Source organism: Atractosteus spatula, chromosome 4 (assembly GCF_055471065.1).
Source record: "Atractosteus spatula isolate fAtrSpa1 chromosome 4, fAtrSpa1.hap1, whole genome shotgun sequence".
Taxonomy (NCBI): Eukaryota; Metazoa; Chordata; class Actinopteri; order Semionotiformes; family Lepisosteidae; genus Atractosteus; species Atractosteus spatula.
In genome coordinates this window covers 34,768,619-34,840,707 of record NC_142709.1, presented here as the reverse complement: position 1 = coordinate 34,840,707, position 72,089 = coordinate 34,768,619, and the positions used below count along the sequence as shown (strand labels likewise).

Genomic DNA, 72,089 nt, shown 5'->3' with positions numbered 1-72,089 from the left:
TGATTGAAGAAATGTAGAGGTAATCGGTGAAGACTTGGCTTGTATGTTGAACAAGAAAATGGAGAATTTCAAGTTTTATTCAATTGCATTGGATGAAAGTACTGATATAAAGGACACTGTATAGCTTCTAATATTTGTCAGGAGAATTAATGACAGTTTTGAAATTACAGAGAAACTTTTATCAATGGAGTCCATTAAAGGAGCAACAAAGGGCTCCGACTTGTATGACAAGGTGTCTGGTTGTATTGACCGAATGAAGCTACCGTGGAGCAAATTAGTAAATGTTACCACAGATGGATCTCTGAATCTCGGGAAAAATTTTGGACTACTGAAGAGAATACAGGACAAAGTGAAAGAAAATGAACCTGAGGCAGAGGTAATTTTTCTCCACTGTATCACTGTATCAGAAACGTGTTGGCTTAGATCACGTCATGAAAGTTGTTGTGAAACTTATGAACTTCGTACATGCGAGGGGACTCACCCTGACTTACTCTATCATTCAAATGTTCGTTGGCCCAGCTTGGGAAATGTTTTCAAGCGAGTGTGGGGGCTGAGAGGGGAGATCGACTCCTTTTTGGAGAACCTGGGGAAGGCCGCGGATTTCCCCGAGCTCAGAGATTCAGACTGGCTCTGCGACTTTCCATTCGCTGGGGACATTTTCGTTCACTTGGAAGAGCTTAACGAAAAACTGCAAGGAAAAGGTGTCTTTGTTCCAGAACTGTACTTGAAAGTGAATGCATTCAGAGCTAAGCTCACCTTGTTCTCAAAACAGATGATCAGCCACTCGTTCACACATTTCCACACTCTTAGGACACTAGACGTGTCACACGCTCAAGCACAACAATGCTAATATTTGCTCTGGTGTGAGCGTGTCTTTGCATGAGCATGTTTGTGTCTGTGCATGCTCTGAGATGGACTGTCATCTAGTCCAGTTGATGCCTGCTCCAGGGTGTACCCATTGCTTGACAGAATAGACCTCTGTGACCCTGAATTGGAAGAAGCATTTTTAAACCTGTTTATTATGTTTTGTACTAGTACTATATTTAGTTTTGCAGACTTCAGAAGCTCCTGTGTTTATTTTGGGTGATCTTAACCACTGTAAACTGGAGATGGCATTGCCTGGGTTTGAACAGTATATAAAATGTATATCAAAGGGACGAGAGGGAACAGAGTTCTAGACAAATGCTACTGTAATATAAAATAAGCCTTTATCGCCAAAGCCAAACCACCTCTGTCTAACTCTGATCACAATATTGTTTACCTCATCCCCACTTACCGGACAGCTCTCAAGAGCAGCAAACCTGTCACTAAGACTGTAAATGTATGGACTGATGATAGTATTGAGATGCTGAAAGGGTGTGTTCTTTGCACAGACTGGGAGATATTTCATAGCCTGGAGATTAATGAGGCAACAGAGACTGTTTTGGACTAATTATAATTAATTTCTGTGTGGATAGTGTCATACCCAAGAAAAGCATAACAAACAATAAACCACATATACAGTAACTAAGGCTGTGATAGACTGCATCAACCGTACTCGCTTTTAAAAATCAGGATCAAGTGCAACTGAAATTACTGCAAAAAGAGCTTAAACTAAAACTCAGGAATGCAAGGAATCAACACGAGGAGACAATGGAGAGTGACTTTGAAACAATGAACTCCAGGAGGTTGTGGCAAACAATGAAAACAGTCACAAACATACTGTACATTTCTTCAAAGAAGAGCTTCCATACAATGGATGAGCTGGCTAAAGCAAATGAGCTGAATAACTTTTATCTAAAGTTTGAAACACAGGACCTCTCTGGTGCATGTGATATTATATTAGATACTATTACAGCTAGCTTGTTGATGTTGTTGTTGTTTTCCGTTTTGGTTTGCATCAATGAAAAATAAACGTCAAACGTCAAGCTAACAGTAGTGTGGTAGGCTTGTAATAAGTCCGCAGATGACCACACAATCTTTCGAGCACATACTGTATGTGCGAAAAAGGCAACAGGCCCCGATGGCATCACTGCCTCTCTTTTAAAAAACTGCGCAGATGAATTAACAAGAGCATGGTGCCCCATCTTTTAGAAGTCAGCTGACTCTCACTCTGTTCCGGTGCTGTGGAAAAAAGCAATAATCGTGCCAATACCCAAAAGTCCTGTCCCTCAGATAACAATGACTAGAGGCCAGTAGCACTGACGTCTGTTGTTATGAAATGCTTTGAGAGGATTAAGGTATCCATGCTGTGCTCAGAAATGAACACTGTATTGGGTTAGTATCAGTATCAGTTCCATATCAGTTTGCATAAAAACACCAGCGGTGCACCGATGATGCAATTAACAGCATTATGCATCTTGTTCTAAAACACCTAGAGGACCCCAATGCCTATGCTCGGATGCTGTTTGTGGACTTCAGCTCTGCATTTAATACACTGCAGCCCCATGTATTGATAAGCAAGTTGAAGCAAATGTCTGTTAACCATAACATTATAAGATGGTACCATTCATTTTTAACAAATCGTACATAGTATGTCAACAAAATTCTTTCTGAGTCACGATCTATTCGCACAGGTGCCCCTCAGGGCTGAGTGAGCTCTCCAGTTCTGTTCACACTTTATACAAATGATTGTAGAAGCAGTAGTCAAAGCAACATCATTTTCAAATTCTCAGATGATACAGCTGTGCTTGGTTTAATGCATAGAGGAAGCAGTTCATCTGTGTACATGTCAGAAATCCAAAGGTTTGTGCAATGGTGTGACAACAATAACCTAATTCTGAATGTTAAAAAAATGTTTTGATCCCAGAGCAGTTGGTGATCACTCGCATGTAGTAATCCACAACGAACTTATCACTCAGGTTGATTCATGTAAGTACTTAGTTGTACACATAGACAGTAACCTGTGCTGGACTACTCATGTTGAGAGTGTTTGCTCCAAAGTTCAGCAGCATTTATATTTCTTGCGAAGACTAAGATTGTTTGGGGTTCGACAGGAAGTAATGCTAGTCTTTTACCATGGTGTAATCAAGAGCATTATCAGATATGGTATTACAGTGTGGTTTGGCAATCTATCAGTTCATTTAAAATTGCAAATTACCCGCCTCATCCAGACAGCATCCCTCCCTGCAGACAATCTTTGAAAAATCCATAATCAAACAGGCATGAAAAATTATATCAGATCCTTCCCACATCCTGCAACTTCTTCCTTCTGGCAAACGTTTTAGAGTTCCCAATTCAAAAAGATACAAACATTCCTATGCTCCACTATCCATTAAAGCTGTCAACGCAAATGTCAAAGATAAACACAATTATGACTCTTACAACCCACTTGAGTGCAATATGTTTTGTGATGTGTTATAAATGTTACATGTTGTTATGTGTTATACATGTGCAATAGAGTGATGTGCAATGTTTTTTTTGTTTGCATTCTATTTAAATGTACAGGGGTGCTGTGTGTCCATAAAAAAATCCCTCAGGAGACAATAAAATCTTATTTGTTTGCAAGCAGTAGATGAAAAATGAAGTACAGCAGTTGAAAAGTTACGGTAAGTAGGTGCATATAACCTAATAAGCATGCATTTACTTATTTGAAAATGGTTATTTCACTTGCTGTTTTTGGCTTCTCTGTACTATTTTCTCTTGTATTTTGAGATGTACTGTACACTCATCCACTGTGATTAATTCACAATGACAGGAATTATTACTCATGAATTTCCATCATTGTTTTTATTTTTGGAGATTTGATAGCAAACCACATTTCCAGAAAAATATTTTTTCTAATCACTGACAAAGAGAGAGTGAAGTACTAATGTTTTTTATGTTGTTGTTTTTTTTTTCCTTTTTGCTCTGCATCAGTGAAAAATAAATGTCAATGATTCCATCATTGGGCTAGATGTCTGCATCCTTAAGTATATTTATATCCTCTAAACTTACCCCAACTACAGGCTCAGTAATGGTTACTGTTTCTTTTAAATTCCTATAGTTCTTCAAATCACTGTTTTTTTATTACAGTTGTGTTTTTGCATAGTGACACTAACATTTTTAAAATTAAAGTAAATCACAAGTAGCAAAAATGGTCTGACATGTTAGTTTAATTGTCTAAATCATTATAAATCTGTACATTATTTTATGATGTTCATCACAGACCCAAGTGCCATTACCTTTACTCCTAAACAATAAAAGGAAGGAGTAAGTTTTCAATGACGCAAAATGCCTGGAATGATGCATGTTTCTTTTTTGTCATTTGAGGAGATGGTGATACATAAATTTGTAAAACAGAGGGGTTTTTGACAATTTGACAATTTAAGTTCCTGGAATTAGAAGTTTTGCATGTTGAACATTGTAATAACTTTTCACATTGGAGAGAAAGTTTTATTGATTCATTTATGCTATCTACATTTAAGTATGCAACTGTTAGAACTGATATTTTGTGAAATCTGAATAACATGGCACTATTTGCAGATGAATGTTCTCATTCATGGAGGGAGAGATACAGTAGTGATGTTCTATAATTTGGTCTTTTAAGAAATTCTCTAATATAACCTGTATAAATTTATCCCAGGTAAGCTTTTATGCTAAATTCCTTTCCAATTCCAATAATGCCCACCTTTTCTTATAAACTCTCCTCCATGATATATAGTTGATTTCACGGTATATTGTACCTTACCAACACTTTTGAATTCCAATTGCAATTCATTGCCAGTGGAAATCTGAATGTGCATCACAACTGTGGAAAGTGCGCTGGGAATTGGAATCACAATAATTTCTGGACAAGGTATGTATCTTTTGGACCAGTGTTTGCATACAATTTGTGCATTTATGAGAGACTATCCTCTAATAAAGCCTTGTGTATGGGGGTCTGTAAATATGTTTGAATCTCATTTAATTTGGCTATCTAAAAAAAACTGACCTCATGTGCTCCTGAATGTGAGAAACTACAGTTGTGGTAAGTGTCTATTGTGTCTGTTGTGGCCGCTGGCGAATAGGCAACCACTTGAACTGATAGGGTCCACCGGCACCCACCTGTCGCTTTGCACTCTCGGAACCCATACAGTATGAACAGTGCTAAATACCTAGTGTGACTTCCGCACAATCTGTAAATTGTATTGTAAATTGCAATTGTATAATTTATTGTATCCTAATCTTAACCTAATCCTTATACATTTCTGTCCTTCTCTTCTATCCCTTTTAACCAGCTCTCAGTTAAAGCATTTCATTATCGACAACACCACTGTATGATGTACTGTTCGTGCATTGATAAATAAACCTCGATTGATTGATTGAAGTGTCTAGTGGCAAGTATGTAAGAAGTAATGAAGTTACTGTTCATTTGAATCCAACCACACCATGACATAAGGGGAATTAGCAAATCAGCTGGGTCACTCTCTTTCATAATCGAGTAAAGGCATCACTTGACATATCTCATCTAACACCAGCTCTATCTTGAACATTAAAAACCTGCTGCCAGGATTAATTATGGCGGCTTCAGCCAAATTTAGTAAGCAGACAACTATGAGATGAGAGCTTCTGAGTAAGATTCTCCATTAATTTTATACATTACATTAATTTTATACATTAATACAGTTATATTAATGCCACACTGTTTGACAGAATTAAACCATCAATTGTTTAGGGTGTTCTCAAAACTATGTTTTGTTAACCCACCCCAAAATTCCACTGACACCTGTGCATGAGAATTTACCGATGTGACTTGCTCTGATCATTGGGGTGACATTAATTTAGTGGTTATCATTTGGATTAGAAATTTTTGTTTGTTCTGATGGCGATTTTTGTAATGAGTGCTTGAGATGTTGTGGAATTTTCTTTTTTTGTTCCATTCGTCTTCTTCTATAAGGGATGTTGTCCTGTTTATATACTCTGACACCTAGTGACCCTGGTGTGCTACTGCAGGCAGTGACAGGACTTTAATTATGAAGCTTGTGCCCCAGAGGCGTTGCTGGGAAGGACGAAGTGTTGCTATATGCTCATATGTTGCCTTTGTTGTGGTTGTTTCGTCCTTGTCGTTGATCTCACTAGTAAGCCTCCTCAGTGTTTTTAAGTCTGTGAGCAGCTCAACCCTCCAGCCCCCTGCAGACTGGATTAAAGTGGTCTATGCGCCGATCTAGTAGTGAGCAGATATGTGTTTCAGAGAGTTAGGGGGATGGAGGCTTTATTGCAAACCAAACAAAAAAACGAGCAGAGTGAACTTCAATTTGTGGTCATCTTCAGTGGTGTCTCCTCGATAGAAAAAATCAGTTCCTGGTGAACCCACAGTACTTCTCAGTGTCTGACCATTTCTTTCTCAGTTTTGAACCAAATCTAAATAAACCCATTGTTCTCCCGGTTTTTATACTGGACATTTCAGTAATAATAATACTTTGAAAAAGAAAGAAGCAAGAAATCATTAATTTAATTTCTATAAGCTTTTAAAATCAACATCAAGTCTATGATCATTATACGCAACATAATCTGGTTTGGGGTATAATTTTTTACATTACTCTGCTTTTTTGTGGTTACCGACATCGACAAAACGGCTTTATATTATTTTTGTTTCCTTTTGGTATCCTGTCAAGAAGTAGTTTACTTTCTTCTGGAAGCTGGAGGTCTAGCATTTGAGCACTTTACTCACAAGGTGTCAGAACTCGGGACTCCAAAGTACACCAATGCAACCAATAAATCACATTCGCAGCCAATTTGCAAACTGACAACAGAAATCGTGTGCACGCTTGCTTTGAGACCGATCATATGCAACAACAAGATCAGCACAGCCGAGACCAGCAGTGACCACCCTGGGTGAGCGCATTATTTCAAGAACAGCACGATCAATCACAATCACAGGACACTCTCAACTCACGCAAGTCCATTGCAAATTCAAATCAGTCAATACACTGCATCTACGATTAGATACGAAGATACAGGCAACAAACAAACATCAATGCACAAAAAAGCACGTTCTTACCTTTAGAGGGTTTTCTAAAGGGCCAGGTGATTCAGTCTTGATACATACTACTTAGGCAGCCCTAAACTCGGGGTTGGTGTCTGGCTCAGGCTAACTGCGTGACGATCCAGCAGACTTGGAGTAACCAGTTTGGGGATCTTTTTAAGTAGATGTGCTTTTCGTTTCCAGTAGCCACTGGTGATGCGCGGGTCGGCTTTTTTTACACCCGCAGCAGCCCGACCCGATCTAAAACCTATTTTTTTTAACCCGAGCCTACACGACCCACGGATAAACCCGCACCTTCCCGCGGGTGTGAGTCTGCCCTACTAGCCACCGTAAACTTGCATCAGAGATGAACCACTGAGTGACACAACAGTGATATAAAATCCGACAAAACTGTGAACTGAACTGCGAACCCATTGCATCTATGCATCATCTATCATAGATTCATAAATACTTACCTGGCAGGGGAGATACCTTGATCAGCCTGTAGGTGGAGTCGTCGGATTGTTTTTCTGGTTTTGTGTAAACAGTGTTTTGCTTTTACGAGTTAGAAAGCGGCAGCTTTTGGATACCGCAAGAATGCTGTGCGTTTTGAGCTCTTGGATGACCTCGTTATGGACCGTATGCAGTTCAGCAGAAAAGTCTAGCAGAAGGAACTCGGCTTTGAACCTCGGCACTTGGGTTTCATTTTCACTCTCCCAGGTCAAAAAACATTTGAGGTTCTATTTGCTACAGTACATATCCTTTATTTGAACAATGTGTGGAGGTGTTTGAGGCATAAAGAGGGAAAGTTCATGCCCTTGAGAAGATCCACTTGCAGCCTCTAACACACAGAGAGAGGAAAACAGTGCATGTTGTTATGTTCTCGGAACTGGCAAAGACGGAAGACATCCGCACCTGATTTAACCAGTACTGCACGGAATAAAAACAGGAGCAAGGAAATTCGAGGTTCGCTTGTTACCGGACAATGTAAATGGAGGCTTAAGCCACCTGCCCTCTACAATCTGTATGGGTGCCTGCAATGGTTATGTTTTTTAAGTGGGACAGCCAAAGGTGTGTAGGTGCTGTGGTGCTGTGGGACACCTGGCATCGTCCTGCACTGTGAAATTTGGTAAGACCTGCGGCAAACAGGGACATTTCACCTCTGACTGCTTAATGCCTCCAAAGTGCAATTTATGTGGCTCGGAAGGACACGTTTTTAAGGACTGTCCTCACGCCTACGCCAATAAACTCAAAATGAAAAAGGATGAGGCAGTGCGTGTTTCAGCCAAACCGGCCCGAAAACCCAAAGCAAATGACAGCCAGGATCAGTCCTGCTGTGGCTCTCGGGCCGGTGGAAGAGAAATCCACCACGAGCCCACAACCGCAGAGTGCACCAGACAAGCACGAGGGTTTAAAAACCCCAGGGAAAAGTGGGGACCCCTCCCCCACTCCTGTTCCTCAGAACGAGGGCCAGTGTGGGGTTCCCCAGTGGAGCGGGTCTAGCGAGGATGCCCAGGATTCAGCAGAGCTGCTATTCTCAGACTGCAAGTGCTACAGATGCCCTCCTCTCCTTCATCCAGTCCATCACGGAGGATCTGCAGCAGCTGGTGGGTGATGGGGAAGAGGAGACTGGTGCCCTCAGTGCTCTCAGGATTTGGACTTGAGGAAAAGGAAAAATTACTGTTTCCTCTCCAAGCAAGGAGGAAGGAGAGCATGGTGATGGGAACCGCTGGAACACCTCTACCCCCTTCCTTGAAACAGACTGTGAAGGCCTTTACTGCTGCCACCATGATGAAGGGTCATTCAGAGGATGGATGGCAGGAAATTGGGAAGAAGAAAAAGAAAAAGGCCTCTGGAAACTCAACACAAAACTGCTAGAGAACGAGGGGGTAGTATCCCGCTACAAGGAGAAACTAACACAGTGGCTGTCCTTGCAGTGTCTGTATGGGTCAGTACGAGAGTGGTGGGAAGAGGTGAAGGTGAGGACAAGGGCCTTTTTCATGGCTGAGGGGAGGAAGGCCACTGTCAGACAGAGAGGGGTGCAAGCCAAGAAACAGAGACAGCTGCAGCGTCTCTACACGATGTGCTCGAGCATATCACCCTTTTAAAAAAGGACATCCAGAGCATAGCGGAAGAAAGTAGTCGAGGTGTTCTGTTAAGAAGCAGAGTGCAATTCTTGGAAGAAAATGAGAAGTGTACTCGCTTCTTCTTCCGGAAAGTGGGTAGGCTCCAAGTCTGTCCTGGAGAGTGTAGTTGATGAGGAAGGAAGAGAGAGAACAGATCCTAGTGCTATCCTCTCCTGCATCGAGACCTTCTACTCAAGACTGTACAGCTCTACAGAGGTAAAGGATGAAGAAATTCATTTTTTACCTCAAAGCTAGAAAATGTTTTGAGCGAAGAAGGTAGGGAAGTACTTGAGAGGGATTTGACAGTAGAAGAGCTGAGGCAGGCTATGGAAAGCTTACAGAAGGTGAAAACTCTGTGTGTTGAAGGGCTCCCAAAAGAATTGTATTGCACCTTTTGAGATCTGCTTAAGGATCCGCTACTGCACCTATACGAGGAAAGCTTCAAGACAGGATTGCTGCCTGACTCTTTAAGAGAAGGCACTATCTCTCTCTTGTTTAAGAAAGGAGAGAAAAACGATATAAAGAATTAGAGACCCCTCACCCTGTTAGGTGTTGACACTAAGATTCAGTCCAAAGCCCTTTTCCTGTGCCTACAAAATGCAGTGGCCTCGCTAGTAGGGTAAGAACAGACTTGTGGGATAGCAGGACGCCTAATGAGTGACAACCTGGCCTTGTTGAGGGATGTCTGTCTGTACTCAGAGAACCGCTCTCTCCCACTGTGCATTTTAGGTGTACACCTAGAAAAGGCCTTTGACCACCTAAACCAGCAGTATTTAACATCGGTACTTGAGCACATGAAGTTTGACCCCATCATTAGAAAATGGATTAACTTCTGTACACAGGTAGCAACAGCAGAATAATGGTTAATGGCTACAAATCATGCCCCTTTGAAGTCTGTTCTGGGGTGAGGCAGGGCTGCCCATAATCCCCCTTGCTATTCATTTTGGCTACGGAGCCCTTAGCCTGTACCTTGCGCCAGGATAAGACCATTAAAGGGATACCAGTGCCTGGAAGCAATAGAGGAGATGTAAAGATGTCTCTATACATGGATAACGTCACTCTCCTCCTCTCTGACAATGCCTCAGTTAGCACAGCTTTGCAGTGCTGTGATCTGTTCTCTTTGGCTTCCTCTGCAAAAATTAATAAATCTAAGAGTGAGATTTTTTATCAGAACTGGAGGGAGCCAAAAGAAGAACATGATCTCAGCCTGCAAGAGAAGAGAATTAAGGTCCTGGGGGTGTATTTTGGAGAAGAGATGGAAACAGTGAATTGGCAGAACAAACTGCCAATCTTAAATAAAAAAACTGATGCAATGGAAGGACCGAGACCTCACCATGACAGCTAAGGTACTGGTTATTAAAGACGAGCTCTTGCCCGTCTTGAATTTTCTGGCTTCTACCTTTCCAATCCCACATCATATTGTAGCGGTGCTGAGGAGATTGATGTTTCAATTTCTATGGGGTGGGAAGCAAGAAAGACTCAGGAGGGAAATAATGTACAGGCCACTACCCCTGGGGGGAGAAGTTTGTCCTAGATATTGCTACGCAGCTGCTGAGCATTTTCCTGGCCTCTTTTCTGAGAGGCTTTGCGACAGCACCTGAAGCGCGTACCTGGACTTATTTTGCCAGGCTTTGGGTAGGTAGGTAGGTGATCAGAGTGTGGGGTATCAGACCCAAGCTGGATGTCCCACTCTCTGACACATGCCCTGCAATTTATGAGACAGTTAAAAGTTTTCTAAGATCTCATCCAATAGGCCATATTCCCTTCCGAGATGTCAGCTTCCAAAAACTGGAAGACGTCGTTGCACCTCAAAATAATAAGCAGAGCCCTGTGGGTGTTTTAACATCAGCCCAAACAAGGAAGTTGTGGAAACGCACATCCTCTAAGTTTCTGTGCAAAGTTCACAAAGACTTAGCCTGGAATGTCATCCACCAGTGCTTACCGGTGCGAACCTTCTTGTACCGCAGGGGCCTCACCCCCAGCCCTCGCTGTGTTAGGGTGGGCTGCGGTGAGGAGGAGACTGTGACCCATCTCCTGTGGTCCTGTTTTCTTGCGAAGACTTTCTGGGCCCAGTTTGAAGACTGGTTGCAAGCCCTTTCACCCCACTTTTCCCTGACTGTTGCTTTCGTTATATACGGCATCTGTCCTGTCAAACCTCCTTTTGATGTGTTTTTACAGAAACATGGGGGTGTTCAAAGGCATCGAGGTTCCAGTCAAGGCAGCAGGTAGCCTGGCCCTGTCCATTATTAGAGAGAACTATTTCCTCAGAGATCTGTGGAGAGAAGGGAAAGAGGAAGCAGAAAATCTGTGGAAAATAGAGGGCATAGGACTGTACCCCAAGAATCTGTGATATAGATTATAATGTAAAGGTAAACAATGGGATTTGTCCTGTTTTGGAAGTGATGAAAAATGACTTGGAAAAAATGCACCTGAACAAGATAAATTATTGTTATGTAACTGTTACCTTGTCTAAACTTAATGAGATGTGTTCATATATACTGTTTTAAGTAAATAAATTAATGTAAAGCTTTCTGCTTTGTGATTATCTGTATTTATTTGTGAAAAGAAAATAAAGTTCTTAAAAATTGAAAATTGATTCATAAATTATTTAACGTTTTTATGGACCAATGGGGGCCCACAGGTCTGTTACAAACAAATTCGGGTTCGGTGGGTTTGTGCCCTGGCCGCACGGGCTCGAACCCAGGCCCACAGTATCACTCAACAAGGAACATGCCAGCTGAATTAAACCAGACCTCCCTCAGCCCAGGCGGCTGATATCCCTGTGACATGCTGCAACCGGCATGTACAACCTGTATGTCGGCCAAAAAAAACAGCAAAACCCCCATGTATGTCAGTTGTATTCGTTACAATAATAATTCTGGCCAGTCAGGGGCCCTTGATCAATCTGGGTCCCTAGGGTACAGCCTATGCTAGCCTGTTCGTTAATCCGCCCCTGGCTGGAATGACCATCGGTATACATTAAGGACTACATACAGTAGCTGCATGTTCAAGTTCAAGTTCAAGTTTATTGTCATTATACTCATATACATGGTATATGGTATAATGAAATGCTATTTAACTAGCTCTCGGACATAATTAGTACAAAGAAAAAAAAAACAACAACAACAATACAATTGTGTAACAAAAGAAAGACAGAGACAACAGGCAGTGTGCAAAAAACAACAACAGACGATGTGCAAAAACAGCAACAGGCAATGTGCAAAACAACAAAAGGTAACAGGTTATGTGCAAAAATATGTATCAACAGAATGAAATAAAGGGATAGAAATTATGGGGAGTGAGCCTTTGACATGTATGGTAGAGGTAGATTTTCAATGTGTGTTTGGGTTTATGGTAAGAAAGAAAGAAAGAAAGAAGGCACTGTGAGGTTCAGATCATAGGTGAGAGGTGAGGTGAGAGTGAGAGAGTTTGATAGTGCGGGGGTAAAAACTGTCTCTGAGTCTGGTAGTCCGGGCCCGAATGCTCCGGTACTGTTTTCCAGATGGTAGAGGGTCATACAGTCTGAAGCTGGGGTGTGTGGGGTCTTTGATGACGCTTAGAGCTTTCCTCAAGCACCGTCTGTCATTAATGTCCTGTATAGATGGGAGGGCAACCCCAGTGATGGACTGGGCAGTTTTCACCACCTGCTGTAGGGCTTTGCGGTCAGCAATACTGCAGTTGCCATACAGGTACCACACTGTGATGCAGCCTGTCAGTGTGCTTTCTGTAGTGCATCTGTAAAAGTTAGTGAGGATCTGGGGACATATCTTAGCCTTCTTCAACCGTCTTAGGAAGTACAGGCGCTGTTGCGCTTTCTTGATCAGACAGGTGGTGTTGAGAGACCATGTGAGGTCCTCGGTGATATGGACGCCAAGGAATTAAAAGTTACTGACCCTTTCCACTTCAGTCCCATTGATGTGGATAGGGGCATGTCCGGTTTGCAGTTTTCTGAAATCAACGATCAGCTCCTTGGTTTTGCTGACGTTGAGGGTGAGGTTGTTGTCATCACACCACGTTGTAAGGAGATTGACCTCCTCCCTCTCATCATGTATGCTGAGCACCAGAGTAGCTGGGAAAAGATGGGCATGCTAAATTTGTCACTAAGGTACATGTACAGGGCAGAAGTCATTGGGACCCACATTCAGCTGCAGACAAATATATCACATCAAGATGTGCTACTGTTTGGTGGTATTCTGGCAACATTGACAAAGATGCAAATCTGATGAGAGGTGATTTTCTATTAGCTGTGGGTCTGTGTATTAGATGTCACCCCTTTTGGAGATGCACAAATTTTGGTCTGGTCAGAAATCAGACTTTTCGCTGTCCTGCACTGCACTGAGCCAATTTGGCAAGAGGAAGTGATCTTTAAAAATAACATTAGCAAGGACGCAAAAGCGAACAAAGAACGATAATTTTCTAGTAGCTGTGGGTCTCTATATCACAATCCACCCAGTTTAAAGGAAGCACAACTTTTTTGTCATTCATGTAACTTAACCCTGTCTAGTTTTTTTTCCTAGAGGCATAGGTTAGGAAGACTTTTATTTTGAACTGTAATGAGACTAGGAAGTCAGTTCTCGTTGCCAACGTTCAACGCTATTCACAGCCTGCAGAGTCATAACTGGGTATCGTGATTTTGGTGCAACCGGAAAGGGCTTTACAGTTTTCTTTTTGAGAAAACGGTAAGTGCAGATAACACATTTCGTTTAACGTTTGTATTAAATATTTTTATAAATTTGTTTTCTATATAACGCATACGATGTAGATTAAAGTAAAAACGCAGCGGCAACGCATTGGTATTTGGCTTATAGATGACATGAGACAGTGTCCAGCACAGTTATAATCATCCGCCAACACTCGCACACTACACTATTATATTTTAAGTGCGACAATAAGAGTCGAATGGGGCAGCTTCCGATGTCCTGAATAAACTGAGCGCTTCACAGCTGTTTTTTAAACAGCCTTTGTTAAAGGGTAGACAGTCTAATTCTATCTCACTACACGAATACTCCAATAAGCGAATTGGATCACTATATTGGACCTGACTGATGCTTATTTCCACATTCCAGTCTGAATCATTTTAACTTCTAGACATTGCAGAGAAGATATAAAAAAGTCAAACAGAATGCTAGAATATATCCAAGTCTATACTGTAAAACAAATTATGTAAATCTTGTAGGATGCACTAAAATGAGTCTATTTAGAACATAGACCATTTAGTGACCATTTGTTCAATGATAAAGTTTGACCACTCAGAGTTTTTTTTTTAGAAATGAAGTCTGACCAATTGAAGTGGCTTCATGTGACTTTTCTGCTTGTCCACCAGTGTTCTGTGTCACAATCAGGTACAGTGACTGTTATGGATCAAAACATAAATTGCAAGTTAAAAGTCACCTTCTCCAGTGGTGTGCTCTTTGAACCTTGCCGATTAGCATTCTTAATTTTTTTTTCTACATACCCTGTGAGATCATGGCACATTAATACTGTGTTATCTTTTAAGAAGCTATTGTGAACTGTATATATTTTTTTAACGGCAAACCAATGAAGCAAGCCTGAGTTGATAGAGTGGATCTGTAGTGTTAAAATATCTCATGGCCCAGTGACTGAGGCCAAGCAGAATGACCATTCTCCAAAATAAAGATTTGGTTCCTCATGGATTTAACAAGGAGAGCTACTGCTCCTACATACTGTAGCTGGGAGGAATATTGGCATTTAAAAAACAAGAACATATGTTCACATGTTTAAAATTGATGTGTGGCGCATCCTAAAGGCCAAAATTAATGGTAAGAAAATGTAGTTTGGCATTTCTGTTATGCTTGGTTTTTAAAGAGGGCAGGGCCCCTTGTGTCCTGAGCACCTAACTGACCCCTGTGATGCCTCAAAGTACCGTATCTTGAAAAATGAGATGCAGAAATATACAGTAGTGATGTCCACATGGTCATTAATTTTATGACCCTTGTAAAGAGACACCAAATGATAACCACAAAATAACTAGCGAGGGATATCTTTCCTCCAGAATGCAAACTGGGTTCAACCTGTAAATACCAGTGGTATATGTGTGGGGTATACTTCTGCAGGGCACAATCTCAGTTGGTCCTTGGTGGTAGTGGTATATACAGAGTAAACAAAGCTGAGAAAAGAGAGCATTGGGATATTCAACACAACTTATTATGTTCAGAGGACTTGATCAATCAATGAGAGTTCTGTAGCAACCGGACACTCCTTCTCAGACCATCAGCAAACCACCAAATCAGCTGGTCATCAATTAGCCAGTATGCATGTCTGTGCCACACTCGTTGACACCTGTTAAGGTGGTGTATTACACAACTGTAATTTTCTATAGTAAGCAAGTCTGAGGTGTTTTTCCAAGACACTGCTGGCACGGTGCCTATGCTCCAAAACCACTCAAGTGTGCCATGGCCACTTATGACAAACCAATTAATCAAATTATAGCAAAAAACAAATATCCAAAATTGATGTACCTTTCTAAAATCATACAAGCATTTAGAGTGATACTGTAAGTGTCTTAAGAAAGTTGTATTACTATATTGTACTTAAATTGTTTTCTTTATATTGACATGCACAGAAAAGAAAAACCACCATTAACTGTGTGTTGTTCCCCTTTCAGATACGTTTCGGGTGTTTGGACCATCTGCTCCTGTTGTTGTTTTCCGTGGTGAAGACACTGTTCTACCATGTTACCTCTCACCCAACATCAGTGCTGTGAACCTAGAGATCAGGTGGTTTAGAGAGGATTACACAGCCCCTGTTTGTTTATACCGATATGGCAGGTATAATTTTAACAACCAGATCACATCCTACAGGGGGAGGGCAGAGCTTTTCCCTGAGGAATTTAAGAAATCTAATGTGTCATTAAAACTGAGAAGCGTGAGACATTCCGATCATGGACTGTATAAATGCATGGTTAAATCTCAGCAGTGGTATGAAGAAGCTAATATTTACCTGGCTGTTAGAGGTAAGTGTCCTATCATGCTTTTAAATATCATAAAGTTTATTATTATTAGTTTTTCGGTGTAGTTTCCAGGAGAATGTTAGTATTACATCAGTGATAAGTCAGTTGAATGCAGTAATATGGTTTTATACTTTATTGGCTTTACACTGTTTTTATACTGTAGCCTGACAAGGAAACTAGTTGGGTTATACTTTAAACAAATTTACCCATTTCATATGTTACACATTTTGTTGTAAAAGGGCACAGCAGCTACCATTAACATTTATGATGTTATAGCAGGTTTGAAACATGTAGTTTCAGTGAATGACAAGACTTTTTCTAGAGTTTACATCTTTTAATTATTGTTCACAGCCCTGGGGACACAACCCTCAGTTTCTCTCCTTCCATCTGGGAGGGAGCAGTCGCAGCTGCTGTGCCGAACAGAAGGATGGTACCCTGAACCTGTAGTGATCTGGACAGACAGGGATGGAAACAATGTTACTTCACTCTCCATTACTGCTGCTGAGCAGGACAGTCATGGCCTCTTCAGTGTCAGCAGCTACATCCCAGTCAATCAGGAGTCTACTGTCTTCTCCTGCATGGTTAGAAGTCCACTACCTGAACCAGACTGGGAATCTCAGCTTTATATATTTGGTGAGTTCTAAGGATTAACAGTCTCTTGACACTATTGTAGTATATAATAAAAAGGTAAGAATCATTAAATAGTACTAAGTTGCCATTCAGTTTTTTAATTTACTAAGATAGTCTTTGACTGTCCATAATTAAACATGATCATTTTCTATTATCCCTTCATACTCTCACTCATTTTCTTATGAGAGTCTTTATTATCCCCAAAAGGAAATTTGTTTTACAACTGCAGACGATATAAAGAAAACACACAAACAATACACATAAGAGTGTATAAGTAAGGTTATGTCCACAGGTATACTAGAGAACTTAACCTTGTTTGTTTTTAAATAGAGACATCTTTATCTGCTTTCTGAGGGGAGTAATTGGAATTCATTAAACTAGGGGTCTAAAGAGTTCCCTAGGATAGAATATGCTTTACACAAAACTCATAACTGATAGACATGGGACCAGCACCAGTGACTTTCTGACATACTGGAGTTTAACAGAACTTCCCATATTGTTTTTACTCCTCAGGATGAAAATTAAAGTAGTTTAAATAAAAGACTGATAAAAGACTGATAAAACATGATCAACAACAAATTACTAAACTTAAAATGTTTAAGATTCCTCTTTTTTGAAAATAGAATTGATGTTTGCCTCAAAATTTACTTGCAGGCCAGAACAGTCCCTGTATATTATAATAATAATAATAATAATAATAAAAATTAACTTTATTTAATAGCACCTTTAAAGGTGGCTTCTCAAAGCTCTTTGCAGAATGTCAACAATAATAAATAAAAAGAATACATATGTAGTGTGCTCTCACGAGGCACCAGTTCTGTAGGGGTTTGGGCATTTACTGGGACAATTATTAATTGTAGCAGTAAGTCACAAAATTGATTCTTTTAATGGCCTTAGAATCCAACCATGCGATATAACTCAAACAACGCACACACACAGGTACTAATACACGAGGATACATTTATTAATACATAAAATATGCATGTAAACCTAACAGATCTTATCGTGAGGGTTATCAGAATACAAAAGGTATATATTCAATCAGTTATGAAGAGTTACACATATCAAGAGGACATACGTTCGGTATATCATTCATTTAGACCGTTTCGTAATTGAACTTGGTTACAACTTCTACATTAGATACTCAAAACAAGTACATAACTCTTAGGAATTAAATTGATATCAACTGGTTAGGTTAACAATTGAATTCTCGAGCAGTAATGCAGTGAAGTTGAATACTCATCCAATCTCTGGGGATTCAGATCTTCTGCAGGCACAAAGAAGCAGTTGCAGGCTTGTTGCTGTCCAATCCGCGCTCTCTGGCTCCGTGCCAGGCTGTGCTGTGCGGCTTGCAATGGTGCGCTGCTGATGCTCTCTGAAGACTGGCTAGTTAGTTTTGGCTGAAACTAGCAAGAGTTTGTGCACAGGAGAAAAGATGACTGTGGGTCCCAGCAGGTTAGGAAGAAGACCGGTTCGTTCCTGATGAAGCGCTAGTTCTGAATAGTGATTCAGCTGTCCACAGTTCCGAGGCTTGCTGCTGGTGCTAACCTCGGGTGGATCCTTTGGTTACTTGTGGCAACCTCCGCTCTCGACTCTTAGAACAAAGCAAAGTTCTGGCACTCGGACACACTGGCCGTTACGTGGTTGTCCGGGCTGAGTCTCAGGATGGTCAGGAGGCGCGCTGCGAGAATGTCCTGCTCTTGGGAGCCTTTCTGCTCCTGGGCCATCCTGCCCTGGAATTGTCTCGCACCCCTGGAATTCTCCTTAGAATTCTCCTTAGAATAGTCTACTGTGTTGCCTGTTTTTACCTGGAGGAACTTCAGCTCGTTCATTGGCTGAAAGTTTCATGAACATCAGAGACCCATGTGGGTTACTCTGCCCTACCAGCTCCTGATTGGCTGATGATGAGTAACCATGCCCTCTGACCTTGCGGTTGTAAACCACTTGGATGAGGCTCTCCCTTGGAATCTTGCAGACTTTTAGGCGCCAATGGATGACCATTGATCATGATAGCCAGGCTTAGCTAAGTGCATCCCCATTTGGGAGCTGTCTCTTATCAAAAGAAAACATCTTTAAATCAGCCTGCATGAATAGCTTCTCTGTGGCTGCACCACAGAGATGAAGAGAGAGATGGGGCCTCACTGGCAAGGCACAGCAACGCTTAATTCTGTCTTATTAACAAGCATTGCCGCTACACATAAGATAAAACAATTACAATATACAGAGAAGACTGAGGATGGTGGTACTAAGAAAAGCAGAGGGGTGAAGAATGGAACCAGTTAACTAAAGGCTTTTCTAAAGAAGAAGGTTTTGAGTCTGGATTTGAATGAGTTTAGAGAAGGTGACTCTCTGATATCCTTCTGGAGAGAGTTCCAGAGCTTCGGGGCATAACAGGAGAAGGCCCTGTCACCCATACAATGTAGACGGGCTTGGGGGACAGTAAGGAGAGCAGAATTAGAAGAGCGAAGGTTGCGAGGTGGGGACTAGAACGATAATAGTTTAGACAGGTACTGAGGTGCCAAGCCATATGGAGCCTTATAGGTGAGCATGAGGATTTTAAAGTCACTATGGAATTTGACAGGAAACCAGTGCAAGGACTCCAGGATAGGAGTAATGTGATCATTTGCACTAGACCTGGTCAGGATTTTGGCTGCTGAATTTTGGACATACTGCAGTTTGTTCAAAGTAGATTTAGATACCCCAGCGAGTACAGCATTACAGTAGTCAATTCGAGAGAACACAAATGTGTTGATCACCTTTTCAGCCAAAGTTAGTGATAGCATAGGGCGTAGTCGAGTGATATTTCTGAGGTAAAAAAAGATGTTTTGACAGTATGCTGCACATGCGGGTCGAATGTTAATCCAGAATCGAATATCACCCGAAGGTTTTTCAATTTAGACTGAAGTTCAAGTACAAAACCATCTACAGATAGGGTTACAGGATTGGCTTTAAGAAATTGATGGGGGTGCCAATAAGCATGACTTCAGTCTTGTCACAGTTAAGAAGAAGGAAATTCTAATTTCCTTCATCTAATGTTTTTATGTCAAAGATGCAATTAGGTAGAATAGAGACAGCCGCATCAGTGTCAGGTTTGGTATGGATGTATATTTGAGTATCATCATCGTAAAAATGATAGCTGAGGCCATGTGATCTTAGAAGCTGACCACGTGGAAACATGTAAATTCTGAAGAGCAAGGGGCCCAGTATTGAGCCCTGAGGAACACCAGACTTAACAAGACCAATTTCAGACCTGTGCCCATGAAGAGAGACAAAGTGACAGCGATCAGTGAGGTAAGACTTGAACCATTTGAAAACAATGTCAGAAACTCCAAACAGCCCCAAGATGAGAAAGTAGGATGTCATGGTCAACAGTGTCAAAAGCAGCACTGAAATCAAGAAGGAAGAGTATAGAAAGAGAACCAGAATCAGAAGCTATTAGAAGATTGTTAGTAACTTTGACCAGGGCAGTTTCTGTGCTGTGAAGTTGATGGAAGCCAGATTGGTGGGATTCAAAAAGGTTATTTGTCATGAGGTGGTTATGTAACTGAAATGTGACAGCACGTTCTAGAATTTTTGCAAGAAAGGGTAAGTTGGAGATGGGGCGAAAATTGTTAAAGATTGTCGAAGGCCATGTTAGGCTTTTTTGGCACGAGGTAATGGCAGCAGCTTTGAGGACCATTGGTACAATGCCAGTGCTCATGGATTCGTGTATAATATTGAGGACAATAGGACAGAGAGAAGAGAAACAGGACTGAAATAAAGTGGTGGGAATGGGATCTAACATAGATGTGGTGGGTTTCATATGTGTAACTAGTTTATTGAGGGATGCTGAGTCAAGAATGAGAAGCTGAAGAGAAGGGAACCAGAAACGTTGGATGAGGAGGGAAGAGGTGTGGAAATTATATGCGTAGTGGAGAGAATGGGATGCCGGATATTGTCAATCTTGGAGCTCTTGGAGTTTTTAAAGGAGCAAAGGTGTCAAGGGTAGGTAAAAGAGCACTGTCAAGTAACTGTATTTTGTCCTCTAGAGCAGTGGTTCTCAAACTGTGGTACGCGTACCGGCAGTGGTACGCGGAGTGCCGCCAGGTGGTACGCCAAATGACCCTGGAACTGTGTCGTGCGCGCTGAAAAATCGGGACGGGTTTTCATATTTTGTATTTTAATACGTGTCGAAAACGCAGCCTACGTACTACAATACAGTGCGTGCTAATACTTCAGTGGACACAAGAGATACTCTGTAATTCTATACCACTCTATAGGAATGCATGCTACGGACGCAAGTGACCAATTGTATTTAAAAAAGCTACTGTATCTCCAGCAAATAGGGAGGAAGGAGAATGTGCGTGATTTTGGAACAATGCCAACGTTGTAAACACAGGAATGCATAGAAATACGTGCTACGAATGCTGGTAATCTTGTAAGCACAGGAAAGCGTGATAACAGAAAAATATTTAAGAACTGTTCTAAGTTAATTTGAGAAAAATACACCGAGCGTCTCTGTGTTTCGCTCCGATGCGCATAAAATAAAAACTTTAAATAAATACGGGAATAAAAACGGAAACGCTGAAAAATGCAAGCTTGCGGATTGCTAAAGCATAAAAGCCCCACACTATCTTTGAAGAACCTTATTTACCGTTGGCAAAAGAGCTGACACGTATTACAGTATGTGTGGAGAAAAAGCTGCTAAACAGCTCGACCTGCTGCCCCCCCCCCGAAAGACACAGTCACTCATAGAATTATTGAAATGAAGGATGATATCAAAAGTACGCTGATAGTGCGCGTTAAGATGAGCACATGTTTTTCACTGCAATTAGATGAGTCTGTAGTCGTTTTGGCCAATTTGCTCGTTTACGTTAGATACGAGTTTGAGGGCATGTCCCATGAGGACTTTCTGTTCTGTAAGCTGCTACCAACAGGAACTACAGAAGAGCACATATTTCAGCTTCTGAATGAATTTATCGAAGAGAATGGCATCGACTGGATAAAATGTGTGGGAGTTTGTACAGATGGTGCTAGAGCGATGACAAGCCGACATAACGGTGTAGTTGCACGAATTAGAGAGGTTGCACTAGAAATTAATGGACGCATTGCAACATCCACCGCGAGACCTTTGCCGTCAAGAAAATGCCTGACGATTTAAAATCTGTTAGACTCTGTTGTGAATTGTATCAAGGCTCGAAAAATTAGGCGCTATATCAAATAAAGTTTATTATTATAATGATATTTATTATATGTATGTGTGAGTGTGTGTGCACGCGCACTCATGTTGGTCATTGAGAATTTCTGGGGTTCCTTTGAGAAGATGACTTGTAGGTGGTACTTGGATGCTTTGGTTGGATCAGGGGTGGTACTTGGTCCAAAAAGTTTGAGAACCACTGCTCTAGAGGGTCAGAGGCCAGAGAAACAAGATAAGGAGGACAGAACAGAATTTGCAAACCTTGGGTGATCAATTGATCACCAGTTGCGGAAATTTACAGATCGTGGGGGGGAAGTGTTAGAAACAGGTAATTCCAGATTGAAAAGAATAGCTAAGTGGTCAGAGAGACCTAGATCAAGGGGAGAGCAGTGGGAGACAAAAGAATCATTTGCAATAATTAAATCTAAGGTGTGTCCTTTGTTATATGTAGGGGTACAAACAAACTGTGCAAGATCAAAACATCCCAATAGAGAAAGGAAGTTTTTAACAAGACTGGAAGACCTTGAGTCAAAGTGTATATTGAAGTCCCCTAGAAAAAGGATCCTTTTAAACTTAAGCAAACTCACCTAAGAAGGCTTCACTGGGTTTGGGTGGTCTATAAACTGTGCCAATGATAGTAGATTGGGAGATAGAAACATTTAAAATAAGACATTCAAAAGAAGAGGGAGGAGGTATGGTAATAGACTTAAATTGTAGAAAAGGTTGTATAAATATACTGTACACCTGAAGAAGGCTCCATGGCCGAAACGTTGTGTTCTCTTTCTTCTTTTTTTCAGCATGGAATAAACCTATTACTTGTTCCTAAATATACTGTATTTATCTACCATTTCCAATCGTTCTCCCCTGATGTAGGTTTGAGTGGGGTCTGAGAGGGTTCTTCCTGAAATCGATTGCCATGTCTTTGGTCTTGGAAACATTCAACTTCAAACAGTCTTGAGTGGTGATAACTCCTACCTACAGTCATTTGTATACAGAACAACAGATAAGGGAGACAATACACATCCTTGGGGGGAACCAGTGGAAGAATACAGCCTGTTAGACAAAGCATTGTTTCCTCTGAGTTCTCTCTGTAAGGAAATCAGTTACTCAGCTGACAGTTCAGTGTACGGTAAGGGAGCCTGTGTTTTTTCAGTGGGAGGCAGAGCCTTACAATGTGCCAAAAGTCTAAAATGTCACGAACAGTTCTTTCCGGGCCCTATGCAGATGACACGATTTGGAAGGGAGTGAGGAAACGCTAGGAAAAAGTCATGCAGGAGAGGGTATGGAGACAGGGGGCATGTCCAAGGGGTGCAGGTGTCCAGGGGCAGTGAGTCCGGGGCGAACAATCCATGAAGAAATCCAAATGAGTAATCCAAGACAGGAGAGTAAGTCCACTGCCAGAAGATCCATCCGAGGGAATCAAAACCATGAACCGGGTCAGGAGTGGCAGGAGGGGATCAGGAACAGAAGGTTAAAACCATGACAGAGCCAGACGCAGCAGGACCCCGGGCTCTCACGAAGCGGAATTCAATGAGGAGCCTTGAGTGACGTCTGCGTCTGGCTTTTAAGGAGGAACTGAAATAGGGAACAGGTGTGGGTAAATGGGAGAAAACAAGGAAGGGCTGGAGCGCCCTTAAGAGGAGGAGTAGCGATCGTGACTTAAAATGATTGATATTGCTGTCAAAACACCTTCTTTATTTCTGTTCTTTTCTGTTTTGTCCATTTGTGTGTGAGGAGAATTACGCAGTATATTAAACCAACAAAAAATACTTTTTTACTTGAATAAAATCAATTGTAATATATAAGTTCAAGTAGGTAGCTGTGTCTGCATGTGTTGGCTGCAGAGGAATAGGTAAGGGATTATTCCATACTGAAAAGAAGACACAATGTTTCAGCTGTGGAGCCTTCTTCAGGTTTGAGGGAGAGAGGAAAAAAGAGAATTAAAGTATTGGCTACACTTAAAAAACAGCAAACAAAATTCCTACCACCACAAAGCCGAGACGAGAGCTGAGCCCAAAACAGGCCACCCCGAGCCAGCTGGTCCTGAGGCTCACTGACCCAAGCAACACCGACACTAACCAGCATCAGGAGAGCACTGCTAAAGCACCACAACTCAGACTCAACCACATCACAGCACAGATCAAAGAGCAATTTCTTACACACTCGGACACACACAAACACAACATAAACTGGAATGCTACAGAGCCCTAAACAGACAATACACACTAGCCGAATATTTGATTAAGATAAGAAACAGCAAAAAAGAAACAGACCCTGACAAAGTACAGGCTTAGTGACCACAGCCTAGCCATAGAAAGCAGGTGACACAGGCAGACTTGGCTCCCCAGAGAGGACAGGCTGTGCTCCCACTGCCAGCGGGGAGAATTAGAGACAGAGGTGCACTTCCTACTGCACTGTGACAGATATTCTGGGATTAGAGAAACATTCTTCCCTAAATTCAGAAATCTAATCCCAGAGTTCCCACACCTGCCAGAAGGTGGTGTGAAGTCAAGAGAGGTGAAGCGATGTGTGAAGTCAAAACCTGCAAATGAGTGTCGGAAGGAAACAAGTCTGTCGTTGAGAGAAGGGGGAAGGTATGATCCTAGTTTCAGGATAATTTTAGTTTCAGATGTCTTTCTGCAACAGGAGTTCCGAAACTACTCTGTGAGGAGCCAGACAAAGAGATCAGATCATGAGTCCGGGAGTTCCTAACTTGGGTGATGGTCCTATTTTTGGCTCAGGAGAGGGCCAGACATAGATAGAGATAGAGGTTTATAATAATAATAATAATAATAATTGCTTACACCTTTATAGCGCTTTTCTGGACACTCCACTCAAAGCGCTTTACAGGTAATGGTGACTCCCCTCCATCACCACCAATGTGCAGCATCCACCTGGATTAAATGAACCTTTTATTTCTTCTTTTGTTTTGTGGGATCTATTACTAATCTAAGATGAACATTTTCTTATGATCCTCCAGAATGTGGACACGTATGTACAAATGTATATATTTTGAAAGGTTTCATTTTTGTGTGCTACCACATACAAACTATTTTTTTATCATTTAGGACCAAATTATGTGTATCATTGGGATTTGTTAGATGATGTTATGAGAAAGACTGTGCTGGTGTTTCTAACAGATTTTGATGTCTATATATCTTGTGTTGATGGTGGTTTAGGGAACCCATGCAACTAGTGTTTAAATGAAAACGTTACTGTTACAGAAACGGAAACAGACTTTGAAAAATGTATGCTGGAGGCTTGTTATAAATTTTATATTTGAATTATTTATATATATTTTAAAATATATAATTTAAATAACTAAATATGCATGTGCCATTTTGGAAGATTTAGAAAAGAGATAAGATGGGATCACTTTATTAGCCATATACAATTTCTTGCATTACGAATTTGTCTTTTCACATACCCCAGCTTGCTCTCCACGAGACACAGGCAGGGTGAGAGAAGCTTGGGGTCAGAGCGCAGGGTCAGCTAGTTAAACGGTGCCCCTGGAGCAGCTGGGGTTAAGGGCCTTGCTCAGGGGCCCAACAGAGTAGGATTCCTCTGTAGGCCATGGGATTTGAACTGGCAACTTTCTAGCCACAGGCACAGATCCACAGTGCCTCCACTCCGAGGAGTTAGTGCTTTCTGCAGTAACTCCTGTCTTGTCAAAAACTTGTCTTTTTGATCCATTTGAGCTTTTCATGATGAAAATGACAAGAGTGCATGTAGATTATTAGTGGATCTTGACAACTAAGTAATGGTGTGTTGATAGGTATATATGAGGGCACCAGGACAGACATTTTAACATAATTTATTTTCTTGTCTTTAGTAAATGTCTGAGGCTGAGATTTTCTCTAATGTATAAATTCTTTCGACTTTAATTATGAAGACGTTTCCTGCAGAGGAAACTAGTGAAGTAAGTTACCACACATTGCATGGTACATCTGCTGGGCTTTTTCAGAACTAAGCTGGGTGCTGTACATAGATAAAGCTGATAAAGGTTTCACATGTTATTATCATCTCTGACAGTAGTTTGCGGTTGACCCCACTCTTAAACAACGCGGCTCAAGAGATCTGAACACATTAAAACATGTGATACTGGATGGAGCAGGAAGCTTTAAAACAGCTACTAAAACCCAATCGCCAACTTGTACTATGAGACGTACCTAATTTTGACTCTAGGTGGTGAATACTTATGCAATCAGTTATTTTCTATTTTATATGAATAAATAATTCAAGAGGATCCATAGATTGTTGTTTTCATTTTGACATTGAGAGTTGTCAAACAATGGCAAAAAATCCCAACTAAATACATTATGATTCCACATTGTAACAGTGAAATGTGAAACAAGTCCCAGGTGGTGAGTGCTATTTATAACCACTGTATATACAAAACATTCCTTTAATTACACCCCCTGAAGAAACGTAGGGATCACAGTTCAGTGAAGGTTTGAGATGAGGGTTAATTTGTGAGGAAAATGGCCATGTGTGGAGAACACTGGTAGAAGACACACTCAGAGTGCACCCCCACAGCGACTTACTGTGGATTTATCCCGATTTACAGCGAGATTTATAGGCCACGTACAGCCATGGTCACCATTACCATAAATGGGGGCTTATGAGTGACTATTACCAATCCTATTGGAATCATAGAAAACATTTCCACTTGTGGCCCATGGGATAATGTTATTATCAGCAGTTGTCTGTTTTTGAATCACACTCAAACCAGGTCAGGAGCCCAAGCCAGTGTTAGATTTCTACATTTCTGAACCCTTCACCGGTGAGCTTACTAATTTTCACCTGCTGTATCTATAATAATGGTGACCTTTAATGGGCTCTAGTGGCAGTTTGGCTGATAAAACAGGAATGTCAGAGAATGGTCGGCCACAGTGGTGCTCTTCAAATGTCACTGACTTACTATCAAAACTAATATTTGAGGTACAAACCGGTAGTAAATCTTACAGTATGCCCCTTGTTAGGAACTATATGATGTGGATGTGGTATCTGAAGGTCTCACATAACCAGCTGGGTATTGCTGAGTGCAGGGCCGGCCCTGGGCAAAGGAAACTGGGCAACTGCCTAGGGCCCTGAGGCCACCGGAGGGCCCCCCTCCGTGTACAATTCAACATGTTGTTACAAATGGGGAGTTACGAAACTAAATCGAGTGGTTTAGTCAATATGTTAAAAAAATATTCAAAACCCCAACTTGTACATGATTTCTTATGATTATTACCCGAGTGGCTGGTATAACTAGAGGCCCGTGAATTCTTTATTCTCTGGCATAGTTTTGTTGATAATCCTATAATAATCCAGGCACCCTAAGCAGGAAAGACATTTGTAACTGAGGTATCTTTTACCCATGAAACCCAAGTTCTCTAAAAATACAGAAAAGCACACTTCCTCTAACAAGGTTTGAATACTTAGCTCCAGTCAGGTTTGATTTGGATGATCAAGAAGTAGGGGCTCTCGCCTGGCACAAGCTTCAATTCCCAGCTCCTTTGGTCTCCTTTCTCTTCTCCATGCTCTCCTTGTTTCTTTCTTCTTCCCCCCCTTTTCCTTCCTCTGTGCTCTTAATATGATCTTATATTGTCTCTGTGCTTCTTCTTGCCAATCATTAATCCACAACTTGCCTAGGCATACTTAGATAAACTTTACTATTGTTTCTGCTCAATGGACACTCACAGACCTCATCAAAACTCCTCTCTGCTTTAAAATTAGAAGTGTCTCCTCTCTGCTTTGAAGTTAGAAGTGTTTACTCTTCCCAGTGTCACAAACTTTATCTTAAATCAGACACTTCTCAGTCACCCAAAGCTGTAACAATATTTTTTTTAATCGGTACTTTCAAATGTGAATGAAAAATTCCCTGTGTGCCTCTTTCTGTTGCTTTCTGTTGATTGTGCTAATGGAAGCCCAATCAAAAATGACCAGTAATAATCAAATACGTGATATGTTTCTAAAGCGCAGAAAGGAAGAGCAGGCTAAGCCAAATAAAGTCATTGCAAAAATGCATAATATATAATAATGTTAGAAATTTGTATTTCAATTGGATTTGAGTCTGTCAGATCCATGTAACTAGAGAACGGTAGACATGCCACATTTTCTAGCCAGATAATACTACTTTCTAGAGTAGAGTAGTTTATTGCTATACAGTATATACACATGCATTGGAATTCTTAATCGCGCTGATCTCTCAGGACATACACAGTACAACAGACAACACTACACAATGTAGACAACAATAAATATGTTGTGGACAATAAATATGTAGTAGTGAGACAAAAAAACATGGTAGACCATGCAAAATGTGTTTATTGCAGATGTGTATTGAGGCACTGCAGTTAGCTGTTAGAAGCTGTTCCTGAGTCTAGCGATCCGTGCTTTAACAGCGCAGTACCGCTTGCTAGAGTGCAGGGGGAGAACAGTTTGTGGCCGGGACGGTTGAGATCCTGAATGATGGATTGGGATTTACTGCGAGAGCGGATGGTGTGGATCTCACCGATTGATGGTAAATCGTATCTTATAATCCTCTGTGCTGTTGCCACAACCCTTTGTAGTCCATCTCTGTCATGCATGGTTGTGCTGCTGTACCACACAGTGAGGACACTTTCTATCGTGCTGCGGTTGAACTTCTTTTTACAAAGGTTTCAGTGCAGTACTTTGAAGGTTATGATTTGCTATAATTTTGAAGTAAATCTTAACCAAGGTTCATCGTTATTGTTATAAATGTTAAAATATGTTATCTTTATAAAAAGTGTTCTTTCTGTTCTTATTATTTATTAAAGTTATTATGTGTTCTTCACAGCTGGTTAATAACAGTTTTGTAGTTATATAATTAATACACAGTATATTAGTTGTTCTAAACAGTAAATTAAATTTTGGGGTGGGAGCTGTTATTAGTAGTATATGTACAAATTCAGATCTGTAGGGGCCCTTTTCCAGGATCTTGCTTAGGGCCCCCAGAGCGCTAGGGCCAACTAACTTACTGTACCTCTACTGTGGGCTAATGTACCTCTGTTGTTTCCCAGGTGACAGTTTCTCAGCACACAGTGGATTCATGCTGGCTTTCCTTTTGACACCAGTTGCCTCTGTTGTAGCAGTGGTACTTCTGGTAATCCATTGGAAGAAAATGAATGGTATGTACTCGTGTCTGTTTATAATGTAACCGCTGTAGTGGTAGCAGTATTAGCTGAACATGCTGACAGACTAAACAACTACCAGTTGGCAGGTGATGTGTTTGTGTAGATTGGGTATGTAAAATAGGAGTTTCTCAGTTCTCACTGTAATCCTTGGCCTGCCTGGAGCTGCTCATATGAGAAAGAAGTCTCTTGGCTGATATTGATTGCTGATCCTTTAAGTATCAGCTAGTATGTAAAAAGGCAAACAGCTGCTGAATCCCAACACTAAACTCAGCTCGACTGAAAACCTGTTGACACATTGGCACCCCAGGGCTAGCATGGGGACCCTTGGAATAAATTGGGTTATTCTGACTTTCCAAAGTGGGCAAAGTGACTTACGTGTCGGCATGTTCACGTCACACCTCAAAACTTACAGATGTGACAGGGTCTATTATATATAGCAAGTGGGTATTTTGCAATTTTGTCCAAATTATTCTTTAACAGAAACAGTCCTGAAACTGAAATACATAGGAATAATGCACTCCATTGTGTTTGTTAAAATAACATCACACGTGATGTTGAATAGATGAGGTTACAGTAGTTCAGGTGGGTAGCTGCGTCAACATACAGTACGTAGGCTGCAAAGGGACAAGTAAAGGTTTATTCCATGGTGAAAAGAGAAGAAAGGAAACACAATGTTTTGGCTTTGGAGCCTTTTTTGGATGTGAGCCTTCACAGCCATAAAATTGAGTTTCGTTTTTTCTCTTTTCAGCATGGAATAAACCTTTAACTTGTTCCTCGATTAGGTTACTATTGAATTATGGAGAATTTCAGAATTAAAACAGTAAATCAGTTGAGAAATATTAAGAATGTGTGAATGTGTGTTTCTCAATATGGTCATGAGAAATTCTAGTGAATCTAATTTTACATTTTTGGAAATTTTTGTGAATAAAATGTGTGTATTATTAATCAAATAGTTAAAACATTTCCAAAATGTGCATAGCCATCCATAATGTCATAATGTAAGCCTGTTCAATGCCCAGAATTCTGGACATAAGATCCAATGGGAACCTTACATTTCTCCCTGTTTGGGGAGCACTTCACACCACGTAAACTCAGACTCAAGCAGGATTCAGCTCAGAAGCTTTTGTACTATAGGAGCCTTATGTTTACAAACAGGACTAGGTAATTTAAACGTTTATATTTGTGTTCAGATATTTATATGAAACATCACATTAAGAGACTTATAAAGGCGACTGTATTCCTCTTATTTATGTACCTAACTTTGCCTTAAATTGACCTGTTTTCAATTTCATCACTACAAAAGATTGTGAAACAGCTGATCTTGACTACACTTGATAACTAAATTTGTTAACTGCTTTGTCTGCACATGCTTTCAGTGCAGAAAGGTAAGTAGATTATGATAAAAAGAATAGGTACAAAAATTGACAAGCTATATTGAGAATTAGTTTGGAAACAGTGTATGGTGTTATACAAAAACAGAAGAGGCATACTATGTTTTTTTTTTCAAATATTGTGATTATAATACTAGTTGAGGAGTGGGAAACTTGGTATTTAAACTTTTAAACATACAGTACAGATGTTTGTGTATTTATTTAAAGGAGATATTACCAAGGAGTTTGTGTTTGTTTCATTATTCTTTAAAGATAATCCACTCCTTTTCTCCTTGCCTGTTTCATATTCTTATCTAAATATAACAGGAAAAGCAGTTTTCTAGTGTAATGAAATGTGCTGATGGCAGTAATTTGTTTCCCTCCCTGTGTTTCTTTACAGAAAATGAGAGACTTGTGGAATATAAAGGCAAGTAAATGATAATTATTGTCTGCAGCTGCTCTGTGTTCTTCTGAAGAAATCAACATCTTAAACACTGTTAAAATTCTAATAATAATTAAAATCATAAGTGTAATATCTTAAACAATGGTGTGACGTAAGATAGGTTTTGCTAAATCAGTTTTCAGAACTTGGATCTTTGAGTGTGATAAATATTTAAGAAGTATTTTCTTGTCCACAGCTATTCCTGTACTGCGTAGAGAACTTGGTAAGTGATGTTTTAAAACAAAGAAAAAACACAAATGTATCGTGTATCGTTGTGTAATGATATCTGCTGTAGTTCTAAAAACCTGTTTGCATAGGTATTTTTGTGTAGGAATTTCATAGATTTTTATAGTAAGCAATGATACAGCTAAGTACAGTATGTGTTGTTAAGGTTGAGGGCTCATACTGTAAATGGGAAGTTATAGGTATAAATGAGTACGGTGCAGCTATTTTATTCCCAAGCAAGCTGCTTCACTCATAAAATGCCTGTCTGTATAAATGGGTAGAAATATAAGTAGCCCAGGGCTAATATAGCCTTAGTACAAATTAATTGAGCCTCACTTACCATTTTATTTTCATACTTTGGCATGTTTTCATAGCATTCCAGTGGCAGATTAGAAGATATTTTGCACTTTTTGTTCTTCAGTTGTTTTCAGGGGCCAATTAACCTACTGGAGCACCTGGAAAAAAAACCATGAAAGTGGGAAACACATACAAACTCCACACAGATTGCACCCCAGGTTTGGAATTTTGAGCCAGGGCCCCAGCATTGCAAGACTGCTAAGCACTGCGCCACCACCAACATTCAATATCATTAACACTACTAACAATCATATCCATGTAATTACATTGAAATGAGGGAAATCTTTAGTTGTTCTAAACTGAACAGAATTCTGCACTGGACTAGTTCATAAATACATGGGATTGTTTTGTGTTTGTTTGCACTGACATACTTAAGAAATACTCCACGTTAATGACATCAATGTTATTTCTATACTGTTTGTGAGTGTGGTCAGCTGGCAGGATGATGTTATGACACAGCACTGAGCTGGTGAAGTGCCTCAGTATGTACTGTCCAGCAGGCTAAGGAGTCCACTTGGTCCTGGTTAATGCAAGCGGAAAGGCAAGAGCTTGGGCTGAGCTGTGCAGGCAGACAGAAGAGGGGTGAAACAAGTAATGCACTGTGCACGCAGAAAATGGACAAAACAGAGAGACATTGTGCAGGTAGACGGAAGATGGATGAAATGGAGAATGCACGTTGTAGTCTGGCTGAAGATACGATACAACTGAGCAGGGAACAGGGAAGCTGCAAAGTCCCGCAGGTCTAGCTGGTTGCTGTGAAGTGCAGCAGCTATGGAACAGAGGGGGATCCAGCTGCTGTGCCGTTTCACCATGAGACTGGGCTCAGGTAGTTGGACTGATTCAGACAGATTCCTTGTTGTTCTGACGAGCTCTTTAGCGCAAGGAGCACTTCCCTTAGTAGGAAGCTCAATAACAGAATGTGTGCTTATGAACAGAGCCGAGTTTAAGTTATCCTGGAGCTGATGAGATAATTACCTGTTAAGTGGAGGCAGGTATCACGGGCATTTTGCCCTACCAAGTTCTCATGGCACTGGGAAGTGAGAACAGTTTTATATCAGTGTAAAAATGGATGATTTTGTTTGTGGAGAAATGCCATTGAGTAGAGCATTTTTGTATTGGCAAAAGTCTGAATAGTCTGAAAAGTTTTTAATGTAATTGGCAAATTGTATTAGGGTCTGAATCATTACTATTGATTGGGAAGCCTAAAACTCATCCCAACAGTACACAGTACACTTCTTACAAGTGCCCAGTTAGAGGTAAGCTTTTTCCTACTTGTTAACCACTACTCGATCCGTGTGCAACATTACATTGAACTCCCATGGGTTTTAAATCAAGGCTCAGTCTTTTATTAGGGACTTTATCAAAGCTTTCTGGTGATCTAATATATAGATATAGATAAATAATGCTGAATGCTTTAGTTTCATCTGCTATTCCTTTTCAGTGAAAAATTCTGGCAAGCAGGATGTTTCCTTTTTAAATTCATCTGGACTCTCATAAAATGTATTTTTTCAAGAATTCTTCTTTTGTAATTATGTAACACTCACTATCAACTTCAAAATTTTCATTGTGACAAAAAAGACTGGTTGATCTATAGTTTTCTGTTTTTGTTCTGTCAACCTTTTTTCTAACTAGTGTAACATTTGCAATTTTCCAGTCTCAGGGTAAGGAATCTTAGCCCATTGCTCTTTTGGATCTTATATTATTAATTTAAATTTTGACTGTGTTTAAAAGCTAGTTAAAATTGCATATGACACAAAAATAGGGGGATTAGCAAGTCCAGAAATAGCTAACAAAAGGGAAAGAATTAAGGGAATTATAAAAATATAGTCAATTTCATGGATTGGGCAGACAACATGTGCAATATGAAGTAGTTCAGGTGGGTAGCTGCGTCAGCATGCGTAGGCTGCAAAGAAACAAGTAATAGGTTTATTCTATGCTGAAAAGAGAAGAAAACACAATGTTTCCGCTCCACGGCAGAAACGTTGCGTTTTCTTTCTTCTCTTTTCAGCATGGAATAAACCTATTTCTTATACATGTGCAATATATTGTACTTCTCATTCACAATCAATCACAAATATAAATTACATGCAAATCAAATATACCAGTTTTGTGTTGATACAAAAACCTAGCCATACAGCATGACTTGCTGTTAATATTTGGGCTAGGCGTTAGTAAGAGACAGAGCATGTATGTGTACTTCAGAAAATAACAATGTAAAGAGTTACAAAAAGAACCTGTGCTACATGGACCAGTTTAACTAACCTGAGAATTTTACTGTGAAACGTGCAACACTTCTACAATTTTTTAAGTTACAAACTACAGTTGTGACACTCTGTTGGGTGTGCCATAACAGGATAACTTTTAAAATAGTCGGGTTCAGGACAACAAAACAATATCAAACAGCAAAACAGAAGATCCTTTTTGAGCTTTTATAGTCTTCTGTTCTTTACAGTCATAACTGGAGTACAAAGATGCTTGCCAGTTTTCCAAACTGTTTTCTCAAGACTTCTCACAAAATGTAGTCTCTCACTCTCTGAAAGAAACATTCCTCCAAAAATCTCAAAGCCTAAGGACAACCCAACATCTCAAGAACAGTCCTTTCTCCTGTGATTTTGCATACAGAGGTTCTTCCCTCTGTTTCCAGGCAGCAGATGTCATTGATCATGTCATTGGTATTTAATTTCTTACCGGACCATTTGTCTTCCCACAACTGGTCAGGTGACTGAGATCAGCAGCAGCTCATTCCCCAGAGGTCTGATGAAAGTGTTCCAGACAAGGCCGCCATCTTCATACAGTTAACAAAACCCTCCTCCTTCTGCTAGCGACTTCTGTGTAACTCTAATATTTGTCCTGAATAGAAGCCCGATTATGCTCATTGGAAATGTAGGACTGTATGCAATGAAGTTCTTATAATAATCTTCTTGTATCTTTACAGGTGCAGAGAGACCTATCCCTAAATCAGGTCTGTACCCTGTATGGATAACAGCTGCTAATGCTTCGATCCCTGTTATTAGCACTGAAAATTATGTCTTTTTTTAGTCCAAAATGTAAAATCTTCAGAAATCTTATAATTGTCCTGAAGTTTAGTTTCAGTTGAAATCTGTTCTGAAGCAAAACGTTTTAACATTCTCTGTTAATGTAGGCACTTTAGAATATGTCTCAGTTTGGTTTAACTGATACATAGCTAAATAAATATGTTTAATACTTTCTGTGTTTGCGTTCTAGAACGACAGTGGGTGCGCAGTGCAGCAGGCAAGTCTTTCTGTTGATAATAAATGCATGATATAGTCTATCGCAGAGTTACTTCAAGTAATGCTGGTCTCCATCTGTACAGCTGGTGCAACTGAGATAAAGCAGTGAGCCATGCTCAAACTGACACCAGGACCAGTTTTTTACAAAAGCCAATTCACCTACTAACAGGTCTTAGTGGGACGAAAGCAGAGCACCCAGAGGAAACTCATGCAAGCACAGAGAGAACATGCAAACACCACACCAACAGCTCCTCAGGAATTGAACCCAAGAGGCTAATACTGTGTGCCATTCTGCCACCCTTTTGTTACAGTGGATACGGTTACTACTAAACTAATACATTTTGAAAAAGCCTGTCACTAATTTGGCCTCCAGCTGGACTGACTGCACTTAAGCATACAACTAGGTGACAAAACAGCTCAAAGGGGTGGACGTACTGTATCCCACGCCAAAGTGTGGCTCATCCAGCCATTTCCAGAAAGATATTTTCCCCACTAAAACCCTTGACACCTGAAAGCTTTTTTTATGTTTCACTGATACAGGGGCTAGATATGTAGTTTGGCGTGTATATTTTTAATTTGTTGAGAATAGACAGAGGGGGAGAAAAGTATCCTGTAATATCACTATTTTAGGTTTAAATGCTTTCATATGTCCCTTAAATTTCCTAATTGGTGCCTGATCTGTTAAAAGTGTTGGGCTTTACTCCTGACTCAGCTGTTTCTGTTTCACTATCACATTCTTCACTCTAACCTCCCTCCTGTCTGCAGGTTCCTGTCACCTCACACTGGACCCTAACACAGTACACTGCCTGCTGTCTCTGTCTGAAGGGAACAGAAAGGTGACAAGGGGAGAGAAGCAGCCATATCCTGATCACCTGGAGAGATTTGACTTCTGGCAACAAGTGCTGTGCAGTGAGGGACTGACTGGGCGCTGTTACTGGGAGGCTGAGTGGAGTGGAGACTGGGCATATATTGGAGTGACATATAAAGGAATCAAGAGGAAAGGAGAGGGTGATGACACTCACCTTGGGCACAATGACAAGTCTTGGTGTTTGCAGCGCTGGGGTTCAAGTAGTTCAGCTTGGCACAATAACAGTAAGACTGACATAACTGTGCCACTCACCAAAAAAACAGGAGTTTATCTGGACTGGCCAGTCAGCACACTGTCATTTTACAGTGTCTCTTCTGAAATAATGATCCACCTGCACACTTTCCACACTGTTTTCACGGAGCCCCTCTACCCGGGGTTTAGAGTTGTTGGTCTTGGCTCCAATATGTCTTTGTGTCAGCTGGAATAGCCTGCTGTGCCCTTCAGGAATTCTTCTGTCCTCTGCCTGTTATTATGGAGAGGTGAGGGACTTCAGTGAGCTCTGTGGAACAAGTGATGTTATTGATTATGTGTTTCACATATTCTCTCACGGGTTTTCCTTTCTCTCTGACACACCCAGTACACGACATGGTATATATAATATCTAGAAAGTACTGTATGAGATGACCTTCAGCAACAGTTACAGCTGCAGCAGATTGCTGTATTGAATCCACTGGATGTTCATCGTATCTGGAATCTTACAGCCAATGGCAGTTGGCATGCGGTTTGAGTAACAGTACCTTATTAATATATTGTTTTTAGTGCTATACCACAAGGTTGGGCACTATTTAATAATAATAATTCCTTACACTTATATAGCGCTTTTCTGGACACTCCATTCAAAGCGCTTTACAGGTAACAGGGACTCTACTCCACCACCAGCAATGTGCAGCCCCACCTGGATGATGTGACGGCAGCCATAGTGCGCCAGAACACTCACCACACACCAGCTATCAGTGGGGAGAACAAAGTAATGAAGCCAATTCATAGATGGGGATTATTAATTCAATTCAGTTTATTTTAATGTAGCGCCTTTCACAACAAGGTTGCCCCAAGGCACCTAACAAAGCCGTGTGACAATACATGTCATTACAATACAGAAAGTGAAAAAGCCAGAAGACATGGAGGAGAGGAACCAAAAACTCCTCTGCAAGGAGAAAAAAAACCTCTAGGGGTCCAAGGTCAAGTGGCTGCCCAACCCCTCTGGTCATGTTAACATTATACAATTCTAAAAACAAGTACTAAATGTGGAGTATTACTGTAAGTCTTCCATCATGTCCATCTATGTGCCAGTACTCCATGCAGATCTCGGTAGACCTGCAAATCCTCCTAAACGATAGCTGTATTCGCAATGTCCCTCTTGGATCCATGGCAGTGATACAGCATGCAACTCAGATGGTGTGGAGAGGTGAATAGGATAGTTTGGTCAGAACAGATGTATCTGCCTTGCAGGCCAACACTGAGACACACAGTGGCATGTACAGCAGCACCAGCAGCCAGCAGCTATAGTTGCAACGAGCTATGATGTAAATTGTGAGTAGGCTAGGCTGAAGTAATAGGTTTTCAGCCTGGATTTAATTCCTGAGATTGACTCGGCATCCTGTACTTAGGCTGGCAGACTGTTCCATAAACTAGGGGCCCTGCAGCTAAAGGCTTTACCCCCAGCTGTTTTTTTATTAATATGTGAAATAAGAAGAAGACCTGCGTTTTGTGATCTAAGTAGGAGACTTGGATTGTATACATTGATCAGCTCCATTAAATAGACAGATGCCTGACCTCTGAGAGCCTTATAAGTAAGTGAAAGCATTATTAAAGTAAAAGATTATTGGGAGGCCATGATTGGTAAGGGCCAACAGCAGATTTGGCCAGGACATCGGGGTTACACCCCTACTCTTTTTGAGAAACACCCTGGGATTTCTAATGACCACAGAGAGTCAGGACCTCGGTTTTACATCTCATCCAAAGGCACCTTTTTACAGTACAGTGTCCCGGTCACTATACTGGGGCATTAGGATCCACACAGACTGCAGGGTGAGTGCCCCCTACTGGCCCCACTAACTCCTCTTCCAGCAGCAACCTTGGTTTTTCCCAGGAGGTCTCCCATCCAGGTACTGACAAGGCTCTCATCTGTTTGGTTTCAGTGGGTTGCCAGCTATGAGTTGCAGGGAGATATGGCTGCTAGCCTTTTGCCTTACTTTATATGTGACACTTGTGTTCTGCTACTTTACAATAATGTTATTTGCAGTTATCTTGTGCTGGTCACATCAGAATATTTTGGCTTTGACTGTTATTGTATGTATATGCATATTGTTAAAAATAATTGAAATAAATGTATTAAAAAAACTAGTTGTTTGAAACAAAGTGTATCATGAAACTACTGAGTGTGGCCAAGGTCTCACTATATAAGGTTGTATACCTGGTCTTGTTTGGTCAGTTTGTGAAAGCTGCTGTTACATTTGGGTTTATTTACTGTGTATAGATTCTGGGTTTTTTGGTGGTTATGTATTAACTGGGTCAGACAAGAGTGGTCTTGTCCATCATAGCTTAATAAAGAATGGTTTCATTGTGTGTCTGTTGCATAAATAAAAAGATGGTCATCTTGTTTATTGGATTGCCTGTTGCGTATCTTGTATGACAAACTGATTTTCCAGATATAAAATGGTCCATCAATTAACGTTACATAATCAATACTTAAAACTCTCTTACTCCTCTTTAACCTCTTGTAAAAAGCGGACATAAACAGAACTATTGTCTTGACTCCACGTGGCACAGAGTTTAGACTTCAGGTGTTGAAAACAGTAATTATAACTATAACAGTTCAGGTGGGTACACCTGAAGAAGGCTCCATGGCCGAAAAGTTGTGTTTTCTTGCTTCTTTTTTTCAGCATGGAATAAACCTATTACGTGTTCCTTTGCATACAGTAACTATAACAGGCCATGTTTCCCCTACAGCTTAGGTGATTCCATTGTTCACACCCACACTTACAAACAGTGTCTCTCCTACTCAAACCCTTTTTCTGCTCAACAGCAGAACACTTCATCTCATAATCTGCCGGTGTGTTTCAAATAAGATCACTTTATTGTCCATATACAATTTTTTATTAGGAATTTATTTTTGCTCTGCATGAGACACACACACAGGGAGAGAAGTAGGATTTCTCCGCCAGCCACAGGCCAGCCACCCTGCCCTTTACTTAACTTCACTAATAACACTGCACAATATGGGCCAGTAATACAAGTTTTATGCAGTGGGTAATGTACAGTAGCAGAAGGACCACTTCTTTATCTCATAAAATGCTGGACATGATCATGTCAAATTCCATTGCTAGTGGAATGGAATTTCTGCAGATGCTTCAGTTTTAATCCTGGGCCCTACGATGAACCTACACTTCATAATCCGTTCCGTTTTGTTCCGTTTTGACACAAACCCTGCATAATAGGTATTGATCTTGCATGTCACACATCTGCTAGAATGTTTTGACACTCCAAGGTGTCCTAAATCAAAGTGTTCCCTTCCTGGTCCTGGTGACCTACACACTTGCCTGATTTTAATGAAACTCTTAGCTAAACTTTGGATCCTTTATTTGACTTAATACTATGATTATTTCAATCTGTTTGACTGATTCCGGACTTTAAAATTCTTGGGAGATGCATTGTAACTATTAATTATTGCATTTTATAATTAATATACAATTCCAAACTTCTGAGTAAAAGAAAAGCTTACAAATGTTCCAGTCACGTACATTTTTGGTTCAATAAACTCTTCAATTAATTAATTATGTTTGACTGGAATGTAAATGAATATGAATGTGGTTCTCCAGGTCATAGTAAGTTTCCTAGAATTTCCTGTTCTAGAAAATAGTACAGAAAAACTACAGTCTTTTGTAAGTTCTTCCATGTTGCTTTAGTCACAAAGACATCATCAGGTCTTCTATGGTTGTTTTTATTATACTGTTTGTTGTTTGATTAATTCATTTTCTTAGTAGTTAACACATAAACTTCTAGTGCATTTGTATTCTTTTCTTCTTTTTCTAATTCTGCAAAAGTTCTTTGTAAAGCGCTGTCACTTTTTAATGTAAATTCTTACATGTTTACAAGTGTTTTCATTCCTTGTTTTTGCAGCCCCTTCATTTGATAAACTGATTAAGAATTTAAAGTTGGCATTGTGCTTTGACAAAACCTGGGATTTGACCCTGCAAGTGAACAAGTCTGCATTTCTGAGGCCTACATTCTTCAGACCCAGAAATTCTACACCCATAACTTATTCCTATGCATATTCCATTTGATATTGTGAAAAGGGCTTAAAAGGGGCAAGCTCTCTACAACAAGGTTCATATGACTAGCAAATATCTGGTCTCCAAGACTAATCAGAACAAGATTCTCTTGCATGGCACAAAACCAGAGGAAGAAGAGGGTATGGTGTTGTTTCTTCTGCTCTGTTTTCACTTTTTGTCTGTATCTCTTGTCTTCTGTCTTTGTCTCTTTGTGTTTTTGCTGAAGGCTCTAATTATTCACCATAAAGTTAATTCATTAGAGTAATTCACCAGAACAGCCCCTCTGATCATCTATGTATCATCTATTTTAGCTCATTTACATTTACAGTTAGGCAAAAACTTGATTTATAGGCTTTCTGAATAATAAGGTGCAATCAGATGTGAACTGCAAATGCTGTAAATGTTATGGCTTGTAGACAACATAAAGCCTATAAAACCTTCAATCCATCCATCCATTTTCTAACCACTTTATCAAATACAGGGTTGCAGGGGAGTCAGCACCTATCCCAGCAAGCAACAGCTGCAAGGCAGGATACACCCTGGGTGGGATGCTAGTCCATTGCAGGGCACACACAGACAGTACATTGCACACACTCGCACCAGGACAGGACCAGTTTTCCCAGAAGCCAATGAACCTGCCAGTATGTCTTTGGAGTGAGAAGTCAGCGAGATGGGGGGGAAACGCCTCGTAGACCTGAGAGAGAAGATGAAGAGGGCCACCTGCAGGTGGGTGTTCTCCATCGCAAAGGAGAGGTGGACAGGACTTCCACAAAGGTTTGGGACTTTCATCAACAAACCATCGTGCTCAAGCAGCTCCTATGAACATTTGAACATTCACAGTTTAAGAGGCAGGGGGTACGTGAACACAACTGGGGGTAAACTGGAGCACCTGGAGGGAATCAAATGTAAACAGGGAGAACACAATTCCACACAAGTCTGGAATGGAACCCAGTGCTGTAGTATTACATGGCAGCAATGCTAACCTCTGTGCCAGCGAATAGTGAAAATACACATCAAAGTCATTAGGTAAATAAATAAAATCAATCTAAATGTATTTCTTGAGCATAGGGTTCTAAAGCAGGCCAACAGCATTACAGTATGTGCTACACAACCCCTCATCTGTGAATTTACACTATTCTCATCTGGAAGATGCCTCTTTGCCCCAAAATGTAACAGAAATAGACTTGGAAATCAATACATCTCTGCAACCTTATTTAAGTAATGTAAATTAATAAATAGTATAGTAAAATAATATTATTTATAATTATTATTTATATTAAATTAAATCTCCTGAAACTTGTTGTAGTTATAATAATAATAAAAAAAACTTTATTTTATATAACACCTTTAAAGGTGGCTTCTCAAAGCGCTTTACAGGATGACAACAACAATAAATAAGAAGAATACACAAGATAAAACACAATTAAAATATACAGAGGAGACCATGGATTGTGGTACTAAGAAAAGCAGAAGGGTGAAGAATGGAACCAGTTAACTTAAGGCTCTTCTAAAGAAGTCTGGGTTTGAAGGAGTTTAGAGAAGGTGACTCTCTGATATCCTTGGGGAGAGAGTTCCAGAGCTTGGGGGCATAACAGGAGAAGACCCTGTCACCCATACAATGTAGACAGGCTTGGGGGACAGTAAGGAGAGCAGAATTAGAAGAGCGAAGGTTGTGAGGTGGGGAGTAGGGCGATAATAGTTCAGACAGGTACTGAGGTGCCAAACCATGCACAGCCTTATAGGTGAGCATGAGGATTTTAAAGTCTACACGGAATTTGACCGGAAGCCAGTACAAGGACTCTAGGATAGGAGTAATGTGAACACTTGCACTAGACCTGGTCAGGATTCTGGCTGCTGAATTTTGGACATACTGCAGTTTGTTCAGAGTAGATTTAGATACCCCAGCGAGTAGAGCATTACAGCAGTCAATTCGAGAGAACACAATTCGAGAGTGTTGATCAGCTTTTAAGCCACAGTTAGTGATAGCATAGGGCGTAGTTGAGCAATATTTCTGAGGTAAATAAAAGATGTTTTGACAGTATGCTGCACATGTGGGTTGAATGTTAAGCCAGAATCGAATACAACCCCAAGTTTTTCAATTTTGATTGAAGCTCAAGTACAGAACCATCTACAGATAGGGTTACAGGACTGGCTTTACGAAGTTGATGGGGGTGCCAATAAGCATGACTTCAGTCTTGTCGCAGTTAAGATGAAGGAAGTTTTGAGTCATCCAAATTTTTATGTCAGAGATGCAATTAGATAGAATAGAGACAGCCACATCAGTGTCAGGTTTGGTATGGATGTATATTTGAGTATCGTCAGCGTAAAAAGAAGTATTGAGCCCTGAGGAACACCAGACTTAACAAGACCAATTAGTAAACCCTTCCTGAAGATTTTTTTTGGATTGTGTTGGAATGTACCACGAAGTAATTTTCCCCTAGTTGATAATAAAGCCTGGAAGCCTGGAGCAGTGAAATATGAATCAGAGGACAGAAATGGAAACTCTCGAAGTATTTTTAAAAACCAAGAAGCGGAGGTACTTTTCCACCCAAACGATTGTGGTAGTATGGAACAAGCTACAAAACCGTGTTGTTCAAGTCACTTCTCTCCATTCTTTCAATAAACTGCTGAATGAGATACTTGGGTCAATTAGCTATTAACTACCAAATAATCTAGATGAATAGATGATCTAGATCTAGTTGAATAGCTTCCTCTCATAACCTTTCTCAAGTTCTTTACTGCACATTCTGTGTCACCTAGCCTTGGGTGTTACTGCAGGCAGTGACAGAATATTAATTATGCAGATGAACTGCTGGGAAATAACTACAGAAGCAACCACCTTGTGGTTATTTTTGAATGGTGTGTTTTCTATTGACAAAAGTACTATTAGTGGTCTACTCACAGCATTTTTAAATTCTAATTTAAACTAAACTAGATACACTATAATTTATTTAAACTGCTGAACATGTATTTTTAATCCAGATCATATTTAGTACTTGCATTTGAAGCTGAGTTTGTAGTGTTATGAAGGTGTCTTTTTACTTAGATAGGTTTAATTTCAGCATATGGTTATCTGTATTTAAACACTGAAAATTGTAATTAAAGACTGTCAACACAAGTGCTGATTTTATTACAGTACTGGTTATATGTGTAAACTGCAATGCATTTTATGGGTGACTTGACGGCAATAAGATGGTGGCTTTATCCTTATTTTGTATTGCAAAAACAAAAATATATACAATACACATAAAAGTACGTATAACATCATCGAGAATACATAATTCAGTTGCATTTCACCAAATAAAAAAAAATTAAGTAAAGATATGATACGTACAGCTTTCATGTTTAGTCTGGAGATATCCCCCCATTTCTATTTTAAATTGTTCAAATGTGGGTCTCTTTCCATTTTATGTTTTTATATTTATATTATATTTTTGTATTTATCAATGGGATTAACATTAAAACATGAAAGTAACGTAACATCTATTTCTCTAAAAGAAATGTCAATATCAGTATCCTTAATATACAATATATATATAATTTTGTAGACCACAAAATCTGTTTAATTACACATTTCACCATCAACATCAATTAATTGTTTTACCCAGATGATACCAGTTTAACATTTAAGTTTTCAAAGAACTTAAAGGTTTTATTTCTATACACTTCTTACATACTTCTTGATAAAATCAGGAATTTCCACAACATACTTTGCTTATCTCTTAAATAATTCTGCATGCATTTTATCTTATAAATACAATGATATGTTTTGAAATCTAAAGCATTTAGGTCCCCTTCTGCTTTTGTTCGACAAATAATATATTTTTAAGTTAATGGGATTTATTCCTCCAAATAAATAAAAAAAGTTTAAAGTTGGTAGCTTTATCCTAAAGTTTTGAGAGCTCATGCTGTCGCCCTTTGATGGCGTAAAAATGCTTGCGTTGTCGCCTAACGATGTCCAATCGTGGTGTGCCTACTGGATGAAGCCAGTTTGAATTTGAAGTTGGAGGTGTATGACTACGCACGTAGATCGCTCTAAAAGCAGTGAATGTTTGCATCGATTAAAGATGGGCGATTCGGTGAAATTTTCGAAAGATTTCTATGAAGAGGTTGATAAGAATGCCGATGCTTATGAGAATAGATTGGATGAGATTTTTCAAAAGGTGGGTTTATGTTTTCAAATCAAAATGTTTGCTGGCGTTTTCGCTACGTGCATTCGGCTCATGAGCAAACACGACTACGCAGTGCTAAAGGACTGCATACAATCTAACAGACGTTTATTAAAAAAAACGCTATCTTTTCCCGCAACCTCCGTGAGGCCGTTACTGATCGGGGCAGTTGCAGATGTGGCCGTTTTTAAAAGATTGTATCCTTCGAGCGTCTCGCAGCAAGCACAAAATACTGTAAATAAAATATGAACGGTTATGGTACAGTGATTAATTCAAAATATTATTGAGCTTTAAGAAAACAAATTATAACTTTAGAGCCTTGTTCAGTATTTTCTTTAAAAATGTAACGGCAAATCGAAAGTGTCGATGGTTTTAAAACATTTAAGAAAAAATTACATACTTCAAGCTACACTGCGATGTAGTATTTATACACTGCATATTTTTCACATCACACAGACACTAGGGACAGATGTTCTAGAACCTGCGAGTGTCTTTGCAATGTGGGAGAAAACCCACAAAAACACAGTGTGAACATAAAAAACTATGCGGACAGGGAGGCAGCAATGCTGACCACCACGCCACCCTGAAAGACCGTCATGTGTAGTGGTTCCCCATTGCACACTGATTAAACATTTTCTCTGATGGCAGTTATAAGAAATCAAGCATGTTTCTTCACTTTAATCATTGGAGTTTCATGAATGTGCTATTAAGTCTATTTATATAGTTCCCGTCATAGAAAAAAGTAGAAAATTGTGAAATTAAGAACAGCAAACCCGAAATGTTAAAAGCTGGCCATTTAAAAGCTGTGCTATGTGTTATACTTGTAAATAGGTGACATAACTTGAAAACCTCTCATTTTTTCACTTAGGAGTTTTTTCATTCATTTTGCCTGTTGTAATTATTTTCTTAATTGGTCATTTCCCAGTACTCCCGAATGGAGGATGATGAGGTGGTGTGTTTTTCATCGATGACGTGTTGCTCTTCAAAAGGTAAGACTATCTAGTCTGTCCTGGAATGCAGAAAAGCAGCATGCTCTCTCCAGCACAATATGCCAGTGCTCAGATTTGTTTCACCTTTCCTTTTAACTTTGCAGCCTTCTCAGGAGAGTCTCTTCACTGAATTTCTATCAGTGGCTTTGAATTTGTGCTATAAACTTTGGTGGAAATTATCCATCCATTTTCTAACAGCTTAATCCAATACAGAGTCTTGTGGGAGCTGGAGCCAGTGCCAGCAGTATCCTTTTGCGAGGAAGCAAAGCTATCCAATGCACCACCGAGCTGTTCCTGGTGAAAATCATAAATCTTGCCATTCAGTAAAACTTTCAGAAAAATTCTGAAATTCTCTGTAAAGCATCTGTAAACCAGAAATGGTTTTTAAGTTATGTTCCTTTTTTCTAATACTTCATGTAAATGTCTTTTTTATTAACCATTTTATCTTTTGCAGTCCTAATATGAGAGGAATATGGTATAGGTAAATAAGTGAAAAGTATCATTTCATACACGTTATTGTGAAGAATTAAATTTAAATATTTTTTTTCAACTGTTATATGCATTATGCATGGTATATGTTAATACTGCCTGTAGTGAGATCTATTTCTTGTCCCATTTTGTGAAATTACAAAAGGAAGGATACACATTTTATAACCCAACTACTCAAACTGACTTCTAAGGGTAAGATACGTTACAGTAAATGTCAACAAAATAAATGTTGATCGGTATTCAGACCTAAATAATTAATGGAAGTAGTAATTACAGTTGGGTAAGGCTCTGCCAAATTTGTACATCAGCTTGGAACAAATCAAAAAGTTTTAAGTTTTGAACTAGATGCTTTGTTGCAAACCCCTGCAGGATTTGAGATATTCCACACAAGGGGCTAGGTGGATTGACTGGGAACATTTTGACCCCTGATCTTTCCTGCTTACCTAGTAGCTGAGTTTGCAGGTGCACTCTGATCTAGGCAGTGTTTGGTTGCCTTCCACTTCATAGTGATGGACATCACCATGCACAAGAAATTATGAGGGGTCTTCGAAATGTTTTTGTTCTCTTCTGATCTGTTTTTAATTTTTTTATCTTCATGATTGCATTTATGCTTGAAATTCATTGTGGACTAAGGTTTGCTAATTTTCTAAATTAATTTAGATTTGCTGCAAAAAAAGGTTTGGATACTTGTGCATTTGTGTTTTCCATTTTTACTTCATATTATCTGTTTCATTTTTGTTTTTTGTGGACTGTATATAAGTTCTGTATATAAATCAATTGAAAAAGTGTCATGACTGCAAGCTTTTAAAACAACAAAATGTGAAAACTGTGCAACACTCTGAATAATTTCCCAATGCATTGTATATAAAAGGGGCTTAGAAAACTACTAGGTTAGTTAGGATTTTCTAATAGGACTTGGTTTTGCTATTCCTGGCTCCATTATAGTAATACAGAACCTTCTGGTATATGCAGAAATAGTTGTCCCAGGTTTGTTTGCAGATTGTGGAGTAGAGCAGAGAGCAACAGATATTGTAGCAGCAGCTACAGTCTATGAGGTGGAGAGAGGAAGGAAACTTACCTTTATGTAAGGAAGAGTTGAAAGAACATTGAATGAAAATTCTAATCATTAAACCCAAATATAACACTTAAAATATACAATAAAGCTTACAAATGATGGACAGAGATAATTGATCTTAGCACAGTTATAAATACTGTGGCTTTATTACCCTAAATTGTAGTGTTCCATAATTAAACAGGTTGTTATATAATTGAATTATTAGTACTCCTTGGGTGTTAGCATTCACTGTCATTAAAAGATGTGATTCTAAGTATTAGGGCATTAAACTCTACAGTGTTAATCAAGTGGAAACTAGCTTCGGTGGCAGCATTTCACCCTCCAGCACATTATCAAAACTAAGATTCAAAATAAATCCATTCATATAATACAAGGTGTTGACTGGAAAAAGCCTCACACACCTCCTGGTTTTCATTTATTGACATGTATAGTAGTTAACAATACTTGGAAGTGTTAAGAATCACATATTGCCAACCAATGCTAAAGTGATATTGTCAGTAATTGATACAGTGATTTTATTCAGAGTGAGGTTACGTGACAACTCGGAATGTTTGCTGACATGTGGAAATGGGTAATAGCAATATAATAATAGCAATAGGTCCTTGGAAGTATTATCACATTGTACCTCAGCTCTTGGAAGTTAAGCAAGTCTGGGTGTTGTCATTACTGGACTGGGAGACCTGTAAGGAAAACCAACCTGCTCTTGTAAGTGGCGGTCTTCCCTCTAGACCAAAATTGCCTACGTAATTCCCTAGTAAGTGAAGTCAATTTTTTAAATTGGGACAGTTTTCACTCCAGAACACTGTAGTTCTGTTCTTTTGTATGTATCTCTGAAAACGTTTTAAAAATATTGCAGTTAAGCACAATTACCCACAACGCACACAAGATTAGGGTAAGATAAAAGAATTGTGTACTTTTTCATAGAGAAAAAGATGAGAGCTATGCTAAATTTTAACCTTGTAACGAGGTAGAAAAGTGTCTGGATTTGAGATACTGTAACAAAAGACTTTCTTTCAAAACACCCAGGAATTAAGCCCTGGGATGGAGCACCTCTGTCTGCCAAATCCAGAAAATGGAGCCCTGGTGCAGCCCAAGAGGTCTGGAAGGTAAGGCTATTTCTAAATAATAAACATATATGAGCTGCTTCTGTCAGCTTGTGTTGTTTTCCTGGGTGCTTATTTGTGTGACCTCTTCTGCAGTGCAAAATCACAATGCGTAGGGCCATTTCTGCAGGTTCCCTGTATGATGGGCGTGGGAGTGAATGAACAGATAGGCATCGGCTACAGTGTAAGTTCTAGAGGTTTCAGTTTAAACACCTTACCTCCACAATGCTTTAGATTTGCTCAATGAACCTTAAGAGTTTTGCAACAAAAGTTAATGGTCAGTTGAGATTTTAATAAAACAAAATGATGAGAAGGTTAAAGTGTGGTGAAAGAATGTAGTTAGTGTCAGGGTTTGTGCATTCATGCCCACCCCTGGAACTGACTTGTCTGTATTGATGGTGCACCTAATGATGACTGCAGCAGAATTCAGACATTAACAGGAGTATACTTCCATATTTCTTGGGTGGAATGATGACCCAAAATATGGTCAGTGCGACTAAGGAGCTCATCAGTAGAATAAAAGTGGAATAGCTTACACTGGCCATCTTCAGAACAACAACCTTTCTCTGAACACCAGAAAAACTAAGGAGTTCATTGTGGACTACAGGAAGCATCGAGGAAGAGACCACGCAAGTTTCAAATTCCTAAGTGTCAACATCATGGGCGATCTAACATGGACCCCCCACACCAACCTTGTAGCCAAGACAGCACGGCAGTGCCTATTCTTTCTCCGCAGACTAAAGAAGTTTGGCATGCCTTCACACATCCTTTCCAACTTCTTCAGGTGCACCACTGAACGAATCCTAACCAGCTGCATTAGTGCCTGATATGGTAACTGCTCCGCCTGAGAGCGCAAGGTACTCCAGAGGGTGGTGAAACTGGCTCAAAACACTACCAGCTGCACGCTACTGAACATCGAGGATATCTGCTCTGTTAGATGCCTCAAGAAGGCCAGGTCTATCCTCAGGGACCCCAGTCACCCTAACCACAACTTGTTCTCTCTTTTACCATCGGGAAAACAATACCGAAGTATACAGACCAAGACCACCAGATTTCGTAACAGCTTCTTCCCCCAGGCAGTAAGACTGCTAAACAGCCAACCACAGCAGACACCTGCAATTACCCAAACGTCTGCTGTCGAGTAAGCAACCACTTGAACTGATACAGTGCACCTGCACCCTCCTGTCACATTGCACTCTCAGGACACCTATGAACAGCGCTAAATACCTCCTAACCTTGTGTTACATTCGTGCAATCTGTTACTGTATTATACATAGCAATTGTATAATTTATTGTATTTTAATCCTAACCTCATCCTTATAAATTTCTGTCCTACTGTTGTATTCTTCTATCCCTCTTAACCAGCTCTCGGATAAAGCATTTCATTGCCGACAACACCGCTGTATGATGTACTGTTCATGCATTGATAAATAAACCTTGATTGATTGATTGGCTGCAGAAAGGCTTGATTAAATATCTACAATGATCCCTCAAAGATTTTCATTAGCTAATTGGGTTGCAAGCTGTTTGCAGTTACATCCTCAAAGGAATAAGTAAGCAAGTACATTTCAGATGGTCATTAATTAAATTGAACCTACTTCTTTCAATTGAAATCACTGTGTTGTCTGTGTGTTTACAGTATGTACCTATGTCGTTTCCCATGGTCCATTGTAATAACCGAAATTGTGAAAATGAAGTATCGTGAGAGACTTTCCAAATTATATTGACAGGTACAAAGAACAGTGATTAAAAATCAGTTATCTTTCATTGCAAAGTTCACTGTACTGTTTGCCAATGTATAAACAATATTTTAATTCCTTCCACCCTGATTTTCTGGTGTTTATGAAAATAAAATTATTAAAGCCCGTCACATGTATGGATATGTTTGTTTTGTTCTCATGATCTATCTTCATCAGACAAACTATCATTTGTGGTTAGTGTAGCCCATGTACTCATATATCAAACATTTTTTAACATTCTTTGTTTATTTTTGTTAAGACTCACTTTTTTGTTAACCTGTATGTCTTGCTGTCTAGGATTGGCCTGAAGTTAAAGAAGAATTGCAGAATGGTAAGAATTATAAATCTCATGTTTTATTCAACAGTCCAAGATGTATGCATAATGTACACCCACTCCCCAGATTACATGAGGATTCCTGCAAGTCTTTAAGTAAATCAAATTTTACGTAACTTTCAAGACGCCCTTTCTTAGCTGTGCATGGACACATATAATTACCATTGCAGTGATATTGCAGTGGTTTGAGCAGTCAAGGGATGTTTACTTAGTTGTGCTGGTTGTGGGACACGCTACATATTTGAATCTTGCTAAGAGAGCTTGCTATTCTGTAGCTTTTAGGGAACTTGGAGTTCCTGAGTGAAGAATCCTTGGTTTAAAAAAGCCTCTTAACGGCTGCATTTTAGAGTAGGGAGATAGGTTCTCATTTATTTTGTGGTATTTCGTAGGTTGTATTTTATTTAGTATAGAAGGCAGCATTTCTTTTCTTTTGCTCTCTGTAGACATTATTTAAGTCGAATACTTGGTAGCAGTCTGTGGGTTTTCTGGATGATTTAGATGTAGATCTCTGGAACACCTTGTAAACTTGTAGAGAAACCTGTGTGTTGTATGTTTGTGTTGTATGTAGTGTAGTGTGTGTACTGTCATTGTTAATGTTTGTTTAACCAAGTGTGCCTGAATTATTTTCACCAAATCTGTGGCAGCAAACAAAAGAATTCACATGCCTCTAATTATACCAACCGCTCGGGTATATTCTTGGAGAAGTCCTTACAAGTTGGGAGGTTATGATTATTTTACTTATTGAGAAATCTGCTTGATCATTTCCTGATATTTCACTGTTTGTGTAACACCAGATTTGTAACAACATTTTTATTTCTAAATACTGTACATTTGATAATATCAATATATAGATTTAATAAAATCACTTTCTTGACATGACTGCAGTATGGATTTCTCATAATTTTAAAAGAAAAAGCACAAGATGAGATGAAAAATGTGAAAGCAAAGCGCACCTAATGGTGTAACCTAATGGCGTCCTGGTGTTTACTAGTGGTGACTGCATTATATTAAGCTATTCATCCGCAGATGTAATTTGTTGCGCTACTTGCTCTTTAAGCATTTAACATAAACTCTTCATTCCTATAATATCTTACTATGGGACACAAGGGAGGTTTTTAGGGAAAGGTGAATTTAAATATGTTTTTAGTCTTGTGTGTCCTGGGGTGTAGGTGTAGATCGCTTCGATGCAGACTTCAGATTTATTCAGGAAATTTGCTTGTTTTCCTGCACTGTTTCATAACTTTTAAATTTTTTTTTAAAAACAGGTTCAGTTTTGCCCTTGGAAACAGAAAACATTTTAGGTGAAGGTAGAAGCAATGTTCAGGTAAGTTACACATATGCCACCTTAAGATATTAAAACATGTTTTTCATTCTCTCCAATCACGTTTCAGGTACTGCACCTCTTATGTATCAGCTGGTTGATGGGTCTCAGTGCTGACTCTGTCAGCTCCTTGTATTAAGTTTTTAGAGCAAGGCTCCAAGAGTGACCCTGATCATCTGATTGAGAGTGTGCTGAGGATCCCAGGCCATGTTTGCATAAACTTGTTAATGAGTGTTGAATATGGGCTGTGTTTATCTTCATGGTGATATTGACCAGTGTGCTCACCTGTTAATGACCAGCAGCCTTAATCTCTAGGGACCTTTAAGAAGGAAAATGAGGAGAAAAATATGTAAGTTATTTATCCATTAGACCTTGAGCATAAAATCCATTAAAACTTGTTTTTACATTTAATTATTTAGTTAGTACTTAAACTGAGAACCACTGATTTCTTCCTTGATCTGGCCAGTAGTTAGGGAGCTTCATCTAAAGAAAGATTAACTAGCTGCTTACCATTTTCATATGCATGTATTGGGCATAAAATCAAAATTGTCTCAAATTGCTTAATTTAGTGAGAGATATGCATTTTCTTGGCCATTGAAAAATAGGATGGGGGTTATTAAACACTTGGATTTGCTAAAAAATATTTATTTATTAAAAATTCATTGTTTTGAGTTTTTAAAGTGGTCAATATAATAGTCTGAGATAATCCCAGGGCTGCTTTGTGACCCCTAGTGCCATGTGACATGGTCACCATGAAATGCAATAAATGAACTATTGTGTTTTTTACCTTGCTTTGGGATTTTAAAAGTGTTTTTTATATTAATGTTTTTTGCCCTCCTATCCTTTTGTCTTTTTCAGGATATGTCCTCTTGTGAAGATATTGAAGGTAAATGGATTTTTTTTCTTGCATTCAGTATCTCAGACAAAATTTAGTTCACATTTCCCTCTAATGTTTTTAGATGGATATGTGAAAACAATCAATTAAATTATTTTTTTAGTTTTTTGAGAGTTTAATGGCTAAGCTTACAGGGTGGTGCTGTTATTTATTCTTGTGCTCCTAGATTTCAAGTGTTAAATCCCTAATGCTGCTGTCATTCCCAAATCATATTCCAGGGATTTAGGGATCCCTAGTAATAACACAGCAGGGAAATTGTGTAGCATCCTTGAAGCTGAAGGATACTCCATAATGACTCTTTTAAAGAATAGCTGTGAAGTGCTTATTTTTTTCTTACCTGGGCCAGTGGAATGATGGCAGTGCAAGATAGTTAACACAGAAAATAGGGGCCTTTGTACACTAAATCTGAGCAACCTTTTTCTAAAATTCCCTCAATGCACTCATGTGCTCACCTGAATTATTTTTCAGCTTTCTGTTCAGAATAACATTAGATAATCGATATTCACTGTAATGAACAAAACCAAACATTTTATCACCTTTGATTAAGAAATGCTTGTTGCAAAATAGTCTTACATCCAGGGCAGACCATTGCCAATATACAGTAAATGGTACTAACACAGGACAAATAATAAAATGGCATCATCAGTGTTTGCTACTGAGAACTGAGCAGCCACATATTGACAGGAGAAGCCCCAGCATTCTGGGGCACTAATTTTGATTTTTGCACATTATCTTCTTGCCCCTGGATAATATCAAGTGTCTCTATTCCTAGGAGTCTCTTTCCTTGGAGTGTTAAACTTTAAATTTTGAAACATCTGTATTAAAAATGTCATTTTTTTAAATACGTGTTCAGGTGCATCAACACAAGGTTCATTAAGACGTGACATGACAGATGAGAACAGTGAATCCAGCTGCCTCTCAAGGAGCCATGCAAACGGGTCCAGGGAGGATGCAGAGCTGCAGTCAAGCACCAGTGATAGTGCCATGATCGATCTGTATTCCCAGCTGATGTCCCGGATGAGCAGTGCCTTCCACAGAAAACACACTGCAGAGGCGGCATTTAGTGTAGTGAAGTCCTATAGGAAGCGCTTGTGGAATGCCAACAGGTCCATGTTAGACACTACTTTCAGTTGCAACCGCAAAGAGAAATCAAAAAAGGACTCAAAGAACAAATCCAGCAATTCAAAGCTTGTATGCTTTTCTAAATCGCGCCAACGTGCAACGCAGAGCAGTCCAGAGCAATCCGATGTGAGGAGCAATAGGACCTTCATTATTTCTGCTTATGCCAATCATACAAGACAGTCACTCACTGTGGGTAGGAAGAGCCCTTTAAGTAAGCCAAGACAAGAGTTGCAAATGTCTCCTGCTGCAAAATCTGTTAAGGGCAAACAAAGTGAATCCCAGACAATGACTTTTTTAATTGACTTTCCAAGAGCTAATTCTGCGAAATGCCGGAAAGATTGCATGAGTGAATATATGGATGTCATGAGACCAGGCACGTTTCATCAGAGGTCTCTTTCTTCTGAACAGAACAGAATCAGCTGCCCTCCACCACTGCACCCAGCTGTTTTTTCACCCAAAAAGCCTGCTATTACTGCCAGCAGCTCTGATTCTCCCAAGATGGACAATAATGCCAGTATGAATCAAATACAGAAATGGGGATTTAAAAAGGCCATGAAGTCCAAAGTCAGCAGTTCAGAGATGGTGTTTTATCCCAGATCCAGTCATCCTGCTCGTCTGTTGAATGAAGAATCTACATCTGACTGCAACTCTCTAGAGCAATCAGACGTGAGGCCTTTTTCTACAACATATATTGTTTCTTCTAATGCCAGTTACTCAAGAAGACCTCTCTTTCTGGGTGAGAAGAGCCCTTTAAGTAAGCAGAGTGTCATTCCTCTGCGATCTCCTCATTCCATTCAAGAAGGGATCGCATCTGTACAGCCACAGCTCCCACGTACTCCTGTGTCAGAAAAGCACAGTGTTGTTACATCCATTGGCTGCAGTTTGCCAAAGTCAGAAGATTACAGTACTGCGACTCCAAAACAGAAATATAGATATGAAAGGGCTGTTAAGACTGATAATGGCAGTTCAGAGCTTGTGGCCTCTTTCAGATCCAGTCGTCCTACTTCGCCATTGAATGCAAAATCTGCATCTGACTGCAGCTCTCCAGAGCAGTCAGACATGAGGTCTAGGACCTTCATTATTTCTGCTGATGCCACTCATACAAAACAGTCGCTCGCTGTGGGTAGGAAGAGCCCTTTAAGTAAGCCAAGACAAGAGTTGCAAATGTCTCCTTTTAAGTGCAAACAAGGTGATTCCCAGACAATGGCTTTTTTTATTAGGTCTCCAGAAACTAATGCTGTGACATGCTTGGGAGACTCTGTGTGTGAACATGTAATGGAAGCAGGTGCATTTCATCAGAGGTCTCTTTCTTCTGAAAAGCAAAACGGCTCTGATTCTCCTAAGCTGAAAGGTTACTCCCCTTTGAATCCAATACAGAAATTGAGATCTAAAAAGGCCATGAGACGCAATAACAGCAGTTCAGAGCTTCTGGGTCCATCTAGAACGAGTCATCCTGTGAATGCAGAATCTATGTTTGACTTCGAACAGCCAGACACAAGGGATTCCTCTAGAGCCTACATTTTTTCTTCGAATGCCAGTCAGTCAAGAAGACCACTCCTTGAGGGTGAGAAGGGACATTATATAAAAGAATTGCAGAGACCAGAGGCGATATCTTTTCTGACTCCTGTTAGAAACAAAAACGGCGGCGGAACCAAGCCAGTGACTTACTACAAGGCTCTAAATATAAATCCTATGGTAGACTTTAAGGATCACTGTAGTGATGGAGTCAATAAGGGTGAGTTTCTTCCAAGGTCTCCTGCCTCACAGCAAGGGATAAGCAGCTCCAAACCACCACTTAATGCTTTTTCAGCTGGAAAGCAGTCGTTGTTCTCCACAGAAGGATATCTAGTCAAGAAAATAAGTGAGGCTAACCAGATTCCTAAGAGGTGTCACTCCTCCTCTTCGGTGTTTCAGCAGAGCAACAGACCAGATATTGAGCCAGAGTTTGAAGATCTCTATCAAAGAATGGTTCTTGGTAAGAGTGGTACTTCATTTTGCACAGAGAGTAACAGAGTACGCGAAAACACCTCTCCTGCCAGCTTTCACAGTGCCAGAGCAGGGAAAAGGATGGGTGAGTTTGAAGATCATACCTATCCCGAGGCGAAAAGATTCCAAGGGTTGTGTGACACCATCAATCATGGGGGCTCTAGAAGAAATGGGGGAATGTCTCCAATTTCTAGAAGCTCGTACAGTATGTCGCAGCAATATAAGCAGAACTGAAGAGATTCACCAGCAGGACTGGATTCTTTTCAGGTAAGATTATTTTACATAATGTGTATGAGTCCTCATTTGACAAACATTCTTTACGTTAATCTTCTAAGATATTTTTTGCCTTCATGTTAATTTATAGGCAAATAAGGAATTTAACTTACAAATTTCTTTATCAGTAACAAGACATAAAATTATCTGTCTGCCTTTGAAAGAGGTATGAGACATTTTGTACAATATTTAGGACTAGACAGAATAACTGAAATATAGCCAATAAACTGTTTTTCAGTAATTCTTTGAGAAGATATCTTGTCTAACTCTTTTCTATTGTCACTTCTAGAGAACTGGAAATCTGATGTTTCAGGATGATGTAGAAGGCAAGTCACAATTCCTTCTGATTTTTCTGTTTTATCATCTTCCATTGTGGAATTGTCAGGATGTAGTGAACTCAGTAGCACAATTTATATTGTATGGTACTCTCCTCTGACATGACCAGTGTCTTAGTCCCCTGGTCCTGCAATGGATTACTTCTTGTTTCTTGTACCTAGTGGAGATTTATTTAGCATTTTGAACTGGAATTGACTTAGGCACACCACTGACATTTTTGACTCGTCAAACCGAGTTGAATTGCAAGATGATGATTAGGATGATTAGATTAATAACATGGTTTGCTTCATATATACACAAAATCCACCAGCAAGATTGGGAGTTATTTGGTTTATATGAAGCTATTCAGTGCTTTTTGCAGCATCCTAACAAATTTAAATTTAGTGTTTGGAGGAAGAGCTAAAAGTACAGTACTAGTGTCTGTTGTTTAAAAACTTGTATTTTAAATAATGTCCAGCCCTGCCTAGGGAGGCAATATATGGCAAGCCAACAATACAGTACCCACCTCAGGGCTTACAACAACCTTTTTATGTTTGACCAATTGTGCATTTCTGCTTGGGGAATCCAGTCACAATTGTCTAGTTTAGCTAGGAAAGAGCTCAAGATCCTTGACTGAGTCAACCAAAATCTGGGAGCTATGCAAGTTCAAATGTCTGTAAGTTCAAATAATATTAGTTCTGATTGGTCATTTCTTTCTCTGAAACAATAAGACCTCAAGTAAAATTTATGTTATTAACAATTCAGCCTTCTGTCACAGAGCTGAGCAGTTCAAATAGCTCCATTGTATCAGCCTCTGTATCAAAGCCCAGCATATTCACACACTGATTATTTTATTTATCAACAGGCTTATTGTTCACAGCCCTGCTGTCTATAAAACTCACAAACTATGGCTTTCATCATTACAATAATGTTCTCACCACACAGAATTTAGAGGCACGTCATGCCATACTCAGACGATATTCCTGAAGACCTCTGGAAAAAGTCATTGATGCCTATCAGTCTGTACAACACTATTTTTAAACCTCTGGGACTACACCGATCCACAGATAAGAGACAAAGTCTGTAACATAGGTGCTATTTTCGTCACACATTTCCTGCAGGGTGACCAGATAGCAGACCTTTTCGTGGGCCACGGTGACTCAGCTGATGAAGAACAGTAGTGATTCTTCTACAGGTTTCCTAAAATTCTGCATTGTTAATGTAAATAAGTTAAAGTAATGCTGTTTTCCAGTTGAGGTTGAAGTTTGAATTTGTTTGCAGACAAAATTTGCAGAATAAATTCCAGAATTCGTTTTGGAATGTTGTTTTCACTGTTTGTTAAACAGTAAATGGTCATTTTAAACCATAGTCTGTTGAACAGTTTTTACTTCAAGCTTATGCTTGTACTTGTATGGTTCAGTTGTAAAAAAGGTCATTTTCTATTGTAAAAGTACATGTTTATCCATGTGCAAAAGCTGTTTTCCAGTTTGTAAGGTTTTTGTTGAGGATGTGTACATTTGTTTGTATCTTAAATGTGCACAAGAAGTTTAATAAACATCTTCAATTAAAAAGCTTCTGATCATTATTTTGAACAAAAACTTGAATTATGTTACTGCTTCTCATGTTTCTGTGTTTAACAAAACTGCACCAACTTTTCTGGTGAACTTGGCAGTTATTAAAAACCCTGTTGGACAGTATTTCCATCACATACATGTCAAAGTCATGAAACCCCCCTGTGCTTTTTGAAGTCACCCCAGTTTATGGAAATCCCAACAATTGGTATAGGTCTAAGATACTTTCACATTTTTCTCAGGTGGTAAAAACAATGTGGTATACTTTAATCAGAGTGCACAATTCTGAAAGAACTCAGTCTGATGAATTGTGATGAGATGGGGCAGCAGTTAGTGTGGTTACAGTTCTGGACTCTTGCCTAGAAGGTTGAGTTCAAATTCCAGCTGAGACACCTCTTTTGTTCCCTTCAGGGTGCTTCTGGTGACATTTGACGCATTATTGAATGCACAGAAAACTGAAAAAGTGTGTCCTTTTTCTTACAGTGACCTAAGCTTTGAATTAAGGCTTTTAAAGGTGACCTGATTAGGTATGGACCTCATTGGGTAAAAGTGCACCTAACAAGCTTTCGTGTGATTGGCAAGTTGCAATGCTTCACTGTACAAGCTGTATTACTGGTCAGAGGGTTTAAAACAAATTTGACAACTTTTTGTGGAAGTACATTTGTAGTATTCTCATTCCAGAAAATGTTTTTTTTTCTGTGAAGAAGGCTCCACACCTGAAGAAGGCTCCACGGCCGAAACGTTGTTTTCTTTCTTTTTTTCAGCATGGAATAAACCTATTGCTTATTATTTATTATAGCCTTGGTGCTGTTCACAAGAACTGCTGAATTTTTCCAATCCTTCAAATGTTTTTGGAGTTTGATGTACAAAGTCAAGGACTGTCAACATTTCAGAAGGGGCATTCCAAGAGTTAAGTCGTGCTTATCGTTATACATCTGTGTGCCATTGATAATTTTATAATGCCAGTGATATCGAACAAAAAAGACTATAGGTGAAATGATTCAATTCAAAGTTCTCAAAGGCATTGATGAAGTAAACACGGTAAACTTCTTCAGAATGAAAAGTGAAACATGAACTGGAAGTGCCCTTAAAGCCAAAAACAGGAGGCATTTTAAAAGTGTTACCTTGTTTTGTTTTTTTAAGAAATGGCTGGATTAGCTCTGCAAAAAAATTAACTGCCAAAGGCACGTGTGCTAAATTAGCTGGCCCTCTCTAATTTATAACCATTCTTAACAATCAGACGTCCTTTCCCAGATAATGATGTATATCTCCATGTGCAGTAATGTTGTCTTGGCTGTTGAGGTGCTGGTCAAACAGCACATACGTACCCTTCACAGTTCCACAGGTATTCAGAATATAACTGCAAAGAGACGGAAGACTGAGCAACGTGAATGTTTCATAAAGTATATTGAAGGTCTGCCTGAGAGTAGAACTTTTGAGATCCCTGATATTTTTGACACTTCAAACAACTTACATTTGTTTTCATTTATACTGCTCTGCCATTTCCAGGAGCAGTCAGCACTCCAGTATATCCTTGTTCCAAGGGTACAACAGCAGAGCCTCAAATGGCTCTGTAACCTTTCAGTTACGAGTCCACAGCCCTGCCATATTCGTCACACTACTGACAAAATTTATGAATTGATTCTTGAAGCCACTCATCCTTCCTGTTAGGGTTTTCCACTGTGTCCATCAGTCTAAAGCCGGAATATATCCTGGCACAGACAAACAGCCTGTGAGAGGTGCTGTCAGGTGCCTACGGAGCTGCACAGATGTTGGCTGATGGACATGCTGCAGAGGGAAGGCATCACATCCTGGTCCTCTCACTTCTTCCCAAGATATGTTTCTTGTGACACCTCGTCTTCTTTTAAGAAATGGCTGGATTGGCTCTGCAGAAAAATTAACTATCAAATGTACTAGGTGGGCTAAATTAGCCAGCCTCCTCTAATTTATAACCATTCTTAAAAATCAGACTTCCTTTCCCAGATAATGATGTATATCTCTATGTGCAGTAGAGTTGGTCTGTGATAGAAATTGTGTGTGAAAAGGTTAGATACATGTTTTGGATAACAGAGTTGTACATTATAATCTATAAATATTCAGTCTTATGCTTCAATTTATTAAAGCCTTCCCTTTGAAACGATTGCCAATTAACTTCTAAATGATCAAACTGTTCACAAAAAATTACATATTCTGGGTGACCTCACTCAGTATCCTTATCTACAACTAAGATGTTTTTTTAATCACCTTTCATGTGACTTCCTTGTATTCAAGTTGGTGAAACAATTGATCACTTAATTATTAACAAACCACATTTTCACATAGCTGTTGGTGTTGGTAGACCAGTAGATGACACTGTTCCCTCTGGACTAGAACTTCCAAACTTCTTCCAATTAAGGTCATGGGAAAACTGGGGTTTGTCCCTGCAAGCAGTGGGTGCAAGGCACTGTTTATTGGCTGGGTAAGGACAGGGCACTAGTCCATCACAGGACAGACAAAGACCAAATTTCCCAAAAAAGACAAAATATCAGATGCACCTAACTGTGCCTTGGTTGAGCATGTTCCACAATCTCTCTCTTCTTGAGCACTATTTCTCAAGAAGTATTAAGAAGTTACTATTTCTGGAGCAGAGGTGGTAACAGTGAATGATACCCACTCTTGTGCTAGTTTCATGCATGTTTTCTCTGGACACAGTTATCAAAGGCTTCTGACTTTTAACAAATGGTGCAGTTGAGATTCCTCTTTCCTCCCTAATTTGCTCATGGGTTTTTTAGCATTGTATTCCCTTTTTATTGAACTTAAATTATTTTCTTGGTATATCTTAAATATGAAACACGCAAACTAAATCTTTCTTGCTAACCTGGTAATATCCCTAGAGGTCCCAGAGTGCAGCCTAAAAACAAGAGGTTAAATTAAGCACAGGTTGTTGTATATTAATGCAAAAGAAAAAATAATCCTGGTGCTAATCTAAAATGTCAGATAATAGGCTCCACTGTTCAAATGAAACTCCAATAACCAGAACACTGTAACTTGTTTAAATGGCACAGTGAGATGGCACAGCAATTAAGAGACACGAATTTAAGAAAACATTTATTAACAACTCAAGATCACACAAACTATTGTTTACAAATTATTTAAACAGATTACAAGTCCAAGTCTTCTGCTGTTCCCAAGCTACACTCATCTCTGCAAAGACGGACCACCTTAATGCAAACTAACAGGAACAGCACTGGGTTATGCATAGGTATCAACAATAGGTGCAAAATATTTAACATATTTCCAGGGAACGTACTTCCAGTATATCTATATATAATATATACAGTATACATGCTTATGTCAGAAAGTAAAGTGAGGTTTTTACCAAATATACTTGCCAGATGGGGGATAATCCATCTTTTCAGAGAGTTATTTTTGATTTTTTAAAACATTAGAATCGCCAATTCATTTTTCACCTCTTGACTTCAGTCTACAAACCCCACAACCTCACAAAGAGCAGAACAAGGAAGTGACAACTGTATAAGACTACTCCAACTTGTCCACCTTTGAGCCACTCATTAAAACATCAAAGGCTTATACTAGCGGTTCAGCACCAATTGAAGCAGAGGTGTGTCCCTCACCAGCAGCACCTTGTGTCTGCAAGTGCCCAGGAAGCCCCACAGGTTGCCCTATCACCAACAGAGCCCTGGCCAATGACCCTCAGATGTGAGGAATACCAGTCAGTCAGATAGCAACATGACCCAGGCTGAAATTTATGACATCTGGATCATTAACCCGGGACTGCTGGTTAAGGCACTTGGGAGGAGTCCTTAGCAAAGTCCCTATCCATAAACATGCCCAATACTGCTGCTCAAGACTATTTATAAAGCGGGTTCTTCTGTTACACGACAACTGCAGTTGTCCTCCTCATCAGGGCTACACTAAGCATCAAAAACCCCTTTTAATCTGGATCACACACTACTGGATTCCAGTGAAGGACTTTCCCAGAGGCTGATACTAATAACAGATTAGTCCATGAAGTATATTAGACAACTAATTCACTTACTGACTTACCATTTACATTTATATGGTAAGTCACTTATTCACTTACCGTATAAATATACAGTACATAGATATACAATCATAGTGGTTATTTAGAAATTGGAAGCAACATATACTGTAGTGAGGCTGAAGAAGAGAACAATACTGTTCTTCTTCACTGTAATCCTTAGACTAACCAAGACCTCTGCATCACTGAAGTGTATGTGGACATCCTGATGGGCAGTTGTTAATTTAAATCAAGTTGTAAAGAACTATTAAAAACATCTGATCAACAAAATAACCCAAATGTCTGAACAACTTGGACAAAACACTAACAATAACATTAAGAAGCAGAACTTTCTTTTAACAATTCTGGTGCAACTATTCTTTAACATGTAGTCTAAAAAGCTAAAAAAAAAATAAAATCATTTTGTGCTACATTGTTTCAATTAGCTGCTAATAGTTTATTTTAATCCATTCTGGAAACGAAAAAACCTGGCTGCTCCGTGCCCTGGAAACTACAAAGCACAGCCGGAGTGGGTGCATCTGGAACTGTAAGACACCCATCCATGAGGCCAACAACATCCCCTGGTTCTTGCTGCACTGCAGGGCACTCATCACTTAACTGAGGTAACTATAAATTTAACCTTTCAATTAACAAGCCTTATACATGTTGCTAACTGTAACATACCAACAAATCCGGCCAGAACATGACCATAGTGGACTGGAGCTCTTGACAATGGTGTGCACCAAACCAGAGGCTCAGAAGCTGTAGGCATCTGCCCAACCAAACCAAAAATGGTATATCCTTATTAATGCTGTCAAGTCACGAAATGACCATTTGTTGGTGGTCTGACATTATCCAAAACTGGACAACCAAAATTATACCTCACAAATTTTAAAAGAAATAAGTGTGGTGTTTTTGCAACCACGCCAATCTGTTTTTTGCCAGATTGGAAAACACTTGCCCCTTTGCCTCTTTATTTGTGCATCCCGAAACATGGTCTGACAGAGATGGCTTGTATCTCTCACCACTCCCTGGAACTCCAGGGTGACTGGCGTAATGCAATGCCTTTTCCTTCGGCTTCAGGCTGCCCGCCTCAGGGATCTATCTATTCAGACACCTGGCTAATTTCTCTTCTATCATCGCAACACGTTGGTGCAGCTGAATAAGCTTGCTCTTTAACTGCAAAAGGAAAAACAAAGGAAACAATATTAAATATTCCTCAAGACGTATTTACAAAATGTACATTTAATCAGTAAACAACCCATGTGGCACTGAATGCTACCTGCTCCTTTTGATTGTGAAAGGACCAGGACATGAAGGTCCAATGGCTTAAATAAAAAAATTTTCACTTCATTCAAAGGCAGAGCCTACAGGAGGAATCACTTCATCTAGTGAATGCACACGAGCAATTATTAAATTGTAAAAAGTTTTAGTATATAACTTTAATAAAATCTTAAGCTATCTTTAATAGCCATACCTTACAGATGTCTTCGCCAATGAGACGCTGGTCAAACAGCACATCAGTACCTCTCACAATTTCACAGGTATTCAGAATATAACTGCAAAGAGAAGGAAGAATGAGCAACATCTGAGGACAATTGTTTCACAAAGTATACTGAAGAGCCACCTGAGAGCAGAACTTCTGAGATCTGAGATTTTGACACGTTTTTTTAAAAACTTAAATTTGTTCTCATTTATACTGGTGGGCAATTTACTGGAGCCATCAGAGCTCCAGTACCCTTGCAAGGGTACAAGAGCAGATCTTCAAATGGGATGTGAACCCACAACCTTCCAGTTATGTCCTAGGTCATAAGTCCACAGCCCTGACCAATTCTGCACACTGCTGTCAAAACTTATGAATTGAAAACCCTTTTAAGTTTTTCCACGGTGTCCATCAATCTAAAGCTGGAATATATCCTGGCACAGACAACAGCCTGTGAGAGGTGCTGTCGGGTTCCTACGGAGCTGCACAGATGTTGGCTGATGGACATGGTGCAGAGGGAAGGCATCACTTCTCGCTTCTTTAGCTACAGGGGCCCTAGTTTGTGGAAGTCTGCCAGTCTTCTGCCAGTCTACTAGGGATGCCGAGTCAATCTGAAAACCTATTACTTCAGCCTAAACTACTCACACCTTACATCATAGCTCGTTGCAACTATGGCTGCTGGTGCTGCTGTACATGCCATTGTGTGTCTCGATGTTGGCCTGCCAGGTAGATACATCTGTACTGACCAAACTATCCTATTCACCTCCCCACATGTCCGGATGGCGCCCGGGCTGGGCACCATCTGAGTTGGATGCTGCATCACTATCGTTTAGGAGGATTTGCAGGTCTACCGAGATCTGCATGGAGTACTGGCACACAGAAGGACATGATGAAAGACTTAACACTCCACATTTAGTACTTTTTTAGAATTGTATAATGTAAACATGCCCTGAGGGGTTGAGCAGCCAGTTGGCCTTGGACCCCTAGAGATTTTTTTCTCCTTACAGGAGTTTTTGGTACCTCTCCTATGTTTTCTTCTGGCATTTTCTCTTTCTGTATTGTAATATCATGTATTGTCACACAGCTTTGTTATGTGCCTTGGGGCATCCTTGTTGTGAAAGGTGCTATGTTACAATCAATTGAATTGAATTCTTCAAGACATGTTTTTTGAGACACCTTGAAAAGAATTCCACAGAAATCAGAAAACGCCAGTCAAACATATACACTACGTGATGTGCTTTGTGCAAATAGCTTAATAAACATGATAAAGACTTCCTTCATGTTCCGTTCAGGAAAGAATTTGGAATCCTTTGGGATGAAAGGCACCATAAATCAATTTAATTTACTGTGTTTCTTTCTATCCTTGGCCAGAACAATAGCCAGCTCTAAATCCTATTCAAAATTGGTGGAATAAGCTGGGACAGGGCCTACATAACTTTGTGCAATAATAATTCCTTACATTTTACACATCAAAGGGGACCTGAAGTGGTCCGGGCTGTAACCTGGTGTTAACAATGATTAGGCAGTCAGGATCTCAGCTTCCTTCACTGAAATCCCACCGATACAATATGCATTACCATTCGTCATCTGAGATTTTTCGCAGCTTGTCTAACTCTATTTACTGACCAGATGAGGTGCTCCTTCATCAAAAGGAAGAGGTTCCGGAAAGAAGAGAGAGCCGGAGGTGTTGAATGCAGAACTACGCCCACAAAACTCTTACAGCCACTGCAGTTGAGGCTGTAATAAACACTACAATGACAAAAAAGAACAGGCCACTGTAAAACTGTTTCACTTCAGGAACCACAAACCCACCCCTCCTGACTGCAATCCTGTTGCATCCTGAAGCGATTCAATCTGCCCAGGTCCCCTGGGTAAAGCTATAGGCACTTGGCAGAAGAAAGGAACCTTTCTATGGCCATTGGCTACTTTCTAGGGCTGTTGGCTCTTTTCGCAGCCCTTCTGATGATCTTTATAACAATAAAGTTCATATGTAATAACATTGCACACACCAGGGTTCTGTAAAAAAGATTAAATCTTAATTTCATTCTGTTTAGTGCTAATAACACAAAGGCTTTTATTGTTTATGTGCTATACTGAGAATGTTCTTACAAGTGCACAGCAAGCTTACATCAGGCTTTTGCACAGTACATTGCAACCAAATAAAAGTTATTTCCATGCTGGTTGCAATCCAGAATGACTACCAACATAGACATGAAGCTTCATCTGTATAGATTCTCTTTCTTCTATGGCTCAGATGCAATGCAGCACATACTAAGTTCTACATTCAGACCAATCAACGAGAAACACTGCTCAAATGCAACATCTCTGGTAAGACTGAGCCCAACAAGAGCCCTCTTCAGAGCCTCTCTCAAACTGCACATCTGATATCAGATACCCATGTGCACACATGGGCTAAACTAAACTTTCCCAGGCGGTGAAGTACCTCAGTCTGGGTTTAGGGACTCAGCAACTGTGTTTGTAGCTGAACAAGTAGACCAGATGCATGCAATGGCTGCCAATAGACAGCAGGTATTTGAGTGAGAACATCTATTTAAGTTAACTTATCTGTAAGGATTATCTGCCAGTGGGCTGGTGGCGGAGAGATTGTGGTTTTACTCTGAACTCCAAATGTTTGCTCCTTGTATAGCATCTTTCACTACTTTACACAGTTTACAATTCAGTATTCTTAGTTATGTATATTTAACTTGCTACGCTACTGTAGTATCCAATTGTGTTCTTCATATAGAGCTGGACCATATTATTTTACCCAGCTTTTTAAGCCAAAAGGCACGTCATATAGTTACAAAAACAAAAAAATATGAATTCCTCTGAATTCAACTAAGTGAGACCACTTCATGCAATCTACTGTCTCTATATTAAGAACAACATAAATATACCTCTGAAAAAACATTTTAATTTCTTAAAGACAAAAAAAAGACTCCCTACATACGCTTGAACAAAAGGACATGATTTAAGATGTATACATTTATACATGTATACATACAACTTGCAACAGTGTTGGACACCACTATATAACCAAAGAAAATAAAATAAAATTCTATTTTGGAAATGTGCATACCAGTCAGTCAGCCAGCTGTCAAGTCCAAGTTCAAGATCTTCCTTCATCTTGACATTGTGGGTTACTTCTGGTTTGGAAACATAATTGGTTAAAATTCTTTAAAAAAAACAGATCTTTTAACAGGTCTAAATCTTTACTGACATTTAAATTCTTTCAACCACAAAAGTGTACAATTTGAACACTCTAGTTTTGAGAGAAAATAAAAGATATTAAAAATCAATTTAAAAGGTGTATTAATCTATCCATCCATGTTATAATCACGTTATCCAGTACATGGTCGTGAGGGAGCCAGGATCTATTCCTGCAAGCAATGGGTGCAGACAAGACACACCCTGGTCTGGCCTGGCCACCAGTGCATTGCAGGGCACACACACTCACCAGGGTCAATCTTCCCAGAAGCCATGTCGGTTGGCATTATGGCACCGTCGTTAACATTGCACCCTCGCAGTGCTGGGGCCCTGGGTTCAGTTCTGGACCTGGGCTACTATCTGCTTGGAGTTTGCACATTCTTCTTGTGTTTGTGTGAGTTTTCTCTGGGTGTTCTTGTTTTCCTCTGACAAAACCCTAGAGGTTAACTGGCTTCTGGGAAGTGTGGCCCTGCTGTGAGCGTGGACACGGCTGTCTGCAGTGCGCACTGTGTCCCTTCCAGAGTGTACCCTGCCTCGCACCCCTTACCTGGTGGGACAGGCTTCGGCTCCCCTGCAACCCTGAACAGGTATGAAACGGACAGATAAAAGATGGATGAATATTGATAGCTAATTGATAGCTAATTCAAGACATTACACCTAGCAGGTTTATCATGAAGCACGACACGTCATCGTAGCTGTGCGGTTAACTAGGCTTGCTGTTGCAACCAACCTCAAGCGCGTTGACTGTAAAAATAAAAAATCACCTGAATTACATGCAAGTGAAGCGGACAGTGGGAATACAATCAATGTCTTTACAAAACTTCCTCCAGAAAGTCCATTTGTCAATAGCGTGCATGACGGACAATGCATTATCAGTTCTTATGCTTTTTGTTCATTAACAATACTCATATGATGTAATTACACAGCTGGAGTTTTTTTGTGTGGCATTTATACATCACATCAAGTACTTGCCCATTGGAGTATTTCAATACGAAACATGCAAACATTCATAGTACATCTGGCAGGAGTCAGGACTTTGAATTCATGTAATAAAATCTAAAATAAATGATTTTTTGTCACAGCACCATACTACTGTAACCCAAAAAGCCTTATATAGTCTACTATATAACTATAATAAAACTTTGCTTTAGTGACTTTTATTGAAGTCACTGAAGTTAAATTTAATAATTTTATAGGATGCTAACTCTCGCTGTTCTAACAAACCATATTTGTGTTTAAGCATGTTTAAAGCAGTCATAATTCACTCTCGCGCTTTATGCATAAGGTTGTTCATTGTTTTTTTAGGAATTCACCGTTCTCAAATCGCATGATCTTCTGTTGGATGGAAACGTATTTATCTGTTAGTATGTGGTACTCTCATTTAAAGACTTCCACTGCTTTTTTAAAATATATTTTCACATTTTCCAGGCCTGGAAAACATCTTTTAATTTATCCCTTAAAGGAATCATCTCCAGTAAATACGCTGCGTTCAGTTCGCCGCAGTCTAAAAAAATACTTTGATCTTCTCGTTTATAGACAAATCTAGCCATTTTCGTCAAGTCGGTTGAGAAATGTAATTTACAGTTCACCAAAACGCTTTGTATTATTTTACGAAAGATACATGGCCATTTTTAACACTTGCACAGATTAGGGATTAACCACAACATAATTCACTTGGAGCCACTATTTCTTGTTTTATACAATCAGTGTTATTATTAATAATAATTTTAGCGCTGTTCTGGGCTCTGATCGTCGGTGCTGGTACTCACTGGCACAGGCGATGATGCCCTTTCTCCTGTCCTCTCCGCACATCTGCCAGGAGTCCGCCAGCACCGCCCTGCACGACCCGCACAGCATCACCACGCTCTGGACCAGCACCTCGCAGCCGGGCCCCGAGGACCTCTCGTTGCCATCCTGCAGCACAAGGGTGTCGCCGGAGCTGCTCGGCTCGGAGTCATCGCCGGGCTCCTCATACCTGCGCGCTGAGGCCAGGGCTCTGCTGATCTTTCTGGAGACCGGAGCAGACGCAGGCGGTGCGTTTGCATCACCTTTGTCTTTCAGTAGGGCGCCAGGGCTTGCTGGCTGACGTTTGGTCGCTTGCAAATATTTCTGCAAATTAAGGACCCTCTTGCAAGCTTTACCACTTCTACGAGATGCCATGGTCCCAAATCGGTTCTAATTTATCCCGCGCACAACCCAGACCATGTGTGTTTTGTGTTTTTTTTAACACTTGATTGGTCAGAATTATTCGCCTTTTTTGTTTTGTACGTTTTCTCCAATCATCCGCGGAAACGTTTTAGCTGGTAAACGTTGATTGGATAAAATGTCTTTTATGTCAGTTCTGAAGAGAATCATCGGGGGCGTTCTCCTTTTTTCTTAAGAAAACATTTTACTGTTTTTTTACTGCAGTTTCTTACTACAAACAACAAAATATGTTAAAATATCACAGATTCATTGTAAGTTTCCGGTGTGTATTTCTGAACTGTTTGTGCGTTAGATTTTCAGGCAATGTATCAGCCACCTTCACTGGTCACCTGCAAAGACTACAACTCCCAGAGTGCAGGAGTTTCTTTTGGTTTCTTTTTTGTTTAGTGGGAAAAGTGGGAAATCTGTTTATAAGATTAATAATATTGAAAAAGTCCAAATAAATACACAAAAGTGGTTATAAACACATAAAGATAGTTATAAAGTTGGTGTCTCTTTAAATGTTTATTTGTATCAATATTTAAAAAGACATTCAAATAAATCTCTGCACACAGAGCCCGCCTTCTATTAAAAACGGTGCTTATGTAAGAGAGACGCTATACGCACGTAGTAAGATCACATAGTTGTCGCTAGAGTATCACTCTTTTTACAGGGCACGAAACGGCTGTTCTTAGCCTATTGGAGAACACTGATATTCTCACTGGAGTTCTTGAGAAGGACTGAATTGTATTTGGCTGTGCTTGATTTGACCCGCATGTGACAGGGACAAGTATCAGACTCCAGTTGCATAACTGCTGGGTTCACATCTGCTCTTACAACCTGCAGGCTCTTGTTACTCACTCTGTCTTGTTCCATCACTCTGTGGAACTGATGATGCAGTAGATATGCAGAGCTTTCAAACAGACTGCTGGCTCCCATTCTCTGTCCATCTCTATCTATTCTAACAAAAGTTAGAAGAAAAAGAATGAAGACAAGACTACAGCCAGAGGTCTCCAACTGCAGACCTCAGAGAGACTCCATCTCTTCTGCTCCAAGTCCCCACCTGCAAAGGGAAGAGAGCTAAAACTAACTCTGACCTTTTCGATCTAACAGTACTTTTCAAACTTGCATCTCAGATCATTGCTTTACAGTACTGAAATGTTATAGTTTTCTGTGTGGTGTTAATTTTCCATAGTCTGTTGTAATTCAAAGAAAATTGTATTGATTCTGGCTTGCTCCTCCTGTCCTCTCTTTCTAACCTAGTGTAAAGAAATTGGTCTTTAATCTTAGAAAGGAGGAAGTATACTAAAGAGTTCATTTTAATTTTACCCCCACTAGTTTCTCTATTTACATTTGAATATATGCACTGTATATCTCTATTCACAGTATATGTCTTCACATTTGAACTTCTTGTTTCTTTGAGAGATCACATTTTTTGTACTTTCAGCAACAACCTAACCTACTGTATATTTAACTATGTTCTGAGCAGGTATTGGTGGACTGGCCTGCAATGCCCACTTAGTGTTTTCTTGATAAAGTTCTCAGGCAGGACTGTTGGTGGAAGCCTAAATAGTATGACATCCCTACTATTTAGTGAGGTACTTACATAAGTCATAAAGACTTATATGTTTTGACTGGCTCTGGTTGTCATGGTTCTCGGCAGGAATAAGCAGCCTTCTGATAATGGATGGATAGACCACCTGCATAAGGAAATCAGGAAATCAAATCAAATCAGATTAATCCATGGTCAAGGTACAAATTATACTTACTAATTTTTCTTTTGAAAAAAAAAATCTGTACATGCAATGTTATGCAAAGGGATGTGTTGTAATTGTATAATAATTAGGTCCTCATTACACACAGCATTGTAAAGTGGAAAAATATCCATTATTAATTGTGGTGGTAGCAGAAGCTGAGATTTCCACCCTCTTTGTCTAGCAAATTTATTTCACCTGGGGGGGCAGGTTGTTGTAGCCGGTATCTTTAAACAGGAAGGTGTTGTAAGACACACAAATGCTGCCATATGGTAAAAAAATCAATACTCATTTGTTATACAGTGTGAGAAAACTCCAGAAACCAAAACAAAACCCTATGCTCCTCTTGGAGGTCTATCTACACTTCTTATTGTGTCCCTCTCTGTTAATACTGGTTAGCTGAGCTCAGTGCGCAAGGAAAGACTCTCCCCTGGAGAGCACACCAGTCTATCAGTCATTGTATTAATATTTTAATATGGCCGTTGATATCATTTGTTTGAGAAATCTAGTGATACATACTTGTCAACAATGGTATTTTGAAAATAAGGTGTATCAATTAAAAACACAAGAAGAGTATTTCACTGGGAGAAGCCAGGGCTAGAGAGTGTAGGACCGCGCTGGGAAACCGTGTGCAATCGTGGTGCTTGAGTCGCTTCGAGAGGTACTGCCTCACAAGTGAGAGCTGAGCCCTCTGGGGAGAGAAGGAAGAAGGCATAGGCGCCCCTAAGGACTGAGTGGCCGGGGTCCCCAGCAGGGCTTAGGTGCCACTGCTAACCTGAGGCCAAGAAATGAGCTTCACTTACAGCCTGGAGGAGCCTGGATACAAAGTCAGCATGAAAATTGAAAGAGGAGGTGGAAGTAAGCTTGAAACCTGAGGCATAAGCACTTGAGAGTTTGAGGTTTCAATGGCGAGCAGACTGTTGATTAATAAGAGGAGGGGACCCTGCTTCTGCCCCAAAACTTTCACCTGGTGGTTCTCAAGTAAGACGACATTGTTTAAAAAAATAGTATATTTGAGACTGAAACGTAAGGCATTACAAACAACTCACATACTAAACATTATAAGTACTTTTATGTACACAATTGAGGGCACTGATTGCAGGTACTGAGAGCCTTGACTTCATGTTTGTCTGATGTATGCTGCCTCCTACAGCAAGCCCCTGCCAGCTGCCTCTGGTCTCCACAGTGGGCATTACTTTCTAGTGGAAAAGCAAAAGCACCACCTACTGGTCCACCAGCACCACTAGTAGCAGCAGCTTGTGTTATGGTACTGGTCTCACGCAATCAGACCAGAGTCCCTTTAAAAAGGCCTAGTTCGCGCTGAACCAGATAATTACTCACTTTACCTGTTCACCACCACACCCCCAGCAGTAAGACACTTTAGGGCTGTCTGCGATCAGCTCAGTGCTCAGTATTGGGTCTATCCTGTTTGAGCTCAACTTCCCAGTTTCCCGGAGACTTTCTTCTTGTACGTTGATTCCCTGGCTTCTGGATTTGGCATACTTTACGACTATGATTTGTGGATTTCGTCTTTGGCACCTTAGTACGGTTTAATGTTCTTGCTTGCTTTACCTAGTTACTCTCTCGCCTACTTTGGACACTAACTCAAAGACTCCACATAGGATCTTTCTCGCTATACCGACTTCACCATCCCAGCGTAACAACTTGGTTTTCCATTATAGGCGTCTCATCTCAGTACTGCACTGAGCAGGTCCAAAACCTGACGAGACACAGCAGACCGCACCAGTGATAACACTGTCTCAGCTATGAGCCTCGGCCCCTGCCTTTCTGCATATTCAGTAAAGGAAGTTCTCACCTTTCTATAGTTTCAACTTCAAATTGTACGTGTACTCTGTTCTTGTAATCAACAGCAAGCAACACATACTATATATGAGTAGACTAACCATTATATTAGGGAAAAGATTGCTTTACACAACACTCATTGATTCCGGAGAAACAACTTTTTTCCAGACTGTATCATACAGCAGAGGATCAAATGATATTGCACTGTAAAAGTACGGTTGACTTTTGATGATGGCAGTTTTAAGGGCTTGTAGATGCAAGGAGTGTTTTGCTATAAAGAACACGACATGCTGTAAGACCACCCTCACAGCACCTTTGCAAAGCTGCACATGTCTGTGCAGATAGCTGCATGTCATGCTGCAATCTGTGAAGAGTGATTCAAGAAAGCAAGTGATATACAGGAAGCCCCAGCAAAGGCAGCATGCTACCAGCCCATTTACACAGGTGATATTAAAAACAGATATTTATCAGATTATATTTATATCAAGTTTGACAGCACATGATGATTACATTCATAGTGAAGT

The 72,089-nt window shown here is 39.9% G+C and overlaps 3 protein-coding genes across 3 annotated transcripts; 2 read left to right on the top strand and 1 right to left on the bottom strand.

The window, feature by feature from the left end:
- Positions 1-13,592: 13,592 nt before the first annotated feature.
- On the top strand, positions 13,593-38,064 carry LOC148836285 (butyrophilin subfamily 1 member A1-like). Its single transcript, XM_088913429.1, has 10 exons — positions 13,593-13,709; positions 14,298-14,372; positions 15,656-16,003; positions 16,352-16,633; positions 28,835-28,942; positions 30,719-30,745; positions 30,957-30,983; positions 34,278-34,304; positions 34,568-34,594; positions 35,359-38,064. The coding sequence occupies exons 2-10, from the start codon at positions 14,300-14,302 to the stop codon at positions 35,886-35,888; spliced, it is 1,449 nt and encodes a 482-aa protein (XP_088769555.1). The 5' UTR covers positions 13,593-13,709; positions 14,298-14,299; the 3' UTR covers positions 35,889-38,064.
- Positions 38,065-43,723: 5,659 nt separating this feature from the next.
- On the top strand, positions 43,724-57,113 carry hjurp (Holliday junction recognition protein). The gene is made up of 9 exons (XM_088913727.1): positions 43,724-43,895; positions 44,827-44,890; positions 47,481-47,560; positions 49,594-49,627; positions 50,896-50,954; positions 51,810-51,837; positions 52,700-55,221; positions 55,517-55,553; positions 56,664-57,113. Exons 1-7 carry the CDS (start codon positions 43,746-43,748, stop codon positions 55,186-55,188), a joined length of 2,904 nt encoding a protein of 967 aa, XP_088769853.1. The 5' UTR covers positions 43,724-43,745; the 3' UTR covers positions 55,189-55,221; positions 55,517-55,553; positions 56,664-57,113.
- A 3,077-nt stretch (positions 57,114-60,190) lies between these two features.
- Positions 60,191-68,011, bottom strand: LOC148836283 (protein Mis18-beta-like). Its single transcript, XM_088914102.1, has 5 exons — positions 67,594-68,011; positions 65,697-65,763; positions 64,244-64,366; positions 62,612-62,693; positions 60,191-62,313 (listed from the first exon to the last, which is right to left on the bottom strand). The coding sequence occupies exons 1-5, from the start codon at positions 67,982-67,984 to the stop codon at positions 62,236-62,238; spliced, it is 741 nt and encodes a 246-aa protein (XP_088770228.1). The 5' UTR covers positions 67,985-68,011; the 3' UTR covers positions 60,191-62,235.
- Between the last annotated feature and the right edge of the window lie 4,078 nt (positions 68,012-72,089).

Bases quoted from the DNA above. Each gene is read 5' to 3' on its own strand.
- LOC148836285 (XM_088913429.1), top strand. From the start codon at position 14,300: ATGAAGTCTGACCAATTGAAGTGGCTTCATGTGACTTTTCTGCTTGTC. The intron at 16,004-16,351 runs GTAAGTGTCCTA...TATTGTTCACAG, and splicing joins TATTTACCTGGCTGTTAGAG to CCCTGGGGACACAACCCTCA. The intron at 16,634-28,834 runs GTGAGTTCTAAG...GTTGTTTCCCAG, and splicing joins ATCTCAGCTTTATATATTTG to GTGACAGTTTCTCAGCACAC.
- hjurp (XM_088913727.1), top strand. From the start codon at position 43,746: ATGACTACGCACGTAGATCGCTCTAAAAGCAGTGAATGTTTGCATCGA. The intron at 44,891-47,480 runs GTAAGACTATCT...CAAAACACCCAG, and splicing joins GACGTGTTGCTCTTCAAAAG to GAATTAAGCCCTGGGATGGA. The intron at 49,628-50,895 runs GTAAGAATTATA...TTTTAAAAACAG, and splicing joins TAAAGAAGAATTGCAGAATG to GTTCAGTTTTGCCCTTGGAA.
- LOC148836283 (XM_088914102.1), bottom strand. From the start codon at position 67,984: ATGGCATCTCGTAGAAGTGGTAAAGCTTGCAAGAGGGTCCTTAATTTG. The intron at 64,367-65,696 runs GTATGCACATTT...TTGTCATTGTAG, and splicing joins GACAGCTGGCTGACTGACTG to TGTTTATTACAGCCTCAACT. The intron at 62,314-62,611 runs GTATGGCTATTA...TTCCTTTTGCAG, and splicing joins TTGGCGAAGACATCTGTAAG to TTAAAGAGCAAGCTTATTCA.